Genomic DNA, 72,089 nt, shown 5'->3' with positions numbered 1-72,089 from the left:
TAGTGGATATGTGTCAAATATGGCTAGATGCGTGGATATGAACAAACTTAAGCTCTTTCTGGATGAAAAGCCACAAATATCATGTTTTCATGCATTCCGTGAACTGATTCCTAACAATATGTGGAAGGCACTAATAGAACCGAGCCTCTTCTTTAAGGATCTAACAAATAGAATAATAACCAATGAGGAGATGATTCGACTTGAAGTAGAGATTCCTATTATTCTCTGTAAGTTGTAGCGTATTTTTCCTCCAAGCTTCTTTGACTCTATGGAACATCTTTCGATCTATTTGATTTATGAAGAAAGAATAGCCGCTCCTATGCATTATCGGAGGATGTCTCCATTTTAGAAGTAAGGAATTGAAATTACATTGGCCTAAAGAATTGTATCATGTCCAATATGCATTATGTATTTATTATGTTCCGATATTGTAGGTACATTCGGAGGTTAGAAAAAACGTAAGAAATAAAGCGAAGGTGGAAGGATTAATATATAATGCATATTTAGTCGAAGAAGCATAATTATTTTGTTCGCACTACTTTGAGGATCATGTAAGTACGAGGCATCAAGAACTGCCATGTAAATATAAGGTGATGAGAACCCATGTAGCACAAGGAATCCTACTTCAACAAAGAATCCTAATTCCACTAAAGATCCTAATCCAGCCAAGAGTCCTGATGACATCAAGAGTTGAAGCGACAAAAGGAATCCTATTTCCACTAGGAATCCTAATCCAATTAGCAGTCCTACCGAGATTCAACTTTGATTAATGAGATGAACTTAATTAATCCTAGAAACTAACAAGTTAATATAATTAAATTAAGGTAGAAGTGAAATCAAAACCTAAACAGTAAGCTTTAATCTCAAGAACACTCAAAGAAACTCTTTAAGCAAAAACAAGGTTTTCTATTCAATGAAAGATCTATATATTTCGAATTACTTAGCTCTATTTATAGAGTTTAAAACATAATAATCCTAATCCTAGAATGACTAGGATATATGGCCAAGATTCCTAAATAAATAAAACTTGAAGTAAATTAAAAAAAAACTCCTATTTTAACTTGGACTTGTTAAAAGAAAACTCCTATTTTGACTTGGACTTTGACTTTGAATATTCAACCTTGGACTTGGGCTTTACGTTTGGGCTTGAATTCAACACAAATCAGATATGATCTTCATGTCTTCACGTTGGGCTTTAATCCATGAATGAAATACAATTAATCAAAGTTGAATCTCGGTAGGACTTCTAATTGGATTAGGATTCCTAGTGGAAATAGGATTTCTTTTGTCGCTTCAACTCTTGATGTCATCAGGACTCTTAGCTGGATTAGGATCTTTAGTGGAATTAGGATTCTTTGTTGAAGTAGGATTCCTTATGCTACATGGGTTCTCATCATTCCCCCTTTCTTTGAAAAGATTCATCCTCGAATCTTGCTCGAATATTATGAAAGAAGTAAACATATAATCTCAAAGAACAATACTAACTCATTATCAACTTGCAGATCTTTCACAGGAGTTGTTAGAGGAACTTTAGAACAAATAATACTTTCAATGCCAATAAAATCAACATGTTCAATTGGCTCAATGGCATCAAGTAAAATATTTTCATTCTTCACCAGCTCAACTTTTGCTTCATCTTCAATGATGATCTCTTCATTTTGGATTTCGCTCAAAAGTTTATCTTTTTCACCATCTTCATTCATTATGCCTTTTGTATCTTCATCGACTTCAGTAGAGCAATTTACCTTTTCTATATCATCAATATTAGTTTCCAAAGATGGCTTAGACTCAGCTTTATCTTCAAGATGCTCCCATCCCTTTAAATCTTTAAAACTATTTTTAAGGCTACTCCTTAAAGATTTTATATCCTTTGAAAGTTCATCAATGAAATCTTGACGTGATTGTCTTTCTATCTTCTTTGGCTTAGGTTTAGGATTATAAAAATTTTGCAAACAATTTTCATAATAATCATCATTCTTTCATCCCCACAATCTATCATAAGATTGATAAAGAAGATCTCGACGTCCTCTAGCAAACTCCTCTTGATAAAACATATCTTACACACAATCTCACGTGTTTAACACTCAAAGTAAAGACCCTCGTGTTTCACTCAATTAAAGAAAGAGTTTGTCTTTGTGCCCTTCAAAATTAACTCAAATTGTAAAAGTTAAAATCACAACACAATTAACAAGCTAGAAAAAAAATTAATTAAGCTAAAGATGAATTAAAGGAAAAGGAGAATAAGATAACGAACTAAGAATAAGGATGGAAGTAGAAGAAATAAAGAATAATAGAATGATAAAGAGGAATATAAGAATTCAAATAGGAAACAATTAAGGAAAAGTAGAATAGGAAAAGGAATTGAAAAGAGAAGGTTATATGATATCTTCAAACTTGATTTTCTTTGGATTTTGACCTTGACCAAGTCAATCTTTTTTTTTTGAATCAGCTCCAAATCTTGCTTTTTATACTCTTTCTCTTTTTTTTTAGCCTTACTTCGAATCAATAATTCAGATCCACATACAATCTTTTTTTTTTTTTGCTTTTTATACTCTCTTTTTTATAAGCAAACAAGAACAAAACACATAGAGCTTAATTTGATTGAAACATCTCGAAGACTTTGATCAAGCAAATTAAAGGAAACGAAATAACAAGATAAAGATATCACAAACCAATTTATCTAGAACGTCTTAAAGACTTTAACCAAACAAAAGAGTATGTGAGTAGAAGAACAACGAAGATAACAAATAGGATACGTAACCAAACCTTGTAAGCTAGCTCTGATACCAAATGATGTAAACCTTCTATGGAAGAGAAGATTACATGCCAAGATCGATACTTATAAGGTTTGCCAAAAGCTATTTGCGGAACTATCACCCTTATTTATAAAGAAATAAGATCAATAGCTATAATGAGATGAACTTAATTAATCCTAGAAACTAATAAGTTAATAGAATTAAATTAAGGTAGAAGTGAAATCAAAACCTAAACAATAAGCTTTAATCTCAAGAACACTCAAAGAAACTCTTTAAGCAAAAACAAGGTTTTCTATTCAATCAAAGATCTATATATTTCGAATTACATAACTCTATTTATAGAGTTTAAAACATAATAATCCTAATCCTAGAATGACTAGGATATATGGCCAAGATTCCTAAATAAATAAAACTTGAAGTAAATTCAAAGAAAACTCCTATTTTAACTTGGACTTGTTAAAAGAAAACTCCTATTTTGACTTGGACTTTGACTTTGAATATTCAACCTTGGACTTGGGCTTTACATTTGGGCTTGAATTCAACACAAATCAGATATGATCTTCATGTCTTCACGTTGGGCTTTAATCCATGAATGAAATACAATTAATCAAAGTTGAATCTCGGTAGGACTGCTAATTGGATTAGGATTCCTAGTGGAAATATGATTCCTTTTGTCGCTTCAACTCTTGATGTCATCAGGACTCTTGGCTGGATTAGGATTTTTAGTGGAATTAGGATTCTTTGTTAAAGTAGGATTCCTTGTGCTACATGGGTTCTCATCATAAGGGTTGTTCAGCATTGGGAAAAGAGTAGTAAGGTAATTCTTTAATATTTAAATATTCTGGTCGAGCAGTTAGAAAGGGAAAATCAAGATTTATGGCAACAAAAGAATATAATATTGCTCAATGCTACATTTTACTCCATTGCTCAAAAGTTGAACCATTTATTGAGTAAGTATTCATATTTCATATTTCAATTTAATAAAGAAAATTTAATAATTTATTTTTTTGTCTTGTACAATTCTTTTAACAATTTAAAGCAACGAAACCAAACATTGAAAGACATAAGATTGATGTTAAACTTAAACATGAATTTTCATATATGTTTGATAACTACATGAGTATTTATGTTTGAATTAAATTGTTAATTTGAATATTCATTTCAATTAGCATCTTTTGTTCATTCGGTGATTATTTAAATGTTAATGGTTTGATCCGACTATGGGCGACTAATTAAAGTTATACAGTTGGAGTATTCTGCATTACCAATTAAAAGAACCATACTATTTAAGTGTGAATGATTTGATATGATGCCAAATTAGGGACTAAAGTTCATTCTCAATGAAAGCTTGTAAAGGTCAACCATAAGCGCAAATTTAATAAGTATGGCCCATTTATTTTTGGTTGCTCAAGCTTTTCAAGCGTGTATTTGTCCTTACCCTAGCCTAAGGCGTGACAAAAGCGAATAGTGGGTTGTTTGTCAAATTAAACCAAGGGTCATAGCTAAAATTGCAAAATCATTTGAAATAATACAACTGTCTCGAGTCATACCTGCCTTTTAAGAAGATGACATTGAGACTCATTCTATTATAATTTAAGACATTATAGAATTTGTCTCTTTGAATGATCCACAAGGTGAAAACCTAGAAATTGATGATGACAATGTTGAGGAAGAGTAAGAGTTGGAATCGGATGATGAGGATGAATAAATAGAAGAGGATTAGGGTTTGTACAATGAGATAGATAGTGATTAGAGCTAGTGTTTTAGATGAGGTTGAACATTTGCATCTTTTCTAATATATATTAATCTATTACTTTGAATTTTAATCTTTAGAAATTTTTTTATTGAAAAGTGATTATCTATTCATTGAGATTTTTTTGCTAATATTTTTTTGTATATTTTCCTCATATGGTTTGATTGTAGTTAGTATGAGGGGTCGAGATGGCTCTACACTGTCGGTTCGAGGGACGGACGGGCAAGGGCGACCCAGACGAGGATCCAATGACTGAGGCCAAGGATCAGAGGCGCCACCACCATTATCATTTCCTCCTCTGCTAATTTCACCATCATTTATTGTGCAACCTCCTATGATCCCCATATGTGGCACCCTCCCCATCACAGTCACCCACACCATCTCCCGTAGCTTTTGATGCGGCACGCTAAAGCTCATCATCGGCCTTGGTAGCAGAGTCGAGTGCCACTAGGCAGTTACTCGAGCTCCATTCTATGAGGTATACTTGTATAATTTATGATTTAATTGTTTGATGTTTGTTTATTTTTATTATTATGTATAATTTTTGCTTGTTTTGAAAAAAATACTTTTGTTAAGTCCAACACTTGTTCATCCACCGTATTGAAGATTTTTCTACAAAAAATGGATCCTGCTGGCCATTCATGGAAGACAGCGCCACCGACTACCAGAGAGTATTATTGGCAAGAGGTTCATTTAATACTTGTAGATATTTTTGTGTTTATTAAATTATTTTAACATAAGATGGACCCTGTTCATTGTACATGGGAGATTCTACTGAATCTTTATTAGTTTTGTTTATTATTAACTACTTCCACACTATCAAGTAACTTTTAACTAATATGTTTTTTTCATATTTTTTCAGAAACACTTAATGGAGGAGTAACAGGCATCGCGAGTTGTAATGGGGCGGCAGATGCAGGAGAATATGCATAAGTAAATGGAGGACATGTGATGCCTCATTGTAGAGATGGCACGTTCCAGCCAGGTTGCACCTCCACAAGATCCTTTGCCTCTTATCCTAATTATTAACTATTTATTGTTTTTATTTTTTTCACAATTTTATACATTCTATTACTTTATGATATTATATTTTGTATTCAAATTTATTTATTGATTTAAATATAATTTCTCTACTTTTTCCATTTAATTTCTCTATAATTTGCATTTTAGTAACATTACTAATAAATAAATAAATAATATTTTTATATGAAGAAACCAATAATGTAGCAACAGATTAGTGATGAACCAAAATTAATTATTATTTTAAAATAACATTAGCGATGGACACATAATCCGTCGCTAATAGAAGCGAAAAGCGAAGGACATGTCCGTTGCACATTAGTGACATACCAAATCCGCCGCTAACTATCTACGAGTTAGCGAGGGGACGTCCATCACTATATGTATGAAGTTAGCGACCGACGATGTCCGTCGCTAAATGGAAAGGACTCAACTACGGACATTCCCTTACGTGTTCTTTTATGTCTTAAATGTCTATTAATAATTTTGTATGCATTTTTGTGCATGGATCTCTAATGCATGGGAGTTAGAGGATCAAAGTTGCTAAAACCAGCCCAGGAGAAATCCTAGGCTGGTTGGCTCTCTGAATAGTTGATCGGCTGTATGTAGAGTTCATAAGCTCTATGACACAATCAATTTGTTGTTCGCCCCTTAATCACTCATTTTTGCTGATTTCAAGGATCTTTGCCTTTTTTCACCAATTTTAGCATATTTTTAGTTATTTTTAAATTAATTAGTTGTATGAGGATTGTAGTAGATTATTTTTTATTACTTCCCTTTATTTGCTTTATGTTTCTATAATTTAATGGACAAATGCTTGTTTATGTGATTGATAATTAAAAACGGACATCTAGACTGAGGGCTTTTAATTGGACTTTGGCATGTAATTTGTAGCATATTAGGTTAAAAAGATAGTCAACTAAATTATAAAATCCAATTACACTTTGCCATGTTTAATTAATGAACTAATCCACTTAGACTTAGAAAAACTAAAACAGGCCTTTGCATGAAAAATGTAGCACATCCATGATTAATACTTGGTAATTAGAGCATAACTTATTGGGCTAGACTAACCGAGCCTCTATTACATAAACAAAAAGTCAGTTAGGCTAATCTAATAGATGAAAAATTTGTCTAAATCCAAAATGGGCTAGAATCAGGTGGACCTCACATGTTGTATTGTTTGGTGTGTAGAATATCGTTATGATGCATTTATAAGTAATGAGTTATTAACTAAAAAACTTAAAAGTAGGGATACAAAAATAAGGAAGTTGGCTTTCGGATCCATCTCTGGATATGGCGATGCTTCCTTATAAAATCTAGTACGCCCTCAATTAGAAAAAAATGTCTTGGTGAATTATCCGGATGGTGACTCCCTTTTCTCTATGATAGTCTTTATGACCAGTTAGCGTGTTTTCGATTAGGTTGAAAAGCCTTGCAGTTCCATAATTGCTAAAAATACTTAGGTGCATACCTGAAACTACCACCCATAGTGGCAACTCTACTAGGGCTAAGAGAAGCTGATTCTAGTGTATTCTTACCTTCAATTTTATCACTTAGTAGTCTATTTTTGCATTACTACATTATTTTCATACATTTTACATATTGGTCCTTATAGTCCCGATGGCGTGAGTTAGTAGTTCTTTGGCTCCACTTGAACCTTAGAGTTATGACACTGGTTAACCATCACTCACAAGTATAGGTAAATTTTCTTTGTTGCATGGACTCTTAAGTAGGAAGATGAGCAAAGGAAGGATATTTGATTTTTGGGAGCCTTTATTATCACGACCCGATCTGTGGGCCCGTGACCAACGCTAAGGAATAGGTAGGCTTAAGGCCACCAAGACCCGTAGTAAGCCTTACTAATCGACATTTCAAATATGCATATAAAAATATAATATTATACCAGTCCGACATGCCATACACAAATCTCTAATTGGACATTAATAACACTCCATAATTTGCTACAGTCCAAATCAAGCATAACATATTAGGTATACTACTGCAGAGAGTCTAGAATTTAAAATAATTAAAAATTTAAAAGTATAAATTATTTACAATAGGCCCGATGGAGAAGGAAGTCGGGTTGTCAAATGCAAGACGGCGGAGAACCCTAACTATCACCTGAAAAATTAAATCTGAGACTGTCAGCCTCGAGATTGAGCTAAAATCATATACTCCAAAAATACATACAACCATCTCAATAAAATATTTATTTAATCAAAATAAAATATCATATCCTATTAAAACGCGTGTCATATGCCATGATTTAATAAAATATATTTTACATGTTATGGGACAAGTACCTCAGCAGAACCCTAACCCCAACATTAACAGCCTTTCGGCTCTCTCACTCCAACGGAGCTAGCATTGAGAGAGCGGAGCTCGACCAAGGTCCTTAAATCCGGTCTTGTCACTTAATTTCCAATAAAGCCGGCGCCTAGAGAGCAATGCTCGACCAGGGACCTTTAATCCGGCAATCCAATTTTCACACCTCAGAAAGTTGAACTCGACCAGGGCAAGTCTTAAAATATTCTTTTATTACTTGTCTCAGATTTATACCGTTGCGCATGCGGTCCTGATGTAACCCATTAGGTGGCATGTTCTACTGCCGTCTCATCCCGAGTCAACATGCAATCATAATATCAATAATGTAGAAAATGATATATGAATAGTAAATAAATAAATAATTTAAATCTTTAAATCAATTAATCAGAATTGCTATAGAAAATTTTAGCATGACACAGGTATAGTAAATGTATGACTTTAACTCACACTTCTGATGATCTCTCTTGCTTTGCTCCTAAGCCTCCAGTGGAGCGGACTGAAATGATGGATTATCTATTCACGGGAACAATTCAATCAATAAAATAACACATTTAATAAATAACCATAGGTCTAGACTCCTAGAACTGACTGTCTAAAAATTTCGACTCAGATATTCTACCAAAAATTCAGTAGAACTTTTCCTAAAATATGGAGGTTTACCCCCCGTATAACGGGTCCAGGACCTGCCAGAAACACTTTTATTGTTCATCAATTAATTAAAGGGAGTCGGGCCATAGATCATAATTAATTTGCAGACGGTCTGACATCATACTTATTTTGATAATCAACTCACACATAATTTTATGGTATTAAACTAATTCGACTCCATCACATCCACCACAAAACAACATAATAATTAATCAATATAAATTTTTAATTAACAATCTCTAAAATCAACAGGCTAAAGAATTACCAAGATGGTTGATAAATCGGTCGACTCACCTTTAGTCGCCGGAGTCCGATCAACGATCCGAGCGTGCCTACGGACTCGAGACAATGCGCAGACGATGAATCTAGCACCTGATTCTCTGATCCAGTCCCAGATCATCTGAAAAAATTACGGACAGCTTCAACCGTCAATTTTCAAGCGGAGTTCAATGCAAAATTAGTGCCATTGGAAAGCTTGTGACGAGGAGAGTTCGTCCATGAACTCCAATCAGCCATAACTCGCCGAAGATGGCCGAAAAATTCCAAATACTTAGCTGCTTTCACTTCATCGAAACTTTCTTCTCCGGCCACTATTGCCGATGCTGCTGCCCCATTTTAAGACTGAAACCGCCGCCATTGGTCATCGGAAATGCTAGGAACAGCGTCGGAGAAGCGGCTGCCTTCTTCCCCATTTTTTGCCACCCCTCGTCGCTCACAGCTGTTGCATTCGCCGGTGCCCCCTCTGCCTCCGATTAGCTTCGCCGTGCCTCAGACAGACTCTCCTTTCGTCTGCCATTGAAGGCCGACGCCTCGCTCTTCTCCCTCCTTTTCTTCTTTGTTTTCTTCTTTTCTTTCTTTTTTTCTTTCTTTATCGTAGATTGGTCCTCCAACTTTCGCTTAACAACCATTTAGTCCCTCATTTTTTTTAATTACTAACTATTACCCTCTACAAATTCTTATTTAATCCTCCAGCTTTTCTTTAGTATTTTAATTAAGCCCCTAGCCACTTATTTTGGACCAAATTAAAATTATTAAAAATAGAGAGTTACTTATCTACCCTTGCTTTTAATAGTAAAATTACTAAAATGCCCCTAGCGACATATTTAATTACAAAAATGCTAACCATAAAATTTTTCATTAAATCCCATACTAATGCAATTATACTTTTAGCCCCTATCTCATAATTAATTGTCAAATTAATCCTAACACTTAATTAACTTAAATTATCAATTTGTTGACTATTTTCTAATTTAATCCAATACCATTTGCTAATTAAAATTTGTTATTCCCTAATAAATTCTTTTATAAAACTATTATTTACTATTTCTTTTATAAATTCAAATATAATATTTAATTCATATATTCATATTGAGAGAAAATTTGAGTGTGACCTATATACATAAAAAAATAATTCATCCTCTATGGAACTCACTTAATTAATTACTTGAAATCAAACTAATTATATATAATTAAATAAATCCCTTTATTTTTGTCTAGCATTAAAATCCTATTTTAAATCATCCCAATCAATTAATTAAAATAAAAATAAATTAAATTAAATAAAAACTCATTATTCTAATCATATCCATTAAACTATAAGACTTTTAGTTTTATTATTATCATAATCACAATTCTTATTAGTTATTATTATTAAAAAGAAAAAAAAATTGGGTATTACATTTACCCTTACCCAAGACTCACCCTATGTTAATGACATTAGAAATCTTCCTTAGGTATCCAATTACTTGTTGATTGAGATATTCACTCATAAGTGTTTAAGCTTACATCTTGAAAGGCCTTGGCCTAAAATATGTACCCTTATATTGGAAAATATCACATTGTCTGTTCAAATTTCTTTGAGAGCTTCTGACACGCACATTGGAACTTACTATCCCTTATTGATAGTAAGCTTGAAAAATAAATTTTAGGAAAGAAAAACTCACCTTGAACTGTGTGTAGGAGCAATAAGGTTGGAAGGTTGGTTTTATTATACATTGTATATCCTTTGTCTTTTTGTATCTCACATGCATCATGCATACCATACATCTCATGCATCACTCTAACTCTCTATTTCAAAGCCATTTCAGATTATCATCCTTAGTTTGGATAAGACAAGAAGAGTAAGAGCCCAAGAAGTCTGATACTTTCAAATATGGTCCACGAGTAAGACATCGATGCTATTAAGAATGCAATCATGGCTGACTTTAGGATTGTGATATGAGAGGAACCCTAACAAGCTTTTTTGAGAATTTTAGGAAATGGACTATCCAAAAAACTACTACTGCCCCTAAAACTACTACTCATAATGTGGAAGCACGTGATGAGCACCTCTAGTATTTAGATGACTACTTGCTAGAAGAAGCTAAGAAAGAGTATGCTCTTACTGAAAAAGCTATTATAGAATTTGAAATTGTATAATCTAATTGTAAGGCTAGACAAGTTGCAAGATATAGTGAAAAATCAAGGTTTAGATTCAACCTTTGATTTCAAAAAAATTATGTTGATGGGAGAAGACAAGTTGCCTCTCAAATTTCACATGCTTCAAATGTAAAAATTCAATGGAACTAAAGATCCAAAGGTGCACTTGAAGCAATATGCTACTATCATGAGTACTACTTATTTGGCTAGGACCTAAATTCCCAAGCTATTTGTACTTTCACGGGAGGGGTTAGCTATAAACTGGTACCATAGGTTAGAAAGGTCCATTAAGTTTGGTTGGAAAAAGCTTTATGATGCTTTTGTGCAACAATATGACTATAGTGCTCATCTAGAAGTCTCTATAAGGGATTTAGAATTGACAAAACAAAGCCTAATGAGTCTTTTTTTAACTTCTTGACTCTATGGAGAAACAAAGTAGGGTTAATGAATAACACGCCTTCTTAAAAAGATGAAGTTCGAATGGTAATTCGAAATGTTCTCCAATCTTGGGTTGAAAAGCTATAAATGATAAATCTCAAGCCCTTTCCAGGCTTGCATGATGATGGCTTACAACTAGATGAAATTGAAAATGCTAAAGCTAGATGTAACAGGAGAAAGTATCACGCTAGAGAGATTGAAGACCTACCATCTAAAGATGATGAAGCTTCGCAAGATTCAAATATTGATTTAGAACAATAACATGATTTTTCTTTTAGCTAGGATCAAAGATATAACTCTGATTTTTGCTTATTTTAATTAATATTTATCTTAATGGTATTTTGTGTAACAATGATTATTACATTAAGCATATTTAACATTTCTACTACACATCATATAACTCTTGAAGATAAAAAAAATGAGAGAAAGAAAAGGAGATAGTATTTGATACGCACAATTAAATTCAAGGTAGTAGAATAATTTAACATACTTGGGCAAAATAAGAAGGCCGAGTTCATCCCTCATCACATAACAACCTTAAAGTAAGGACCCACAAAGATAGAAGAGATAAAAGATTGGTGTTCTAATCCTAAAATATGCAAGGCTCATTATATTTGACTCCAAACAGAAATTTAGATCAAGTTGAAAACTTCCATATCAAAGAAAAGAAAGATTATGCTCAAAGATGCTAGAAAGAGTTCAAATCTCGAGGGCAATAAGTTCATAAATCAATAAGGACTGTTTTAAATACTATCTTTCAGAAAAAAAGAAGAAAAATAGAAAATAAATTTTATTGACTAGAGAACCAATATAGGCTAGCCAAGCAAAAGTTAAGAAAATAAGATGAGGAAAAAATAGTTGATTAGAAAATCTGAAAAGACCAGTTGATAATAAGAGTATTATTATGTGAAATAGAAATCATGCATATTTATGCCTGATAGGCATCATACTACACATGTTTTCATGCCCTATTATTTACATTTTTGTGCATGGTTATCTCATTTTATGCTAGAATCACTTATCTTTTATTTCCTTTCACGTTTCAAGTCATTTTCGAAGGACAATATCAACAATCGAGGGAAATACACGTGATTACGGATCAGAATCCATCAAATTGGACGAGGACTAGCACCCCGAGGGTTGAGCACGGTCTGGATTCCGTCCGTGCTGAATTGCCAACTAGCTACCTTCCAAGAGAGCCTTTTGGCATGGTTTCCATAGCCACCATGGGCCATGGTGGCTCAGCACCGGCTTGGGCACGGCCTGGAAGAGGTCAACACAATGGAACCCTTAGGTTTAGCATGACCTGCACTCTGCCCGTGCTGACCAGCACAGGCTTGACCACGACCGTGCTGAAGAGACTATATAGGTAAAAGTTCGATTTGGTGAGTGGAGGCTCAATTTCTCTAACCTAATTCCAATATACACTCAATTCACTTATTTTCTAGACCTCAATTGTCGACTTTGGGAGATCAAATTCATCAATTAAGGGAGGATTACACTTGTTTTCAACATCGATTTGAAGATTAAAACAAGATTTGGGAGCATTCAAGAGGAAAATTAGGGTTTAATATTTTGGATTGGAAAATTAGGGTTTCTCATCCAACTTGAAAGAGAAGGGTGTACATGCCTTCAATTTTCTTTTCCTTATTTGTTCCTTACTTTGCTTTAACTATGAACATGAGTAACTAGATCTTTTGAACCTATTGGGGTCTTTATTGTTGATGGATTGTGCTTAGTTGTTAGATTTGTAATTGTCATTCTTGTAATCTTTTTTGCTATTCAGTAATAAAGTTTGATTTAGTTAATTTGGGACATTGAATTAATTATCTTTTGGGTTGTTTCTTGACATTGAGAAATGCTTGTTACAACTGGGAATAGTAAGAACTGGTAGTTAACACTTAGAGATAAGGTTAATTCACTCGCCGGATTAAGAATGAACAACTCTTAATAGATCTAAATCACTCAATGCTAATCTGTAATAATGTGAAAGGAAAAGATTCCATTAGGTTATTGCAGGTTTAGGAAGTCGATGAGCTCGAGAGAGGAACTGAGTTCGATTCAGGATTTAGGCAAGGGTAAGCAAGATTGCTAATTTATAAAATCAGCCTTTAGAATTCCATCACTTAGGTCCCCTTTGGGTTTGTTTCTCTTATTGCGGCTGTCTTTCGATTGTCAGTTGCTGTTTATTCATTTATTTGCATTCATAATCATTAGTTAGTTAATTTAGACTTCTCACACTCTATTTCAGACTAGATAATATAGTGAACAGTAGTAACTTTAGGTTCACCCGATCTCTAGGGATATGACCTTGATACTCACTAGTGCTAGGCCGCATCGATAGGTTCATTGCCTTAGGTGTAGGTTGCATAAGTAGCCCATCAAGTTTTTGGCGTCGTTGCCGGGGAACCGTAACAGTGAACTAGAGTGAATTATTTTTATGTTACTTTAGTCATTATTTGTTTATCTATTTATTCTTTATTCTTTATTTTATTATTTTTATTGATTGGTGGCTATTTGTATTTTCGGTTTCAGGTAGTTTATGAACAGGAGCTCTAACCCTGATCCTACATAACCCTTATCTGACCTGGAGCGCTCTCAGATTATTGAGATGATGTTTGCAGGCAGTTGAGGAAGAGGTTGGAGTTACAGTTCAAGTTCATAGAGCTAACGTGATGGAGAACCACAACCCCCAGGCAGATGACGATCAGAGGATGCTGTACGAGATAAAAGCCAATGTTATCCAGATGATCCAGCAGAGCGTGCAGTTTGGAGGATTGCCCAGCGAGGATCCCAATGCACATATCTCCAACTTTTTGGAGATTTGTGACACATTCAAGATAAATGGAACAACCGATGACGCCATTCGGCTGAGATTGTTTCCATTTTCCTTGAGGGACAGAGCAAAGAGATGGTTGCAGTCTCTTCCACAGCAGACGATTACTACCTAGAAGGCGTTGGCCAAAAAATTTCTATATAAGTATTTTCCTCCAGCTAAAACTGCTAAACTTAGAAATGACATATCTTCTTTTGTGCAGTTTGATGATGAAAGCATGTACGATGCATGGGAGAGGTTTAAGGACCTTTTGAGATACTGCCCACATCACGGATTGCCAGTGTGGATGCAGGTTCAGACCGTCTATAGCGGGTTGAACCTTGTGACAGGGCAGATGGTGGATGCTGCAACAGGTGGGCCGCTAAATAGTAAGACGTCCGAGCAGGCTCAAAACTTGATAGAGGAAATGGCCATGAACAATTATCAGTGGCAATCCTCTAGGAGCCAACCAGGAAGACAAGGAGTGGTCAACCAAGTGGATTCTATAGTAGCCTTAGCAGCTCAGGTGGAGCTTCTAACCAAGAAGATTGACCAACTCCAAATGTCGATTCATGCAGCGGGCGTTAGCTGCGAGTTTTGTGGTGGCCTGCACTACAGTGCAAACTGTACTGCAGGAGGTATGTTTGCTTCACCTTCTTCTACTTTTCCCTCTATTTTTGCTGTGTCTTCTGATGTTGAGCAGGTTGATTATATGGGAAATGCCCCAAGTCAGCAGAATAACCCTTACAGCAACACATATAACCTTGGGTGGCACAATCATCCCAACTTCAGTTGGAGGAACAATAATACCCAGGGTCCACCATGTTTTCAGAGACTTTATCAGCAGCCACAACAACAGCCAGCTAGGTCTGCACAAGCTCCTCCTCCACCAGAAAAGAAGTCAAATCTTGAGGAGCTTATGATGAAGTTTGTGACGTCTACGGAGATGAGGTTCCAGCAAACTGATAGTGCACTTAGGAATCAGCAGGCCTCGATTCAGAACTTGGAGACTCAGATTGGTCAAATCTCTAAGATGTTGTCTGAGAGGCAACAAGGAGCGCTCTCTAGCACCATTGAGTCTAACCCGAGGGAGCACGTGAACGCCATCACTTTGCGTTCAGGTAAGTTAGTTTCAGCTCCTTCTAAGCCTGTTTTTGACGACTCCACTATTGATTTGCAGGTAGAGGCGAGCAATAAGGTTAAGAAACTTGAGGGACAAAAGGTGAAACCGATCCCAGTCAGGGAATATCAACCTAAGATTCCTTATCCTGTTAGACTCAAACAAGCAAAAGTGCAAAAGCAGTTCAGTAAGTTTTTGGATATTTTTAGACAACTGCAGATTAACTTGCATTTTATTGATGCATTGAAGTAGATGCTGAAGTATGCCAAGTTCTTAAAGGACATACTTAGTAGAAAAAGGAAGTTGGAGGAAGTAGCCTATGTTAAGCTTAACGAAGAGTGCTCAGTAGTGTTTTAGAGCAAGTTGCCAGATAAACGTCACGATCCAGGGAGTTTCACTATTCCTTGCACTTTGGGTAACTTGTGTGTTGATGATGCATTAGCTGATTTGTGGGCTAGCATAAATGTCATGCCCACTAGTTTGTCAATAAGCTAGGTATGGGGAAGGCAAAACCCACTAGGATGTGCATTCAATTAGCTGACCGTTCTGATAAGCTTCCTAGGGGGATTGTGGAGAATGTGCTAGTAAAGGTAGATAAGTTCATATTTCCTGTGGACTTTGTGGTTATGGATATGGATAATGAGCATGGTGTACCATTGATTTTGGGGAGACCTTTCCTTGCCACGGCTAGAGCTAAAATAGACGTATTTGAGGGAAAGTTAGAACTTAATATAGGGGATGACTGTGTTACTTTTAGTTTATCCCCATTTGATAGTTCTCCCACCGATCATGTTCAGGCCATTTGCAGTATTGATGGAATTAGTCTTGCATGTGATAAGCAACCACAGGATGTATAATTGGATGATGCTATACATGTCTCGTTCTCTATTGATGTGTGTTATTCATCTGAAGAAAACAACTTGTATCAATTTGAGACTTTGTACTATTATACACCCGAGAAGGGTAGTTGTAAGTTTCTGTATGACAGGTCACCGATATAGGATTTGGAGTGGATGAATGGGCATCCCGACTCGGTGTGGAGAGCACCTCCTTGGTCATCTACTACACACATTGGACTTCCTCCTTGCGCTTATATGCCTCAAGCCCCAGCTTACATTGAGCCCACCTTCTCAATTTGCTGGCGATGCAGGAATACTGCTCTAGAGTCCAGCTAGACGACTCGAACAAAAAGAAGCACCTTCGGGAGGCATTTCCGAATCTATTTATGCTTTTTGAGTTTTTGGACATCTTTTATTTATTTATTTACTTTTCTAGTTTGATATCTTAGTTTAATTTTAGTTTGTTTTATTTTGAGATGATTTTAGTTTACTGAACTTTTACTAGATGTTGCTTGGAATGTGTTTATTCTTGAGTTTTGTAGGAATTAACCTACTCGATGCTCATTGATATGCATAGTTTTACACATATTTGCTTGCATATTATTGCGTATTTTTTTAGCAATTATTGTGCTTTTATTCCAAGATCACCCGTGTTTTGTGTTCTTTTGCATTTCAGGAGAATTTATAGGACCATCATTAGTATTTGAGCAATTATAGATCAAAAAATCCAAAAATGGATGGGAATTCATCAAGATCGGACAAGAGCTCGCAATAGGTCAAGGTTGTGCTGACCACCACGGTCTAGACTTTGGTCGTGACCAACCATGAGCTTTTGGTCTTCAAAAATGGCATTTTAGGCACGGTTTTCGTAGCCACCACGACCTCCAGCATGGCCCGTGGTGGCTCAACACCGGCGGGGGCACGACCGAAACCCTAAGTGGTGAGATCCGAAGCTTCAACACGACCTGGACTCCAGCACGGCCTTGACCACGACCATGCTGAGATAATTATATAAGGAAAACTATTTTTTTAGGGTTAGAAAGCAAGGAGTGAGAGAGAGCTTGGCGGCTGGCTCAGTTTTTGCATAATGCTGAGTTTGGGAGAGAGTTTCAGAGAGGAAGAATCCTAGAATCATAAGGTTCCGAGTGCAAAACAATAGTGGAGCAATTCAAGAGGCAATTTGGGAGATTAACCGTAGTGCAGATCCAGATTTGGAGCTGTTCATCCAATTCAAGAATAAAGGGTGTATATGTTTCATTTTCATTATTCTTTCATTGTAATAGATTTCCTAGATTGTTTTAAACATGAACATGTTTAGCTAGATTGATTAAATCCATTGGGATTTCTTTACTATGTTGGCTTAATATTATATTGTTGGATTGTTTGAGTTAGTTTTGTATTCTTCTTGCTTTCAGTATTAATAAGATAATGCATTATTCATGAGACATTGTGAATTGTGGTGTTTAGATTGCTTTATATGATTGAGAAGTCCATTTGGCATTTGGAATTTTGAATAGCAAGAACTGGTTAATAATCACTTAGAGATAAGGATAATTAACTAGTCAGATTAAGAATTAACAAAGCTTAATAGAGGCGGATTAAAGCTTAATGCTAATTTAAGAATCAATTGTTAGGAAGAGATTCCAACTTTAGGTTATTAGGTTTAGGAATTCGGTTATCTTGTGAGAGAAACTGAATTCAGTTAAGAATTCGTCCACGGGTAGCATAATTGGATTCATCAATCCTTTATCTTTTGTTTGATTGCCAACTAGTTTAGGTTCCCTTTGGGTTTGCTTCCTTGTCTTGGTTATTTCATTTATCCATTTATTCCTGCATCTCCCTTAGAACTTAGTTTGTAGCTATTAGTTAGTTTAGAATTTATTCATCATTCATTTTAGGCTAATATAATAGAGAACAAAGGAGTAACTCTGGGATTTCACTTTCTCGAGGAATACAACCTTGATACTCGCCATTAATGCTAGACTGCATTGATAGGTACACTGCCTTAGATTGTGGCTGCATAGATAGCAATCATCAAGTTTTAGCACCGTTGCCAGGGATTGTTTGAAAACTAGAGTGAAATTTTCTATTTGTTAATCGATGGGCTCTTTATGCAACCTACACCTAAGGCAGTGAACCTACCGATGCAGCCTAGCACTAGTGAGTATCAAGGTCGTATCCCTGGAGATCGGGTGAACCTAGAGTTACTACTACTTGCTATGTTATCTAGTCTGAAATAGGGTGTGAAAGTTCTAACATACCAGCTAATGGTTATGAGTGCAATTAAGTAAATGAAGGACAACGAACAATCAAAAGACAATTGCAAAGAGAGAAACAAACCCAAAAGGGAGCCTAAGTGATGGAATTCTAAAGATGAATTTTATGGATTGCCGATCTTGCTTACCCGTGCCTAAATCCTGAATTGAATCCCAGTTCCTCTCTCGAGCTTACCGGATTCCTAAACCTGCACTAACCTAATGGAATCTCTTCCTATCGGATTACTATAGATTAACATTAAGTATGATTTAAAACTATTAAGAGTTATTAATTCTTAATCTGGCGAGTAAATCAACCTTATCTCTAGGTGTTAACTACCAGTCCTTACTATTCAATGTCCAGTTGTAACAAGCATTTCTCAATGTCAAGAAACAGCCTAATAAACAATTAATTCAACGTCTCAAATTAACTGAATCAAACTTTTATTACTAAATAGCAAGAAGATTACAAGAATGACAATTATAAAACTAACAATTAAGCATAATCCATTAACAAAGGTGAACCCCAATGGGTTCAAAAGATCTAGCTACTCATGTTCATGGTTAAAGCAATTAGGGAACAAAATAAGGAAAAGAAAATTAAAGGCATGTACACCCTTCTCTTTCAAGCCGAATGAAAAACCCTAAATTTGCAAATTCGAAATCTCAAACCCTAGTTGCCTCTTGAATGCTCCCAAAGTTTGTCTTGATCTTCAATTCGATGTTGGAACAAGTGAAATCTCTCCTTCAATTGATGAATTTGATCTCTCAAGGTCTACAATTGAGGTATAGAAAACAATTTATTAAGTGTGTGTCTTGGAATTGAGTCCAAAATTCATCCCCCTCCAAAAGAACTCAAAATTGCCTATATAGTTGATTCGTAGGAGTCCGGTGTGATGATTCGGCGGGTCAGTGATACGGCCGAATCACTGTGGAGTCTGTTGTGCTTGACTCCTTCCAAGCCGTGCCAAGCCGGTCTTTGAGCCACCACAGGCCGTCTTTGGAGGCCGTGGTGGCTACGGAAGTCTTGCTGAAATGGCACAATTTGGGATAGCCTCTTGGTAATTCAGCACGGCCGGAGTCTAGGCCGTGCTCAACCCTCGGGGTGCTAGGTCTCACCCAATTTGATGGATTTTGGTCCGTAATCACACGTATTTCCCTCGATTATTGATGGTGTCCTTCGAAAATGACCTGAAACGAGAAAGGAAACAAAAGACAGGTGATTCTAGCATAAAACGGGATAATCATGCATAAAAATGTAAACAATCGGGCATGAAAACATGTATAGTATGATGCTTATCAAATTACCCCACACTTAAACTTTTGCTTGTCCTCAAGCAATCAACAACTCACTCCTCAAACAGATACCAAATAACTCAATCAAATGCATTGCAGGGGGTTAGCTTAAAACAAATTTCAAAACTCCATAATGATTTTTTCCAAAATCCCCAAATCACTAAATCCTTAAGAGAGAGAACAAACTTAATAAAGTTGCTAAAGTTAAAATGATAAACCATCTAAATTGAGAAATTGAGAACCATGCCTCACAAGATGTCACTCAAAACACACAAGTGTATATAGGTGAAAGAAGATCGCAAAGCTCTCAATGCAAAAATACAGAAAAAGTGCTTACCATAGACTTGCTTATAGATCCAATCTCCACTACTACGAAATAATCAATAATCATGATCAAAGGGTCTTGAGCCAGGTTGTAATGGGGTTAAGGTAGGGTACGTATAAATATGGAAAGTAGGCTACAAGTTGCTGGAAGTTAAGCAAGTAATGCAAGAAAGTAACGAAGGATCAAGTGTTGTACCAAAATGAACACTAAGTTGCTCTAAAAATAAGATGATGCTCAAAATGAACTAAATTAATACTCTTTTTGTTTTTTTTTTATTGAATATATATATACTATGTATATATATTACAACAGCTTATGTAGGGGTTGTTGGTTATTGACACATACAATAAGACTGAATATCAAATTTATTTTTTTTTAATTGAAGGGAGCATCTATGAAAAATCTAGCAACTTAGTGAAATATATGATTGCAGATTGATCCAAAATAAAATGCAGCATAAACTTACATAATTTCCAGCAACAATGGTAGAAAGAATGGTCAAATGAATAGAAGTGATAAAATGAGTGTCACTGTTATTATTATCACGAAAGGAAGGGCTAAGGCTCAAAATTGGTTCACTAAGGGAAAAACAGGGTTAGGCTTTTTGGCCAAATTGTGTAAATCCTAAGTGCCCAAATCATCTCACGATTATTGACAATTCATGTAATCTCAAAAGATATCGTAAAGCAAGTTCTAGAAACAGAGATTCTGTACAATGCTCACTAATGAAAGAAAAGGGAGCATAAGGTGATGCACCAATTGGCTCAAAATCTCACCATTTGAGTGGGTTAAAATTGCATGAATTCTCAAACCAAAGTTTAAACAGTCAATCACAATAATAAGTAACAATATTAACGTTGTTCTATATCTAAGATAAAGTAAAATGGAAGAATTTAAGGAAAAATACCAGTTTTACCTTTGGATTGTAATTAAGAGATTCGTTCATTGCCTTCTTCCAACAAGGTTCGATAAAAGCTATAAGGGAATCCATTCAAAGGAGAAAATCATTAACTACTCGATTAAAACAAAACTCAAGATAAGGACAGTAATAATGAATGGACTCAATCAATAAGGGATATTAAAACAAGATAAAAACAGCAAAGATAAAATTGGTACTGCACAAATCTACGGTACCTACCCACACTTGTGAAAAACAACATCCTCGGTGTGAACAAGGTAGGCACTCCAAAATAAAAGGAATAAAATCACGTAAAATGAAGCTAATTATGGGAGTCCATAAAAGAAATTAGAAAACTAAGAGAAAAACAAGACGACAAAAGAGATAAAAACTAGAAAGTCTACTGAATCGCCCTTGATGTGTACTTTAACACTTCAAAATATGTTAGTCCTCAAAATTATGTACGAGCATCAAGTAGGCTAACTCCTGTAAAATTCAAGAATAAACACATTCCAAGCAACATTTAGTAAAAGGTTCAATAAGATAGCATCTCCTCAAAATCAAACTTACTAAAAACAGACTGAAATATCTAACTGCAAATGACTACATAAAATAAAATAAAAAATGTCCAAAAATTCAGAAAGCAAAAATAGATTCGGGAATGCCTCCCGAAGGCGCTTCTTTTTGTTCAAGTCGTCTAGCTGGACTCTGGATCAGCATTCCTGCATCGCGGGCAAATTAAGAAGGTAGGCTCAATGTAAGTTAGGGCTCGAGGCATATAAGCGCAATGAAAAGGTCCGATGTGTGCAGTAGATGACCAAGGAGGTGCTCTCTGGACCGATTTGGGATGTCCATTCATCCACTCTGAATTCCGGCTAAGTGACCTATCAAAAACAAACTTGCAACTACCCTTCTTGGGTCTATCACAGCACAAAGTCTCATATTGATACAAGTTATTTTTTTCAGATGAATAACACATACTAGTAGGGGAAGAAACATGTATAGCATCATCCATTTGTACATCTTGTGGTTGTGTATTACATGCAAGATCAATTCCATCAATACAACAAATGGCATGAACATGGTCGGTGGAAGAACTATCAAATGAGGGTAAACTAAAAGTGACACAGTCGTCCCCTACATTAAGTTCTAACTTCCCCTCAAATACGTCTATTTTAGCTCTAGCTGTGGCAAGCAAAGGTCTCCCCAAAATTAATGGTACACCATGCTCATTGTCCATATCCAAAACCACAAAGTCCACAGGGAATATGAACTTATCTACCTTAACTAGTACATTTTCCACAATTCCCTAGGAAGCTTAACAGGCAGTCGGCCTAATTGAATGCACATCCTAGTGGATTTTGCCTCCCCCAAACCTAGCTTATTGAACAAACTAGTGGGCATGACATTTATGCTAGCCCCCAAATCAGCTAATGCATCATCAACACATAAATTACCTAAAGTGCAGGGAATAGTGAAACTCCCTGGATCGTGACGTTTCTCTGGCAACTTGCTTTGAAACACCGCTGAGCACTCCTTATTAAGGCCGAACATAGGCGACCTCCTCCAACTTCCTTTTCCGCTAAGTATGTCCTTTAAGAACTTAGCATACTTGGCATCTACTCCAATGCATCAATAAAAGGCAAGTTAATATGCAGTTGTCTAAAAATATCTAAAAACTTACTGAACTGCTCTTTCGCCTCTGCTTGTTTAGCTCTAGCAGGATAAGGAATCTTAGGTTGATATTCCTTGACTGGAATTGATTTCACCTTTTGTCCCTCAGGTTCCCTAACCTTACTGCTTGCCTTAACCTGCACATCAATAGTGGCGTCATCAAAACAGGCTTAGAAGGAGGCCGAACTAACTTACGAGCGCAAAGTGATGGCGTTCACGTGCTCCCTCGGGTTAGACTCAGTGGTGCTCAGGAGCGCTCCTTGCTGCATTTCAGACAACATCTTAGAGATTTGGCCAATTTAGGTCTCCAAGTTCTGAATCGAGGCCTGCTGGTTCCTAAGTGCACTATCATTTAGAATCGGGTCTTCGCTTACACTGGTATTTTCAAGAGGACTGAAACTATCTATCGATTGACTTAGCCTACACCTGTATCCTAATTCCACATTGGATAAGATCGAATTGAACCGCCGTTTTCCATAGAACTTTCTTTCTTCTTGCTATTTACATTTAAATAAATAGATGAATAGTCATTCGATGAAAAATCATTGAAATATTTCATTTCCTCTCTATATAAGTATATAGATCCGATTACTAGGATTATTATAGGATTATTAACTAATAGGGGGGGTATTAAAAAAAACGCTTATCTTTTGCTTTTTTTGTAAGAACCTGGAGTATCGCTTCACACTATCAGTTTGCTGGAACCTCATCTCCATAGACATCACAAACTTCATCATAAGCTCCTCTAAATTTGACTTCTTTTCTGGTAGAGGAGGAGGTTGTGCGAGCCAATTTGAATATTCTTTGCGGGCCGATGAAGTCTCCGAAAACCAGTGGACCACAGAGCGTTATTGTTCCTCCAACTGAAGTTGGGATGATTGCGCCACCCAGGGTTGTATGTATTGCTGTAAGGATCGTTCTGTTGCCTTGGGGCATTCCCCATATAATCAACCTGTTCAACATCAGAAGACATAGCGGAATTAGATGGAAAAGTAGTAGAGGATGAAACAAACATACCTCCCCATGATGTGATTCGCGACTGTAATGAGGGCCACCACAAAACTCACGATAGCGTTCACGCATGAACCGGCATCGCAGGTTGGTCGATCTTCTTGGCTAGAAGCTCCACTTGAGCTCGCCAAGGTTCTTTGTAGAGTCCACTTGGTTGACCATTCCCTGTCTTCCTGGTCGGCTCTAGAGGATTGCCAACGATAGTTGTTCATGGCCATTTCCTCTATCAGTTCGAGCACCGCTCGGGCGTCTTACTATTTAGCGCCCCTGCGGCATCCACCATCGCCTCGTTGCAAGGTTCAACCCGCTGTAGAAGGTCTGAACCTGCATCCACACTGGCAATCCGTGATGTGGGCAGCATCTCAAAAGATCTTTAAATCTCTCCTATGCATCGTACAGGCTTTCATCATCAAACTGCACAAAAGAAGAGATTGCAGCCATCTCTTTGCTCTGTCCCTCAAGGAAAATGGAAACAATCTCAGCCGAATGGCATCATCAGTTGTTCCATTTATCTTGAATGTGTCACAAATCTCGAAAAAGTTAGAGATATGTGCATTGGGATCCTCGCTGGGCAATCCTCCAAATTGCACGCTTTCCTGGATCATCTGGATAACATTGGCCTTTGTCTCAAAATTATTGGCTGCTACAGCAGGTCTGACTATACTCGTTTTCGTCCCATCTAAAGATGGTCGAGCAAACTCATACATCGTCCTCTGATCGTCATTGGCCTGGGGGTCATGGTTTTCCATCGTGTCTAGTCTATCCACAGGTACCTCAACCTCAATCTCCTCCTCTTCTAATTGCAACCTCTTCCTTAAGAGTTTGAGGGATCGTTCTGGATCAGATAGAGGCTCTATAAGATTCGAGTTTGAGCTCCTGATCATAAACTACCTGAAACCGAAAGTCCACACAACCACCAATCAACAAAAACAATATAATAATAAATAATAAATAAATAAATAATAAATTAGTAAATAAATAATGACTAAATTAACACAAAAATAATTCACTCTAGTTCACCGTTACTGTGTTCCCCGGCAACGGCGCCAAAAAACTTGATGGGCTCTTTATGCAACCTACACCTAAGGCAGTGAACCTACCGATGCAGCCTAGCACTAGTGAGTATCAAGGTCGTATCCCTGGAGATCGGGTGAACCTAGAGTTACTACTGCTTGCTATGTTATCTAGTCTGAAATAGGGTGTGAAAGTTCTAACATACCAGCTAATGGTTATGAGTGCAATTAAGTAAATGAAGGACAACGAACAATCAAAAGACAATTGCAAAGAGAGAAACAAACCTAAAAGGGAGCCTAAGTGATGGAATTCTAAAGATGGATTTTATGGATTGCCGATCTTGCTTACCCGTGCCTAAATCCTGAATTGAATCCCGGTTCCTCTCTCGAGCTTACCGAATTCCTAAACCTGCACTAACCTAATGGAATCTCTTCCTATCGGATTACTACAGATTAGCATTAAGTATGATTTAAAACTATTAAGAGTTATTAATTCTTAATCTGGCGAGTAAATTATTAAAAGTTATTATTAAGAGTTGATTCAGCATGGCGAGTCGGTGTGATGATTCAACGCAGTAGGGTCAAGGCGATCTTGAATCTGTGGAGTCTATCAGCCGACTCCTTCCAAGCCGTGCCCAAGCCGGTCTTTGAGCCACCACAGACCGTCTTGGAGGCCGTGGTGGCCTACGGAAGTCGTCTTTGAAATGGCACAATTGGGGATAGCCTCTTGGTAATTCATGCCGGTAGGAGTCCAGTCGTGCTCAACCCTCGGGGTGCTAGTTCTCACCCAATTTGATGGATTTTGGTCCGTAATCACACGTGATTTCCCTCGATTATTGATGGTGTCCTTCGAAATGACACGAAACGAGAAAGGAAACAAAAGACAGTGATTCTAGCATAAAACGGGATAATCATGCATAAAAATGTAAACAATCGGGCATGAAAACATGTGTAGTATGATGCTTATCATTAATTTAGCCATTTTTTTAATTTATTTATGTTTTGTTTGTACATATTTATTTAGTTGAGGTTATAATTCAGGTAGTGGATGATAAGGGGGTTCAATGCTAAACTCTTTGTATGACACGTTGGAAAATGGGATCAGGAACCAAGAGAGTGCTAAAAATTGGGATACCCGTGCATCTTTAGAAGCTCGAGTGGAATCATTTCGCAGGGCTACCGATTGATGTGCGTAGAATACACACATCAAAATAGGGTTTTTAAGGTTGATTTTATGTATATTTGGATGTGAATTGGTCCCAACACTCACCCTATGCGTTTGTTTGTGTGCTTTAGGTCCAAAAGAAGTCAAAGAGTGATAAAGGGAATAATTGGAGCAGAATTAGACGTCAAAGTTGTCGAAACAAGTCGAGTTCATGCATCCCTAATCTGAACATGGTCGTGTTGGTTTTAACACTGGCCGTGTTGGGTGCATTCGACATCAAAGAAGAAGAGGCGTTAGGGAGCACGACCATAGAGACTAACACGGGCATTAGCACGGGGTCGTGTTCCAAACACGCCCATCAACACCAGCCCGTGTTTCAAACACGCCCATCAACACGGCCATGTTCGCAGCGACAAGAGGAATTAATTAAAAGAAGAAAGAGAGAAAAAAAAAAGACGGCGGGGAGAACGTCCCAAACCCTAATTTTTCTCTCCCTAAGGGTTTTCTAAGCTGAAACCAAGGAAAGAGGAGACTTGGACCAAGGTTTCAATTGGATTCCCTTTAAAGATTGAAGATTGGGTGAGGTTCGTTGATTGATTTCAATTTGAACAAGAGGAACAAGGATCGATTCAAGATTGAGCAAGAGGAATTGGGGCTGTTTACTCTTATCCAAGGGTGTAATCGGGTTTCTCTACCTTTACTCTTTGTTGTAATTGAATTCTTGTAGGTTTTGATAATGAACATGTTTAGCTAGATTGATTAAATCCATTGGGATTTCTTTACTATGTTGGCTTAATATTTTATTGTTGGATTGTTTGAGTTGGTTTTGTATTCTTCTTGCTTTCAGTATTAATAAGATATTGCATTATTCATGAGACATTGTGAATTGTGGTGTTTAGATTGGTTTATGTGATTGAGAAGTCCATTTGGAAATTGGAATTTTGAATAGCAAGAACTGGTTAATAATCACTTAGAGATAAGGATAATTAACTAGCCGGATTAAGAATTAACAAAGGTTAATAGAGGCGGATTAAAGCTTAATGCTAATTTAAAAATCAATCGTTAGGAAGAGATTCCAACTTTAGGTTATTAAGTTTAGGATTTCGATTATCTCGAGAGAGAAACCAAATTCAGTTAAGAATTCATCCACGGGTAGCATAATTAGAGTCACCAATCCTTTATCTTTTATTTGATTGCCAACTAGTTTAGGTTCCCTTTGAGTTTGCTTTCTTGTCTGGGTTATTTCATTTATCCATTTACTCCTGCATCTCCCTTAGAACTTAGCTTGTAGCTATTAGTTAGTTTAGAAATTATTCATCATTCATTTTAGGTTAATATAACAAAGAACAGAGGAGTAGCTCTGGGCTTTCACTTTCCCGAGGAATACGACCTTGATACTCGCCATTAGTGCTAGACTGCATCAATAGGTATACTGCCTTATATTGTAGCAAACGCAATAGCAAACATCATCATGGTTAATGCTAATTTGTAATAATCTGATAGGAAGAGATTCCATTAGGTTAGTGTAGGTTTAGGAACTTGGTGAGCTCGAGAGAGGAGCCGAATTTGACTCAAGATTTAGGCACAGGTAGCAAGATTGGTAATTTATAAAATCAACCTTAGAATTCCATCACTTAGGTCCCCTTTGGGTTTGCTTCTTTTGTTGTGATTGTCTTTCAATTGTCAGTTGCTATTTATTCCTTTATTTGCATTCATAATCATCAGTTAATTAATTTAGACTTATCACACTCTATTTTAGACTAGATAACATAGTGAACAATAGTAACTCTAGGTTCACCCGATCTCTAGGGATACGACCTTGATACGCACTAGTGCTAGGCCGCATCGGTAGGTTCACTGCCTTAGGTGTAGGTTGCATAAGTAGCCCAACAAGTTTTTGGCACCGTTGCCGAGGAATAAGTAACGGTGAACTAGATTGAATTATTTTTGTGTTAATTTAGTCATTATCTATTTATTTATTTATTCTGTAATCTTTATTTTATTGTTATAGTTGATTGGTGGTTGTTTGGTTGTCGGTTTCAAGTAGTTTATGACCAGGAGCTCTAACCCTGATCTCATAGAACCCTTATCTGACCCGAAGCGCTCTCTCAGATTATTGAGACGACGTTTGCAGGTAGTTGAGGAGGAGGACGGAGTTACAGTTCAGGTTCAACTTAGAAATGACAAATCTTCTTTTGTGCAGTTTGATAATGAAAACATGTACGATGCATGGGAGAGATTTAAGGACCTTTTGAGATGCTGCCCATATCACAGATTGCCAGTGTGGATGCAGGTTCAAACCTTCTACAACGGATTGAACCTTACGATGATGCAGATGGTTGATGCTGTAGCATCTAGGGCGCTAAACAGTAAGACGCCCGAGCAGGCTCAAAATTTGATAGAGGAAATGGCCATGAAAAATTATCAGTGGCAATCCTCTAGGAGCCAACCAGGAAGACAAGAAGTGGTTAACCAAATAGATTCTACAGCAGCCTTGGCAGCTCAGGTGGAGCTTATGACCAAGAAAATTAACCAACTCTAAATGCCGGTTCATGCAGCAAACGTTGGCTGCGAGTTTTGTGGTGGCCCGCACTACAGTGCGAACTGTACTGCGGGAGGTATGTTTGCTTCATCTTCCTCTACTTTTCCATCTGTTTCTGCTGTGTCTTTTGATGTTGAGTAGGTTGACTATATGAGGAATGCCCTAAGGCAGCAGAATGATCCTTACAGCAACACATACAACCCTGGGTGGCGCAATCATCCTAACTTCAGTTGGAGGAAGAATAATGCTCAGGGTCCACCTGGTTTTCAGAGACTTCATAGCAGCCGCAGCAACAGCCAGCTAAGCCTGCACAAGCTCCTCCTCCACCAGAAAAGAAGTCAAATTTAGAGGAGCTTATGATGAAGTTTGTAATGTCTACGGAGATAAAGTTCCAGCAAACTGATAGTACACTTAGGAACCAGCAGGCCTCGATTCAGAACTTGGAGACCCATATTGGCCAAATCTCTAAGACGTTGTCTGAGAGGCAACAAGGAGCGCTCCCTAGCACCACTGAGTCTAACCCGAGGGAGCACGTGAACACCATCACTTTGCGTTCAGATAAGTTAGTTTTAGCTCCTTCTAAGCATGTTTTTGACGACTCCACTATTGATGTTTAGGTTGAGGCGAGCAGCAAGGTTAGGAAACCTAAGGGACAAAAGGTGAAATCAATTCCAGTCAGGGAATATCAACCTAAGATTCCATATCCTACTAGAGGAAAACAAGCAGAGGTGCAAGAGCAGTTCAGTAAGTTTTTAGATATTTTTAGACAACTGCATATTAACTTACCCTTTATTGATGCATTAGAGTAGATGCCGAAGTATGCCAAGTTCTTAAAGGACATACTTAGCAGAAAAAGGAAGTTGGAGGAGGTAGCTTATGTTCAGCTTAACAAGGAGTGTTCAGCGGTGTTTCAGAGCAAGTTGCCAGAGAAACGACATGATCCAGGGAGTTTCACTATTCCTTGCACTTTAAGTAATTTGTGTATTGATTATGCATTAGCTGATTTGGGGGCTAGCATAAATGTCATGCCCACTAGTTTGTTCAATAAGCTAGGTTTGGGGGAGGCAAAATCCACTAGGAAGTGCATTCAATTAGCTGACCGTTCTGTTAAGCTTCCTAGAGGAATTGTGGAGAATGTGCTAGTTAAGGTAGATAAGTTCACATTTCCTGTGGACTTTGTGGTTATGGATATGGGTAATGAGCATGGTTTACCATTGATTTTGGGGAGACCTTTCCTTGCCACAGCTAGAGCTAAAATATACGTATTTAAGGGAAAGTTAGAACTTAATGTAAGGGATGACTGTGTTACCTTTAGTTTAACCCCATTTGATAGTTCTTCCACCGACCATGTTCATGCCATTTGTAGTATTGATGGAATTGGTCCTGCATGTAATAAACAACCACAGGGTGTACAAATGGATGATGCTATACATGTTTCTTTCCTTGATGATATGTGTTATTTACCTGAAGAAAACAACTTGTATCAATTTGATTCTTTGTGCTATGATAGACCCGAGAAGGGTATTTGCAAGTTTGTTTTTGATAAGTTATTTAGCCAGAATTCGGAGTGGATGAATGGGCATCCCGACTCGATGCGGAGAGCACCTCCTTGGTCATCCACCACACACATCGGACCTTCTATTTGCGCTTATATGCCTCGAGCCCCAGCTTACATTGAGCCCACCATCTCAATTTGCCCGCGATGCAGGAATGCTGCTGCAGAGTCTAGCTAGACGACTCAAACAAAAAGAAGCGCCTTCAAGAGGCATTCCCGAATCTATTTATGCTTTTTGAGTTTTTCTTTGGACGTCTTTTATTATTTATTTACTTCTCTAGTTTGATATCTTAGTTTAACTTTAGTTTATTTTATTTTAAGATGATTTTAGTTTATTCAATCTTTTTACTAGATTAGATGTTGCTTGGAATGTGTTATTCTTGAGTTTTACAGAAGTTAACCTACTTGACGCTCATATGCAATTTGGAGGACCAACATATCTTAGAGTGTTAAAGCACACATCAAGGTAGGAAGCTCGGCAACCCGAGATGGCAAAGGAAAGTTCGAAAACCTCCCCTTCACCACAGTTTTCGTGGCCACCACGGGCTGCAACACCAGGCCGTGCCCATCAGCACGGCCTGAGTCAAGCCAGTTTTGAGAGACACATGAAGACTTGGTGAATTTCGGCCATTTTGGCACGGCTTCTGAAGGCATCACGGGGGGCAATACTAAGGCGTGCTGATGGGCACGGCCGTGCTCCCGCCCATGCCAAGCTGGTGAAAATCAAAGCACAAGGGCTCAGCACGGGCTGAGTCCAGGCCGTGATTATCAGCACGGCCATGCACTTGCCCATGCTGACCCCGCACCTATATAAAGAAGGCCTCCAAAAAATTTTTGCCACTTCTTTTCTAAAGCTCCAAGGTGTGGTTTTCTTCTATTTCTCTCATCCTCCCTATATCTTTTAGGCAATTCCAAGTAAGTATCTCCACTTTTTGATTTTGTTTGTTTTTAATTTAGTTTTTGTTTATGCATATACTTCATTTAGGATATGCTAGTATGTTTTGGTAATTTTTATGTTGTTGCACTGCCTTAAGATGACCTCAATTAGATTTACTCTATATTAGTTATTTTGATTGCTGTGAAGTTGATTATGAAATTGATAAGTGTGGGGTTTTCATAATTAAAGTTTCTTATGGCATTCCATTATGAATAAGTGTTTTTTGTGTTAATTGATGCACGATAAAGTAGTTTGCAATGTATGGGTTAGTTAATTTATGTAGGAGATTGAGGCTTTAGTCTTTCGTCAAGTCTAAAGTTTTCTGTTAGTCAAATTATAGCCATTATGCTGTCGAAATTTCGGTAGGATTTTTTATTAACTTGTACGAATAACTAATGATTCATTGCATCAGGCGGTATGACAGACCGCGATCAATCCCGTAGGAAGCAGCCAAAACGAGTTCCTACCAACAAGCGATCGCGTGGCGAAGGAACATCTTCCTCCACGAGCGAAACCGTACCAAGCACGAGCCAAGACCGCATGCGGCAACTAGTCCAAGCTCGAAGAGCACCTGCTGTGAACCCACCTACACCTGGTCGTCATCCACTATGGACATTTCCTAATGCAAAAAATGAGAGTCGGTTCCAAGTCATGAGGTGGAAGCAAGTGATGGCGGGTCGTTGCATCGACTTCGCATCCTTGGAAAGAGTAGGATTGGTTCAGGATGTGCGCACTCTGTTTGAGACTCTACCGTATGCTCGATTCTTTGACATCATTGAACCAACCTACCGTGAGCTTACAATTGAGTTCCTCAGCACCTTCTTCTTGCAGCAACAGATCACAAACTGGCATCAGCCTGATGCAGTTTATTTCAGACTTGGGGGAAGAGAGTTCTCAATGTCAGTCCTATAGTTCGGCATGCATTTAGGATTATGGACTGAACAGGAGATCTCGGGGGAGGAATATCAGGGATGCCTCTACATCCACCCAATATCCTACGACACCATGTGGGACTCATTGGTACTGAGGCCGGAAACATACTACCCAAGTAGGTCTAAGGAGTCTAGCCTTCTGGATCATCTCCGCTATCTCCATACCTTATTAGCCTACACCATTACAGGCAGAGGAGATAGTTTTGGAGCGATGACACAAACCGATGTTTTCATCCTCTAAGCTATGCAACATCAGAAGAAGTTGGACTTGGGATACTTTTTGGCTCGTCAAGTCCGATCATTTATAGTAGACGCCCAGAATAAGATGCACTGTTGTTTTGGCCCGTACGTGACTAGATTAGCTAAGAGACTGGACGTATTAGACGATTGTCTATCAGAGCTTTCAATTATTGGTGACATGACACTATTAGGGATCAGATAGATGATCAACATGCAGATGATCACGGCTACTAGACACCCACATGGTATAGAGTACAGGCTTGTGAACACCATAGTCATGGAGGCTAGAGAGGCAGCGGCTAGAGGAGCCCAAGATCCATCGGCTGGGATCCCGGATGTTAGGATCCCCAACCCAGCTATAGTGTTTATGCCTCCATCTAGAGCCTCATCCTCTTATTCTACACGGACATCGAATGCTCAGATTAGTGCTCTGGCTGACCGACTAGATCGAGTCTGCGATCTATAGTAGTAGCACCATACTCAGTTTGTGTAGTTTCAAGAGGAGACTAGGGCACAGCTTGGCGGAATGAAAACTGTGCTTCAGCAGCTTATGAACAGGTTGGAGAGGCAGGCCACCCAGACGGACTTCCTGGTGGAGCAAATGAAAAAGTTGATGGATGCTAGAGCACAAAATCAGCGACTCATCAATGAGATGGAGTTCGATCTGGCAGGCTGCTTCACGGACCTTGATCCACCACAGCCCTCTGTTCCTCATCTTCAAGCAGGTCCAAGCAGTGACGATACACCATCAGTCGACTCCTAGCAAAAAAATTTGTGCAACTTTCCTTTTTCCTTTTCCTTTTTATTTTCTTTCCTTTATTTTTCTTTTATTTTCTTTTATATTATTTTCTTGCTTTTGTATGTTGAATTTTTATTTTATTTCCTATCATTTGTTTATGTTATGTTAAGTTATTTTAGCAACACAATATGCTTCCCAATCTGAAAACTATGCATGATCTTCAATAACTATGATGTGCGAGTCATATGCTTATCTAGTTTTAATCTTTCTAACACTATGGACAGTGTTATACTTAAGTGTGGGTAGGCACCTTAGTTTGTTATTATCTTGAGTTTTGTTTCAATCAAGTAGTTAATGATTTTCCTCTTTTGAATAGATACCCTTATAACTTTTATCGAATCTTATTAGAAGAAGGAAATGAACGAATCTCTTAATTTCACTCGAGCCAGGTAAAACTGGTGTTTTTCCTTAATTTTTCCATTTTACTTTATCTCAGAAATAGAACACTATTAATATTGCTGCTTATTATTATGATTGATTATTTAAACTTTGATTTGAGAATTCATGCAATTTTGAACCACTCAAATGGTGAGGTTTTGAGCCAAATTGGGCATTATTATCTTTTTTATGCTCCTTTTCTTGTTGTTGAATGAGCATTGCACAAAATCTTTGTTTCTAGAACTTGCTCTGTGATTCCTTTTTGAGATTACATGAATTTTTAATAGTCATGAGATGATTTAGGAACTTAGGATTTACACAATTTGGCCAAAAGCCTAACCTTGTTTTCCCCATAGTGAACCAATTTTGAGCCTTAGCTTTTTCTTTCATTGTGATTCACCTTTGACACTCACTTTATCACTTCTATTCTTTCTACCGTTGTTTCTGGAAATTATGTAAGTTTATGCTGCATTTCATTTTGGATCAAATTGCATTCTTTTTTTATATATAATCACTAAGTTGCTAGATTTTTCATAGATGCTCCCTTCAATCCAAAATTGGATATTCGTTCTTATTGTTTATGTCAATAACCACATCAGCTCCTACATAAGCTGTTGTAATATATATACATGGTATATATCAAAATAAATAAATAAATAAAGAAGAAGAATTTAGTATTCCTTTAGTATGTTTCGAGCATCATCTTATTGTTGCAGCAACTTAGTGTTCATTTTTGGTACAGCATTTGATCCTGGGTTATTTTCTTGCATTACCTACATAATTTTCCAGCAAATTTTAGCCTACTTTCCATAATTCTCCGTAGCCTACCTTAACCCCATTACAACCTGGCTCAAGACCCTTTAATCATGATTATTGATTATTTCATAGTAGTGGAGATTGGATCTATAAGCAAGCCTATGGTAAGCACTTTTTTCTGTATTTTTGTGTTGAGAGCTTAGCGATCCTCTTTCACCAATATACACTTGTGTGTTTTCGAGTGACATCTTGTGAGGCATGTTTCTCAATTTCTCACTTTGAATGGTTTATCATTTTAATTTTAGCAGTTTTATTAGTTTTGTTCTCTCTCATAAGGATTTAGTGATTTGGGGATTTTGTGGAAATTAATTACGGAGTTTTGAGATTTGTTTTGAGCTAACTTTCTGTGAAGTATTTGATTGAGTTGTTTGGAATTTGTTTAAGGAGTGAGTTGTTGATTGCTTGAGGACAAGAAAAAGCTTAAATGTGGGGTGATTTGATAGGCATCATACTACACGTGTTTTCATGCCCGATTGTTTACATTTTTATGCATGATTATCCCATTTTATGCTAGAATCACCTATCTTTTATTTCCTTTCTCGTTTCAGATCATTTTCAAAGGACACTATCAACAATTGAGGGAAATACGTGTGATTACAGACCAAAATCCATCAAATTGGGCGAGGACTAGCACCCCGAGGGTTGAGCACGGCCTGGACTCCGGCCGTGCTGAATTGCCAACTAGCTGCCTTCCAAGAGTGCCTTTTGGCACAGTTTCCGTAGCCACCACGGCCTCCACCACGGCCCGTGGTGGTCAGCACCAGCCTGGGCACGGATTGGAAGAGGTAAACACAACGGAACCCTAGGGATCAGCACGGCCTGGACTCCGCCCGTGCTGACTAGTACAGACTTGACTATGGCCGTGCTGAAGAGAGTATATAGGCAAAAGTTCGATTTTCTTGGAGGAGGCTCAATTTTCTCTGACCTAATTCGAGTATACACTCAATTCACTTGTTTTCTAGACCTCAATTATCAACCTTGGGAGATCAAATTCATCAATTGAGGGAGGATTACACTTGTTTTCAACATCGATTTAAGGCTTAAAACAACATTTGGGAGTATTCAAGAGGCAAATTAGGGTTTGATATTTTGGATTGGAAAATTAGTGTTTTTCATCCAATTTGAAAGAAAATGGTGTACATGCCTTCAATCTTCTTTTCCTTATTTGTTCCTTATTTTGCTTTAATCATGAACATGAGTAGCTAGATCCATTGAACCCATTGGGGTCTTTATTGTGATGGATTGTGCTTAGTTGTTAGACTTGTAATTGCCTTTCTTGTAATCTTTTTGCTATTCAGTAATAAAGTTTGATTCAGTTACTTTGAGACGTTGAATTAATTGTATTGTGGGTTGTTCCTTGACATTGAGAAATGCTTGTTACAACTGGAAATTGAATAGTAAGAACTCGTAGTTAACACTTAGAGATAAGGTTAATTCACTCACCGGATTAAGAATTAACAACTCTTAATAGATCTAAATCATGCTTAATGCTAGTTTGTAATAATCTGATAGGAAGAGATTCCATTAGGTTAGGTCAGGTTTAGGAACTTGGTGAGCTCAAGAGAGGAGCCGAGTTCGACTCAGGATTTAGGCAAGGGTAGCAAGATTGGTAATTTATAAAATCAACCTTAGAATTCCATCACTTAGGTCCCCTTTGGGTTTGCTTCTTTTGTTGTGATTCTCTTTCGATTGTCAGTTGCTATTTATTCCTTTATTTGCATTCATAATCATCAGTTAATTAATTTAGACTTATCACACTCTATTTCAGACTAGATAACATAGTGAACAGTAATAACTCTAGGTTCACCCGATCTCCAAGGATACGACCTTGATACTCACTAGTGCTAGGCCGCATCGATAGGTTCACTACCTTAGGTGTAGGTTGCATAAGTAGCCCATCAAATGACCTGGGTGATATTTAACCTCCACCAGTTCCAACTGCCACCCAGGACCCTCCACCATCTACAAGCATAGCTCCTACTGAGGACGCACTGATTTTTACTCCACCAAATGCGGTGAATGATCAAGGCAGTTTTTGTTAGGTTTTATCTTATTTTCTATTTTTCTTTAGTTTATTTTTCAAACATGTTATGTACTTAGTTATTATTGGTTTTGCTTTCCTTATCTGTACTCCCCATGAGAGGTACCCACTATGTTTTACACTAAGGACATCTTGTTCTTAAAGTGTAGGGTGGGTAAACCATATGTTCCTATTTCTATGTTGTGATGTTTTGTTAGCTGTATCTGAAGTTGCTATCACTGATTATATATATTGTTAGGATGTTAGGATACTATGTGTTTATGCACTTAAGTATGTTATTTTTGAGCTAATTGACAATTTGATTTATAGAATTTCAGTTACTTTTCTTTGTTGTTCATTGTCCTTGGAAAACAATTAATGGGGTTTAGTACATCAACTCTGCCGGGTTAAACCGGTGTTACTTAATTATTTCTCAAGTTGTCAAATTTTAACTTAGAAGGTTGTACGTGTTTCTTAAGTGATGATTCAATTAATGATGTTGCAAAACCAATTGCAATTAATACCACACTTCAAAGGTGAGATTTTGAGCTATTTTGAGCATTCATTATATGTATGCTCTTTATATTTCTTATTTGATTATGCATTGTTCTTGGCTTTGCTTCTAAAACTTGCTATGTAATGCTTGTTGAGGTTACATGAATTTGTGAATACCATGAGATGATTTTGGCAACTTAGGATTCACCACACTTGGCCAAAAGCCTACCCTTTGTGTTTTCATTAGTTAGCCATGGTTGAGCCTTTTTACCCTTTTCTTCGTTTTACATTATTTCACACTTTACATCTTAGCCTTTTCATTTTATCTTTCTTTTACCTTTATACCGAAATTTTTGTGATTTGCTCTCTCTTTTTAAGATTAAAATGCCATTTACTATGTTGGTGAATTCACTAAATCCTTTTGATATTTTAGATGCTCCCTTCAATCCAAACTATATTTTTGCTCTTTCCTGTATTCAGTTGTACGCAACAGTTCTCTTATAAGCTGCTAGTTTAGTTTTTTTTTTTAAAAACAACAAAAAATTCCTTATTTCTTTATCTCTTTATTGGATTGATAGTATTTTCGAGCATTATTCTACAAATTGAAGATTTTAGTGAATATTTTTAGGCATTTAATCCTTATAGCATACATTGTGATTTATTGCAAAAATTTCCAACATTTTAACACTTCTTTCCCAAATCTCCATACCTTTACCTTAGCCCCATTACAGCCCTGGTAAAGACCCTTTAATTTTGGTATTCATTTGTTCGCGGTAGCAAAGATAGGATTTATGAGCAAGCTTATGGTAAGCAGATTTTGTGCATTTGCTTTGAGGGATTTGTTTCTCACCTTATACACACTTTGAGTGACTTGATTGATCCCTCTGAGGCATTGGTTTTTGATGTTTGTTATTGAGTTGTTGTTTAAGTTATTTATGCATTGATGTTATCTCCACTCTCTGTTAATAATTTGCAACTTGACTTACGATTAAGTTCCTTTTGAGATGTGTTGACTGCTATTTATTGTGACATAAGGGGCATGAACTTTGAGGATTTGTTGACTACGATTTGTGAGTTGAGTTGTTAATTACTTTAGGATAAGCAAAAGCTTAAGTATGGGGTGATTTGATATGCATAATTTTACACATATTTACTGACATATTACTGCGCATTTTCTTAGCATTTATTGTATTTTTATTCTAAGATCACCTGTGTTTTGTGTCCTTTCGTGTTTCAAGAGATTTTATAGGTCCATCATCAGTGCTTTAGCAATTTTAGATTAATTTTGAGCAAAACGGATGGAATTAGAAGCTTTTAACCTTGGGTTGACTTTTGGGAAGTCAAAACGGCCCGTGTTGGAGCCCGTGTAGAAATTTTAGGCCATGTAGCTTAAGCACTTTGAAACAGTATGTTTTTCGAGGGTACGACGCCCTAGAGCACGACCTGTGTTGGTTAACACGGGCAAGAACATGGCCCGTGTTGGCTAACACGGGAAAGAACATGACCATTCTCGATTTAGTTCATTTTATCAATGGGAGTCCAACACGGCCCGTGATGAGGGACATGCGCTGGAACACACCCGTATTTACGCAATGAATAAAAAGAGTGAGCCAAAAAGAGAAAAGGGGAGTTTTAGATCGGCGATTTTGGCTCTTCAACTTCCATTGTAATTTTGCTATACGTGTTATTAGGCATTTTGGGGGGCTTCCAGGAAACTGATTCCACCTTGGAACGTCAGATTCATGATCTGGGTTTTGGATTGAAGATTGAAGAGGAGTTTTAGAGCAAATCAAGAAGCAATTCTAGAGATCAACTACAGTGTAAATCAAGGCTTTGAGCTGTTCATCCAATTCTAGGAAAAGGGTGTATATGTTTCGATTTCTTTATTCTTTCATTATAATAGAATTCCTATTTGCTTTAGACATGAACATGTGTAGCTAGATTGGTTGAATCTATTGGGGTTCCTTGCTATGTTGGCTTTGTATTGAATTGTTGAGATTGATTGAGTTTTCTTTCTTGTATTCTTTTTGTAATTAATAATATAAATCTAGTTTTCGTTACATTGATTGTATTGATTATTATTCATAGAACTCTTTTAGCAATTGAGAAAATTCTAATTGAGTTTGGAAATTTAATTGCAAGAACGTGTTAATTCTCACTTAGAGGTAAGGTTAATTAATTTGCTGGATTAAGAATTAACAAAGCTTAATAGAGGTGGATCAAAGCTTAAGGCTTACTTAATAATCAATCGTTAGGAAGAGATTCCAACTTTAGGTTTTTAGGTTTAGGAATTCGGTTGTCTCGAGAGAGAAACCGAATTCAGTTTAGAATCCGTCCATGGGTAGCATAATCGGGCTCAACAATTTGTTATCTTTTGTTTGATAGCCAACTAGTATAGGTCCTCTTTAGGTTTGCTTTCTTGTCTTGATTATTCTCTTTGCTCGTTCATTCTCGCATTACACTTAGAATTTAGTTTTTAGTAAATCTAGAAACCTCCATTATTAATTTTAGGCTAGATAACAAGGAACGAAGTAGTAACTCTAGGATTTCACTTTCTTGAGGGATACGATATTTTTAATACTTGCCATTGTGCTAGGCTGCATCGATAGGTTCATTGCCTTAGTTGTAGTTGCATAAGCATATGCGCATCACTTAATTATTTTATTTTTGGTTTTTTTTATTAATTTTTTATTTTAGAAGTCTTTATGTATTAGATGAGCATGTTGAGTTTCTATTTGGTGGATTTAAGTGTTGGTTTAGCATTATTTGATATATTTGGTTACATTGGAAGACTAATGTATGGTTTAATAATGGGATATGTATAGTTGTTTGTTAATGGTTAGTAGGTGATTTAGGTAAAATGGGCTTAATAATTTTTTGTGTTGTTATGATTTTGTGTCACATGCTTAAAGTTATTTTTTTTAAAGGATAATATGTGAGGTTTAATGTGTTTTAGGATTTATATATATTTTGCATGATTAATGAGTTAACAATAGAGTTAATAATATATGTATGCCTAATTAGATGCTTTGCTTTTCATTTATTTTCTTTATTTAATATGATCAATTTTATTTGATTAATCTGTTTGGTAAACGTGATCAATTATCTCATTGTTATTATTTTAATTGTTCTATGTGTATTAGACTAACTTTTTATTCTATAGGCATAAGTTTGGTTAGCTTAAATGGGCATAACCCCTTTAATGAGGATGGATTTAATCTTGCTTGGATACTCTTAATTGCTTTAGTATCTTTGTTAGTTAGCTTGAGTTCATTTAGGACGCTAGCTATTCCCTTTTTATAATTGCTCATCTAGTTAGTCCTGTATTAATTCCTTCCTTTCCATTCTTTATATTTATTTGTTGCTTTGATATATTTAGATTTCACCTCACATGCTAAAGGTAAACCGACCTAGGTTGATTGATCACCTCACATGCTAAACTAAAAATGAATCAACTCACCAATATGAGCTTCCTCGCCTTCTATATTCCATTCACCTAACTGCTTAAAGATAAAATAAACATGTCACCCACATGTTTAATAAAATCGATTCTATTTAGTCACTTTGACATGTCCGATAAAATCTAAGCCTTCCATGTAGGTGGATGTATGCTAGGTTAGTAACTTCTTTTCCTTACTCCATGTATGATTAAATAAGATAATAAAATATCATTATAATAAAATGGATAGTAACCAAGCTAGGATAGTACGATTAGGGAAATCAAAAGCCTTAGAGTCTAGTGGAGGTCAAACTGTCTGTTCGGGCGTGTTGGGGTGCCTAACCCCTTCCCAACATGTACCTAACTTTCTCAACCTAGATCTCTGATTCTGAGAGGGGGAAAGTTAGGCTCTCTGTAAGGAATTTGAGCAGCCATACTTCGCCTATCTCTATTTGTCCCAATTATTTTACCCGGGTGGCGACTCTGATCTTCTTCGATAATTCATGGTCACAGCGGTTGTCATGATTTCTTGAGACCTCTTCCTGGATGGCTCACCTCCAAAACAAGCCTAGTATGGATGAGACAACCTTCAACATAGTGACATGGTCGTTGCTGCTTTTGGACAGGCCCAATGAGAAAAGTTGCGCCTCACAGTTAGTCTAACTTGCACGGGCTTAATGTGAACATGCACGAGGTCAAGGCTAGATGCCCATGCTCTCAAGTCAATGCTCACCTCGCAAAGGCTAGCTAGACTTGCGTTAGCTTACCCTGAACACGCATGTGTTCACCTTAAACTCACACGAAAGCAGGGCTCCAAGCAGGCTCTAATGAGCTCATGCCTAGTCAGCCTTTCCTCAAGCTAGCTCACCCTTGTAGGGGACTTTGAATTCTTTGGCTCTCTTTTCTTTCCCTTTTTTATCGATGCTAAATGATAATAATGAATTTTTAGAGTTTTGAGGGAAACAGTCCTCTTTTCCTTTCTCTCACAACCATTTTAAACCTTCTCATCATCATCAGGCTTTATGTAACTCTAGTTTTCAGATTTTCATGATAATAATTAGCATTTCTATTCATATTCCATGAGCATCCGTTATCCACATACCATTCACCCCCTTTCAAGCTTGAGTTGAAGCATAGCAAAATTAAGTGTCTTTTCTTTTAGATACCCAAACCTGGGTCATTGAGGGTTAGTCATGGAGGTCTCTCCTAATTGGAGATGTGCCTTCCTTATATGGCAAAACAGATTTATATGCCCAACCTTCATGCAATAATGGCATTAAACATTAGACTTAAATTTTCTTTTATTCACATGCCTTTTTGCTTGAGGTTTGAGTCCCAACATATTCTTAAGTTTATGATGCATACAAGAACATATTTTAGGAGTGCGATTAGAAGCATGCTTCTTGCACATGTATGAATGATTGATTCTTTTAGGCTTAGTCTTTGGAACATGTAGAGCTCTTTCCTTCCTTTTAGAAATTGGAGCTTTAATATGTGCCTTGACCTTCTTTTCAACACCCTAAATTAAAGAGGTTTATGGTGTTAAGGCCTTTATAAACTTAGATATAGAAGGAGATGAGGTAGATGATGATGCACCATTAAAGCCTAACCCATATTGAATCAAAGGAGGCCTTTGAGATACAATTAGTGTATCCAAAGCTTTCTTTCCTTTATGAAATTTTGAAATGGAGTTTTTCAACTCTTCAACTTCCACTTTGAAAGAGTCATTTTCTTTTCAAAGAGATTGTAAAGGAAAGGTTTGAGAAGTTAATAAAAGAACTTATTTTTGAAGCTCATTTAAATCTTGGTCAAACTTGGAGTATTTTTCTTTGTAAAAATGATATTTTTTACATTTTAAGTTCATGGCTTCAAGTAACTCATCATCTTCCACACATGTCATTTTCACAATCAATGTCATCACAAGAGTGGGATATGGAATATACCTCATTGGTATCATCCTCTTATACCATGAAGCATATGTTGGCCAGTTCTTCATCTTCATCTTCATCTTCATTTGATATAGAGTCATTCCATATAGCTTTGAAGACTTTCCCTTTCTCCTTCTCCTTTTCAATCTTTTTCTTATTTTTATTCTTAAAGCAATCGTACTGGATGTGCCCTTACTTTCCACACCCATTGCAAGTGAGATCATTTTTCTTCTCCTTGCTTTCTTTGAAGCTTGAGTTGGAGTTAAAAGATGACTTCTTGAAGGGCATCTTCTCCATCTTTTTATCTTTTATTATCTCCTTGATTCTCTTTGAAAGCATATCTAACTTTTCATCCTCATCTTCACTAGACTTGGATGCATTAGAGCTTTCACTCTCTTATTGCCTTGGGGAGCTCATGAGAGCTAAGGACTTTCTCTTTGCTTCCCTTTCCTTTTCTTGCTCTTCCTCTTTTTTCAAATCCATCTCATAGGTAAGGAGCTTGCCAATAAGCTCATCTATTTTACTTCTTCAATACTTGCCACCTTTGAACCATAGTCCTTGAGTGATGAAGCCTTGAGAATCTTGTTGATGTCAACAAGTTCACTGTGCTTACCCAGCTTTCTTAGATTGTTGATGATGGTGAGAAGCTAGTTAATCACGTTGGTAATGCTCTTATTTGGCTTCATCTTGAAGAGCTCATACTCCAGCCCCAAGAGTTAGATTTCTCGAATTTGACTTGCTTGGTACCCTAACGGTAATTTTCTAAGGTCATCCAAATCTTGTAAGCGATAAGAAGATGTTGAACTATTTCACATTCATCTCTAGAGAGTGAGCTAAGGAGGATGATCATGGCCCTTTTTTTGCCATTTGCTCGTCTATTAGCATCCACCCAGTCATCCTTATTTGGAGTAATATGTCTTCACCATCTTCATGCTTAGTCGGTGGTCTCCATTCCATTCTCACACAATCACATACATCCACCATATCACCTATCCAAATATATCTCCATCTTGTACTTCTAATAGGCATAATTAGACCCATCGAAATATGGTCTAAGGTGGTGTATTCGTTCGTTGGTCATTTTGATCTTTTAACTCTTGCACTTAAGCTTGATAAGATTTCTTACTCTGATACCACTTGTTTGTCTTTATGAGCCAAGAAGAGGGGGTTGAATTAGTGAATTATAAAATGGTTAGAAATTAAAACAAAATTATGATAAAAGGAAAAAAGGTTGAGAAAAAAGAACAATAACAATTCATAGTGGTTTAGGTATTAACCAACCCCTATGTCCACTCCTCAATCTCTAAATGGGTATTCATTATACACTTAATCAATTATAAAGGAGTTTTTATAACCTCACTATAAAATTAGTATTTAAGGCTCACACAGAATCCTTATAAGACTTTTACTTAGGCTAACTCTCAAACCCAATCCCAAGTTTTTAAGCTAACACTCAAAACTCACAAGAGCATTCAAGCTCTTCAACAACCAAAGATTGTAAAATTGATTGCAAGAAGAAAGAAAATTAATGCACAATAAGTGTAGGCTTTGAGAGGTTGTTGATAAATTATTTAAGGCCTTTAGAGGTTGTTTTTATAGCATACCAACCTCAAAGAGCCGTTACATATAATTCTAAAATATACATAATCTTTTACTTTAAGACAGTGCATTAAATGCATTATCAGAGTACAAATCGTAGTTAGGCTTCTCGCATTATGGTTATGTATCTTAAAAAGTCTTCAATGGCTATCTGACATGCCATAGAGACACTAGTTGATTCAAAAGTAACCATTGGCAGTTTGCAATAGTCACAATCCTTCATGAATTTCACGACTGCACCTTTCAGGATAGCGGTCATGATTTCAACTTTAGGAGGCCAATAGCCTCTGCCTCAAAAGTTTTGATTTTTATGGTTGCACTTCCATGGGTGCAATTGCAATTTTCATTATGAAATCTTCAATAAATTCTATCTACAAACTTGAGCTTTGAGAGGTACGGTCGCGATTTTTAGGTAGACTTGGATTTTGAACATAATTTATGCTTATCTAATTTATTCTTATACACCTATTCACATTCTATAATTTGATGACCTTTAGGCCTAGGGACAAGTTCCCAAATTTTGTTTCTTTCAAATTGGTTAGATTTTTCTTACATAGCAATCACCCAACACCTATCATTAAGAGCCTCGCCAATGGCCCTCGTTCAATTTTATACAAAAAGCAAGGTTATTATCTAAATGCTTAAATTGATATCTTGTACTTACACCTATTCAAGGATCACCTATGATTAACTCCTTATGACGCCCTTTGGGTTCCTTCCACTCTTTTGGAGCTTTTGAGAGACTTCTACTTAAAGTGGTGGAGAAGGCTCATGATCTTGAGGCTAACCTTGAGAAGTTCCTTCATATTGATTTTCTATTTCATTGAGGTCAAGCTTCTCAAAATCACAAAATGTTTAGATTTAAAAGATGATTTATGTTGCTTCCCTATTTGGCAAGGTCCACATGTCTTGTCTTTTGAGGCCTTCACCTTTCACCAAGAGTTGGATTTTCTTAGACTTGACATGGTAGTTCTACAAGGTCTTTCAAATCTTGTACGCGGTGGAAAGATGTTGAACTCTCTCATATTCCTCTCTAGATAGGGAGCTGAGGGATGGATCTTTTGTTCTTGCCATTTGCTCTTCTATAAGTATCCACACATTCATCTCTAGCTAATGGAATGTCCATACCATCTTCTCCCTTTGTTGGTGGTTTTCACTCCTTTCTAACACAATCTCATACATCCACCATATCACTATTCAAATACATTTTCTATCTTGTACTTCCAATAGGCATAATCAGACCCATCAAAGTATGGTCTTAGTTGGTGTATCCCTTTATTGGCCACCTCGATCTTTAACTCTTGCACTCAAGCTTGAAAAAGAGTCCTTGCTCTGATACCAATTATTTACCCTTATGGACCAAGAAAGGGGGTTGAATTGGTGAATCCTAAAATGATGACCAATTAAAACTTTGATGATTAAGAGTATAAGAGTATATAGAAGAATGAAGAACATATAATATATAGTGGTTCGGGTGTGAGCACCCATTTATCGAATCTAGATATCAATGCAATTACGAAAAATTCGATAATGAAAGTTATTGCTTTTCTTGAGTTTCGAGAAGTTGATGACGGTTGAATATTAATTATGATTGTGAAAATTTGAACCATAAATTATTCTTTGAAATCAATTTGGATTAAATTTGATAAAAAAAATTAAGTTTGAGGAGTGGAGCCGAGTCGGCTGTGCATAGAGCTAGTAGGCTTAGCATATAGCCGGTCGGCTCTGTTTAAAGTCGATTGGCTCTACACAGTCTTTATTGATCTCAAATTTAAAAACCAACATCATTTTGCGTATTTTTCAATCAGCATAGAGCCAATCAGCTCAACATAGAGTCAGTCAGCTTTGTGTAGAGCTGATTAACTTTACATAGTCCCAATTGACCCCAAATTCAAAAATCGACGTTGTTTTGTATATTTTTTTAATTTAAAACATCAAAATTAGTGAAGTTATGTCTTCTAGAATATTTTATTGATAAATATTTGAATCTTTAAATGATTTTTAAGGAATTAATAAGTATTTATTAATAAACACTCTAATAAGTATAAAATTACTTATGGATATTTATCAGAGTTAAAGAACATATATCAAAGCTTTTAGGGGTTTCTTAAACTTTTTCTATAAATAGAATAAGAAGCCTTGAGCTTAGGGGTTGGCAATTCTCTAAAACTTTTAGCATTTTTGGCAACTGACAATAGAATGACAATAGCTGAAAAAATAGGCCCACTAATAGCTTTTTTTAGTTTGTTTTAACTTTTTTGTAGTTGACCCTATTGTACTTTTAGAGAGTTGATTGAATCCCTTCCCTCTACTCTGAAGCGGACAGACTCACAAGGCAAGCGAAACTCTTTTTTAAAATAAGGGCAATTGTCATGGCTTATGGACCCAAACCTGGATGACCTATCCATGACTAGGATGAAGCTTGGGTGAAACTAAGTAGAGGTTCGAACCGACTGATGTTGAAGAATCGACAGATGAGTTGTGGTTAGGGGTGAACTGCTACTCGAACTGGTATGAGTTAGTCATCCGAGCAACTAACCTGGTAAGTTGGCCGGGTTGGTACTCTCCGTCTATGAAATCGCATTTGACTCACCACGAGCATATGAATCAAAGTAGTAGCAAAGACACTATGTAACTTTATTGCACTGGAAAAACTATGTTAGAAATTTATTCTTGACTTCCATTTCAAATTGTTCTCTTTTTTGCCTTTAAGAGAAAAATGCCTATTGTGAAGGACCTAAAGACGGGCAGAACGACATGATACATGAGCAAGTAAGCATTGATAGGGACGAAAAAAGGAAAGAGAGAGACGGGGTTTCTCTCGCTTTTGGCTTACCAGAATGGATGTCCTCGAAAGTAAAAGCAATGAGGGATTGTGAGACTATTAAACCTATATGGTTGCGCATGGTGAATCCACATAAATGGAGTGTGTTCTTTTCCATGGGATTAAGATAATAGATTGGCTCAAATCTGCAAAAGAACTTAGGGAAGTTTCAGAAATGCCAAACAAGTAGAAAAGCCAAAGAAAACCAAAGTTACTTCAGAAACAAAAAAAAAAAGTCAAATTCAATAGCGGCATCCTGCTTGAAAAAGGGGCCAATAATGAGCACGTTATCGAATCAAGAAGGTTTGATGCAATGCAGCTAGATGAAGAAGACTAACGACTACTAAAATAAAGGGGAGTAAATGATTAAGACTAATAAAATGATTTATGGTGGCATTGTCCATGAAGAAACCACCACAAAGCCAAGTCACTATGGTATCTCCTACTACAGGTATGGAAGCGGAAAAGGATGATAGATGAAAACTAGCTTCTCAATAGGTGGTAGACATAGCCAAAATTTATTCTGGAGGGTAGAGGCTGTAGTTCCAACTCCAACATATGAAGAAAGATCCAAAGATACAGACGCAGAAGCCTAACCAATAGATTTTGTTTCCCTTGAACTAACAGATTCAGTTACCTTTGGTCAACTACATGACGAAGTCAACTCACTTTGCTTAACACAAGGCAGTATAGCAGGACTTCTTTCTCACCCTTCCGACCTGCCTCATAAATCGAGATGGATTTGAGTGATTGAGATGGTTAAAGTAAGTGGGTCGATCAAGTGTCCAAATTCTAAATAATGCTAGTTTTAAGAATGAGTGATTGCCCTTCTCCAACCTTACTACCCAACCTAAGAGCGGACAGCTAATGCATTCCACTTATGGAACAGGGTTCTATGGTCGATCCGTGACCTCTGGATGTCGAAGGCGTCCTTAGAACTTAACCCATCCCCCTATTCAATAACAAAGATGGGATTTGATTCGTGAACCTGTTTCTGGATCTTTACTTTATGGAAACAATATTATTTCTGGTTACGGGCCAGGTGTCTCTCTGACCTGATAACTAGTATCACCTCCCCACCCAGCTCTATCATCAGGCCCTTTCTTTTGCAGAATCCCAACCCACCCCCCCCCCCCCCTTCTCTTTCTTTTCATTTTGTTAAGATAACAAGAAACGTCGATTGATAAAAGAAAAGAAAGATAATTTACAAGACACGATCTATCCATATCTAATGTATCAATTTCAAATATTGATTCAAATATTGAAAATTAAAAGAAAATTTCTTTATTCTACATTTTATTACATCATTCTGAACTTTCTGCTCTTCCTTGGAGTAAAGCAACAATTCTCATGTCCTTACACTACACCTAAAAATGGAGTTGTTGAGAGGAAATATAGACACATTAAAGAGTTATGTGGCATTTGCCATTAGCACTATGTTCTTTGGCATCTTGCCAATTATGAAAAAGTCTTTTTCTTTTCTTTTCATTCTTGTTAGGCAGTGCTCCTCTCAAAAATCAAAAAACACAAGATCCTAAACACTCTGGATCCTTATCCTATATTTGATTCAGCCTCCTCCTTATCACTTGAGACTCAAGAGTCTACACAATACGGTGACAATCTAAGGGTTTTAAAATCATATCACATCATCATCTCTACTCCCTTCTGAATTTCTTTTGGTATTCTGATTATCGCTTTAATTATTAGAAACATGCTAGGAAAAACATGATTGCCTTCTATGATTGTCTTCTTATACCATATATGCTTACAATTGGGTTCTAGCATGAATTTATATGCTTCTACCCCATGCATGTTTCTTGAATTTTGAATCGGATAACTTCTAATTCTAGGGTTTTTGAATCTTATAATCGTGTATATAGTTCAAAATGCTAGGTTTGTCTTCCTTTCATGTGTATTGGCATGATTAGGTTTATTAAGTTTGCATGATTGGTTTGATTTCCATGTTTTTCTAAAAGCTGCTATGCTTAAGTATTTGCTTACTTTAAGTTACCCTTCATTTGTTTTGATGCATTTTTATCTCAAATTTGGTTATTTTATATGTTATTTTTATGCCTTGAATATGTACTAATCTTGTTTTACGTGTTCCATGCATGTAACATTGGAGTTTCGGGATTGGAATGCTGAAATAACCTAATTGGCTTAAGATAGGAGCCTAGAACCAATTGGATGCGCGTATATTTGATCAGCTTCGTAATATTACTAGTCAGCTGTTCAACTGACAATCGCCCGTTTCATTGATTTATGAAGATTTTGTACGATTTCACCCCTTATTACCTATTTTAGTCCTTTTTTAGTTAATTAGTTATAGGAGGGTTGTAATAGCTTAATAATTTTCCTACTTTCTTTTATTTTTCTTTATTTTATAATTTGTGATAAGAATGTAATCTTGATTGATTGATTAATGATTAAAACTAATCATCTAAATCTAGGACTTTTAATTGGACTTTGGCATGAAAATTGTAGCCTATTAGGGCTAATAAGATAGTAATTGGACCTAGAAGTAAAATTAATTAGACTTAAGTGAGTTTTACCATGTTTTTAAAGTTAACCAATAAATCCACTTAGAATAAGATGAACAAATTAGGCCTGGGCATGAAAAATATAGTCTAATTAGGATAAAAACTTGGTAACCAAAAGCATAACTTGTAATTGGGCTAGATTAGAAGGGCCTCTTACACATAATTAATTAGTAGACCTTGGCTAACAAAACAAATGAGAATTAGGCCTAACTAAAATGGGCTACACTTAAGTGAACCTCACATGTTGTAATGATTTATTATAGAATTATAAATATTGTATTTATAGGGAATTGCTCGTTAAACAATAAAATTAAAAATATGGATATACAAATTAAGAAGTTGGCTCCTGAATCCAACTCTGGATGTAGCAAAGCTTCCTTATGAAATCTAAAAATGCCACTCAATTAGTATAAGTATCCTGGAGAATTACTAGAGTGCTGACTCTCTTTCTCCGCGTTAATCTCTTCGAATAGTTAGCATGTTCCCGATTATGTTGATAAGCCTTGCAGTGTCATAGTCACTAGAGACACTTAAATGCGCAACTGAAATCACCGCTCACATCGTGTATCAATCAACCTACATCGACACTCCAAATCTCCAATTGGATATTTCACTATACTCTAACTTAATTACAATGGAGTTTTTTCAAGGTCACCCCCAACTTAGTATTTAGGGCTTAAACCAAATCTTTAGACTTGTGTTTAATGGCTCACACGCAACCCTTATAAGACTTTTACCTAGGCTAACTCTCAAAGCCTCACAAGAGCACACAACCTCTTACAACAATTTTTATAAGGTTAATTACAAACAAAATTTAATGAGAAATGTGTGAAAAATTAAGCATTAAATAGCATTGTCATAGCACAGACGCGGTCGCTACACCCGTTTTGCGCTTGCAACTTGCAATTTACGGTCGAGACTCATTTGTTGCAGCGCAATTATTAAAGTAGCAACACCGATAATCCACGTGGCTCTTTGTGATTCACCGTGTCAGAAGTGACCGTTAGCAATCTTCCTAATGGATATGATTATCGTGGTCGCAAGGACATTGGTGCGGCCGTGATCTACTAGAAGTAAAGCTTCTGAGATATTGGGCTTTGTTGTGATCACGACATTAGCCGCAAGACCTATTATCTCCATTTTGCATTTTTTTGGAGGGTTGCTTCTTATTCGCAATCGTAATATCCCATTTCAATGGTCATATGAATATAAAATTCACAATCGCGACTAGCTAATGGCTGTCGCGATTTAGGAGGCAGTGTTGAATTTAAACCTTTCTAAGATATGCACATGTCCTTCATATGGAACACTCAAAAACCAGGGTTAGAAAACATCATCGAGGTTAAAACTAAGAGTGCCTTTATTTATGAAAGGACTTAGGTTAATAAGTATTTAATAATAACTTACTAGGAACTTCTTAGTAAATTTGCATCCTACTTGATGCATATATATATATATATATATATATATATATATATATATATATATATATATATATATATATGTCTTCATGTGATTCATTATATTTTAAATTTTTTAAATTTAATTAAATTATATATAAAATGCATTTAATCTAATTTTTAAAATTAATTTGATCAAAATGGAAAAATATAATAAACTAATTTAGATAGTAAAATTCTGCCAAGCAAGCCTTACGATTTAATCTGTCTATCTCTTTTTCATACCTTGGAATCTAGCAACATAGTGAATTAAAAAAAAAGATGAGTAGAGATGAACACATAATAGGAACTCCAATTATTCAATTCATCTTCCATGTAATTAGTCCAATTAAAATCTCATCCTGGAGTCCAAAAATTATCTATTTACCAGTTAATCTACTTATATTCAATTAATAATCCAAATTAGACAATTAAAAATTTACCTAGATGCATGAGCGCTAGTCGGCACACTAGCGATCGTCGAAATCCGATCGGGCACCTACTAACTCGTATTAAGGCGTAGATCACGTATTCGATATTCGAGCATCCATCAAAGCTACTAATTATCTATATTTGTCTAATAGTTTTGGACCGTTATTTTTCTAACATAGTCTTTGCAAGGTTGGTCTTGTAAAAGCTTGTAATTAGTAGAGTTTGATGGTGTATTCTGATCATCCAAACCCATCAGAGTTGGTCGGGATCGATTAAAAACCAAACTGACTTAGTTTTCACTATCCAACTTGTCTTGTAAAATAGATGTTGCTCCTGCCGCCAAATGGAAGCCCCCGGTGAGACGAGTTTATTGCAACCAGTTCAATCCACTGACGTCTCCAAAGGAGGGGGATCCACCGGTTGGAAGCTCCAAAATTCGGAACTTGACTCCTCTATTTGTCGTCGTCCATCATTGATGTTGATAACTCTTCTACCTCCAGCCCAGCTTTTGGCCTCCCTCTCCTTCTCAAACTTTGGTTGCCATTAATGGCAGGCAAGAAAAGAAAGAGGCTTTTCTCTCTTTAATCTCTCCTCTCTTTCTGTTTTTACTACCCCTAACAATTACCATAAGACCCTCCAACTCTCTTAATCTCCTTTCATCTAGGCCCTAGATTATACACATTTAGGGTATTATCGAATTAAAAAAAAAAAAACATGAAGTTACCATTGTTAGCCTTATGTTGGCAATAAAATTACCATAATACCCACTAACATTTATATTTACTAAAACACCAAACACAGTGTTTTCCATAATAATCCCTCAATTAATAATAGTTTTATTATTAAGCTCATTTATATATCAAATATTAACTTAATATAGTTACTCCTTTTATTTATCAAATCTATCCAAATAAAAGTTAAATTACTCAATCTATTATCATAGTTTTATACTACCTATAAATTAACAAAAGACTTTTAATAACATAAAAACTATATATTCCATTTTTATTAATATCACTAAACTCTATATCAATTACTTATAATTTATATTAAAAGATTACTCACTTGAAGATAAATTCATTGCTGCTTATTCTTCCTCAGATTTTTTCTTGAAAATATAATTAACATTTCAAAATAGTCAGATGTGGAGAGTATACATGTACCCTTAAAATCTCCGAGAAATAAAATAGTTATATGCCAATATTTCAAAAGTCTTCAATAGTCTAATTGAATAATAAAAATAAATCAATAAAAAATTAAAAAGAAAAAAGGAAAAAATTTCATCACATACGGTTTTTAAAATTTTCTTCATGGTAAAAAAATAAAATACTTTTTACAATATCTTTTAAAAAAAATTATTTATACAATTCTTTTTCTGAATTTTGTCAGAAAAAATATTAAAAAGTATACCCTACAAGATACTAGAAAGATATTTTTTTAAAAATTTGTATTATTATGACTTTAATTTTTATTTTATATCTTTTTTACTTTTTTAAAATTTTATCAGAAAAAAATACTAAAAATATACCTATAAGATATCAAAAGAATATTACTTTTAATTTGTATTATTGTAAATCAGTTTTTATTTTATATCTTGTTATTTTTTTTAAATTACGTCAGAAAATAATACTAGGAATATTTCTAAAAGATATCAAAAGTTTATTTATTTTAACTTATATTATTCTGAATTTACTTTTTAAAATTTTATCTGAAAAAAATACTAAAAATTATACCTATAAGATACTGAAATAATATTATTTTAACTTATATTGATGTAAAATCAACCAAATAAGGTAGATTAATTATTTTTATTTTATATTTTTAAGTTGGATATTCATAAATTAAATGATATTATATATTTTTTTATAGTAACTTATTTTGATGTCACGAAAATATATATTTTAAAAAAATAATATAATATATCAAAATATACAAAATACAGTTTAAAATATATAAAGACATAATTAAAATGAAATTAAAAATTATATCAAACGATAGTAAAAATATATTTAAAGGATACCACTAAAATATTAAAATAATATTATAATGTAGTTAAAAAATTGTCTAAATAAATTGTTTTAAGAAATCGTAAAAAGAATTTAAAAAATTATAAAAAAGAAATACAAAAAGTTTTGACAGTAAAAAAAAATGATTGCCGCCCGCTTTTTAGGAATTCCGTAAAAGTCCCAAGCATAGTGTGACGGGCTTGGTCTTTTCTACTAACGGACCGTGCAGCACTAGCTACTTTCTCCCCGCAGACAAGTAAGCTAGTCAGCCTTACTCTTCGAATGCTAGGCAAAATGCTAGCTAGGATGGCAAGAAGAACAAAAGTGAGCTATGGACAACTTGGTGAGCTTTTGTAAAGAGAGCTTTCTCACTCTTTTACTTGATTATGCTTGAATTGCTTGATTAAGCTTGATGATTACAAATGAATTCTCTAAGCTATATATAGGCCTCCACCTCCTCAATGGACGGTGAGGATACATTTGATCTAATGGCTAAGATTAAGTATCTAGAATGTTCTATACATTTCCATACTTATCTACACATATTTCCAGAAGATTCTAGAATGTTCTAGAAGGTTCCAGAATGTTCTAGAATCTTCCATCCAGAATGAGTGGAAGTCTTGGGCCTTTGAACCTTCATGTAGCTAGGGGAAACCTGCAGGCTGTGACATTTTCCCCCACTCATTCTGTCGACGCCCTCGTCGCGTCCTCCTTATAGGCCTCGATTAAGTCCCTAAAGTTCCACAAAGTGAGCTCGTGCTCCCAACTAGCTTCACTTTCGGGCAATCCCTTCCACTTTGCAAAATACTTGACATAGCTTGGATGGGAACCCCTTCTCGGTATGATCTGATGTGCCATTATTTCTTCGGCTTCCTTCTCGGATACGGTTGTGATTGCTGTTGGAGCTCTCTTTGACTCGCCCCTACTTGGATATTCCTTATCCTCATGGTAGGGCTTTAATAAGCTCACATAAAATACAGGGTGCATCTCTAAGTGCAATGGAAGCTTCAAGCAATAAGCTAGCATCCCAACCCATTGCTCCAATAGAAAGGACCTTCGTAGTGCCTTACTATTCCTTTATGCACCTTAGCAAACCTTCAGCTTTGATAGGGAAGGAGCTTTACCATCACTAAGTCTCCCTTCTCAAATTCCAAGTGCCTCCTTTTTCCATCCGCCCACTTCTTCATTCTCTTGGCGGACTTGGTTAGATGAGCGCGTGCCTTGTCGGCTTTCTCATGCCATCCTTTGGCAAACTTGAAGGCTGCAGGGCTAGGGCCTTTATACCCCATGGCTAGTGTGTATGGAATCAATGGTTGTTGTCCCGTGGGAATCTCGAATGGACTTGCCCCTGTTGACTCGCTCTTCTGCAAGTTATATGAGAATTGGGCCACATCGAGCAATTTTGCCCAATCACTTTGGTTGGCACTCACATAATGCCTCAAGAATAACTCTAGCAAGGCATTCACCCTCTCCGTTTTTTCCATCAGTTTGGGGATGAAAGCTTGTAGAGAAGTTAAGCTCGGACCCCATGATCTTGAATAATTCTATCCAAAACCTTCCAGTGAAGCGAGTATCTCGATCGCTGACAATGGTCTTTGGTATGCCCCAGTATTTCACCACATGTTTGAGAAATATGCATGCTGCATCCTCGGCCGTGAACTTTGTAGGCACAGGAATGAACACTCCCTTACTTGCTAAAGCGATCCACAACTACCATAATATTGCTACATCCTTCAGACTTCGATAGGCATGTGATGAAATCCATGGAGATACTTTCCCAGGGCCTTTCTAGAATCGACAATGGTTTTAATAAACCAGCGGGCTTGTTTTGCTCCACCTTGTCTTGTTGACACACAAGACATGTCTTGACATAAAGCTCAATGTCGTCCCGCATCTAGGGCCAATAATATCCATGCTCCATAAATGCCAATGTGCGATGTGTGCCTGGATAGCCCGCCCATTTTGAATCATGGCATTCTTTGATGATGGCCTTCCTCAAGCCTTCTCATTTCAGCACAGAGACTCTATTTCCCTTGGTGATGAGCACTCCATCCTTTAGCTAGAATTGACGAGTCTTCCCCTTCTTCGCTAATTCTACCAGATTCTTAGCTTGCAGGTCATGCTCGAGTCCCTCCTTGATACGACCCACCAAAGGAAAGTTGACGCTAGTGATGGAAGCCAACTCTACTTTTCTACTTAGTGCATCAGCCACTAAGTTTGCCCTTCCCGGCTTGTACTTCATCACAAAGTCAAACTCCGCAAGGAATTCTTGCCATCTCACTTGCTTTGGAGTGAGTTTCTTTTGCTTGAGGAAGTAACTAGTTGCCACATTATTAATCTTCACAACAAACTTGTTGCCGAGCAAGTAATGCCTCCAAGTTTGCAAATAATGGACTACCGCAGTCATCTCCTTCTCTTGGACTGTATAGCGGCGCTCGGCATCATTGAGCTTGCAGCTTTTGTAGGCTACAGGATGACCCTCTTGCATTAACACACCACCAAGTGCAAAATCTGAAGCATCTGTGTGTATTTCATATGCCTTAGTGTGATCTGGTAAGGCCAATACAGGTTCTTCCATTGCCGCTTGCTTGAGTCCCTCGAATGCCTTCTGACACTTTGCATCCCAACCCCACACTTTGTTCTTCTTCAACAAATCAGTTAATGGGGATGCGATCGATGAGTAGCCCATTATGAATCTTCGGTAGTAATTGACGAGGCTAAGGAAAGAACGTAGCGCAGTCACTTTCCTCGGTGGCTCCCAATCTTCGATGGCTTGTACTTTTGCCTTGTCCATCCTAAGCTTGCCACCTCCCACAATGTGCCCTAAGAACATTACCTTTGGCTTCGCAAAGGCACACTTCTCCTTCTTGACATACAACTCATTTTCCTTTAGCACTTGGAAAACTTGTCATAAGTGTTGGATGTGTTCCTTCAAAGTTTTGCTATACACCACTATGTCGTCCAAGTACACTACAATGAACTTGTCCAAGAAGGGCTGGAATACTCGATTCATCAAAGTACAAAATGTGGCAGGAGCATTCGTTAGTCTGAAAGGCATAACTGAGAATTCAAAAGAGCCATACCTCGTAACACAAGCGGTTTTGGGCTCATCTCCCTCCGCAACCTCACTTGATAGTAACCCGATTGCAAATCAAGCTTAGTGAACCATTTTGCATCACCAAGTTGATCAAATAAGTCTGCAATCATAGGAATGGGATACTTATTTTTCACCGTGATCTTATTGAGTGCCCGGTAGTCAATGCACATTCGAAGCGACCCATCATGCTTTTTTTGAAAAATTACCGATGCTCCATAGGGTGCCTTGGATGGCTTAATGTAGCCAGCATCCAACAACTCTTTTAGTTGCCTCCGCAACTCTTCTAACTCAGGAGGTGCCATGCAATAAGGGACTGTCGCAGGCGGGCTTGCACCTTCTACTAGCTCAATCTTATGATCCACCTCTCTCTTCGGTGGAAGCTTCTTTGGTAATTCCACAGGCATTACATCCCTGAACTCTTCTAGGACACTCATGATCTCTCTAGGCACTTCACCTTGCAGCAAGGTTTCCACTTTTTCCTTTAGTGTTGCAAGGAATGTGGACCGTGCCTTCTTTACCCCCTTCAATAGTTGCATGGCCGAGATTTACATGGCTTTTAGCTTGGCTTCTCGCGTCAATGGTACCATGCAAGTATTCCCTTGCTCCAAGATGCACATGGTGTTGGCAAATGGAAGTGGGAATGCATTTACCTTATCCAGGAACTATATGCCAAGCACCATCTTATAATCATCCATTGTAACAATAGAGAAGTCCAAGGGGCTAGACCACTCACCTAGGCTTACTTTGACATTTCGTGCAACTCCATATGTCGCACTCCGTGCCTAATTGACAGCCTTAAGCCACCCTTGCTCCTTCGAATACTTGATGCCAAGTCTTTCTACTTCTTTTGCCTCAAGAAAATTATTGTTGGCCCCGGTATCCAACAATGCTTTTACCGTGTGGCTTCCAACCTTCGTCTCGACGAACAATCGACCCTTCTTTTCGGACTTAAGCATTCCGAATTTAGTTTTGATGGCACTGAGGAGTTGTAGCGATCCTACCTTTGACCCCTCTGGCACTCGTTGGTGTTCTTCCCTTTCTTCAACCAATGTAGAGAGCTTGCTCTTTGTAGGGCACTCTCTTACCTTATGCGGCCCATCATAGAAGAAACACTTGAGACGTGGCCTGCCTCCACCCTTGTCATCTTTGTCACCATGGTTGCCTCCCTCTCTAGGCTTGCCAAACCTGTAGGAGCCTTCCATCTTGTGGTGGCGGTCTCCCCCACTCTTTCCCTTGCCACTCCTATCTTGGATGGGCTTGGGCTTATCTTGCCTCTTGATCTCTATCAAGGATTCAGCCACGGCAATGGCGGTGTTAAGATCTTAGACACCATGGCGCTCCAACTCCAACCTTGCCCAAATCTGTAACCCATCTGTGAATGCAAACAAGGCTTCTTCATCGGTATAGTTGGGAATCTCAAGGAGTGTGTCGGTGAATTCTTTAACATACTCCTTGATGCTTCCTGTATGTGAGAGTCGCCGTAACTTGGCCCTTCATCTCTAGTAGCATTCTCGGGGTAGAATTGTTTCTTCAAATCTTTCTTGAACTCTACCCACGAGTTGATGGTGCATGTCCCTTTTTCTATGTCACCACTCCTCCTTCTCCACCACAGCATTGCGGTATCTTTAAGGAAAAGTGCGGCAGCATCAACCTTCTTGGCTTCTTCTACTAAGCCAAGTGCCTTGAAGTATTGCTCCAAACTCCATAGGAAGTTATCAATTTCCTTCGCATTCCTCGAGCTTTTATAAGCTTTAGGCTTCATAACATCTATCTTCGATGGAGTAGAGACTATCATAGGCACGCTTCCACTTCCCTGGATAGCTGCCTGCTTGCAGAGGATAAGCTCTTCCTCAGTTGCCAACAACCTAGCAACCATCCCATCAAGCATTTCCCTCAATGTCACAACCTCAGCAAGGAGAGTTTTCTCCATGGTCTTGGCTTGTTCTTGGCACTTGGACATCCCCTCGTTCAAGGCAGCTTGCATCCGTTCTTGAAGCTCTTCTCTCCCATTCTCAAGCTCCTCGATATGTTGCTTTAAATCCCCGAACGTATCCTGTCCTTCGGCCACAGTTAGCTCTATCTTGGCTAGCCTGGCATCCATATCAGACACAACATCCCTCGACCTTCCTCTCTCCTTCCTTGGTGGCTTGGACGCTTTCGGTTGGTCCTTCGCAACCTCACTATGGGGTTGCCTTACCTCTTCGGAAACTCTAATAGCCTCACTTGCTCCCGATGTCTTTGCCATTTCAACGATCGTGCTAAACTTGCTTTGATACCAACTGTCACGGGCTTGGTCTTTTCTACCAACGCACCGTGCGGCACTAGCTACTTTCTCCCCGCAGACAAGTAAGCTAGTTAGCCTTACTCTTCGAATGCTAGGCAAAATGCTAGCTAGGATGGCAAGAAGAAGAAAATAGAGCTATGGACAACTTGGAGAGCTTTTGTAAAGAGAGCTTTCTCACTCTTTTACTTGATTATGCTTGAATTCTTTGATTAAGCTTCATGATTACAGATGAATTCTCTAAGCTATATATAGGCCTCCACCTCCTCAATGGACGGTGAGGATACATTTGATCTAATGGCTAAGATTAAGTATCTAGAATGTTCTATACATTTCCATACTTATCTACACATATTTCCAGAAGATTCTAGAATGTTCTAGAAGGTTCCAGAATGTTCTAGAATCTTCCATCCAGAATGAGTGGACGTCTTGGGCCTTTGAACCTTCATGTAGCTAGGGAAAACCTACGGGCTGTGACAATAGAGAAGAAAACACCGACGTATTTAGCGACTCGATTGAAATGGACCACTATTTCCGTTGGGCACTTGAATATTTCACTATTTCCGTTCGACACTTGAATATTTCACTATTTCCATTCTGCACTTAAATCCTTCACTATTTCCGTTCGGCACCTTGAAGTCTTTTTCTTTCCTTTTTTTTTTTTTCTCCTTTTGCCTATTAAGCGCTCTGTGTAAAGTTCTAAGAAAATTTTAATATAATGAAAAATTATACGAGAGGCAACTAAAGTATTAGACAAGTCAAAGATAAATAATAGGAATAATATGTGGTTTCCTTTTAGATAAAAGAGAAGTATGTAGTTACAAAATATGATAAAAAAAGTAACTTACCATTAAAAAGTTTTGATTTGTAAGGATTCAACCACATTCATTCCAATCAGTTATCATTATCATGTTGTCCCTATTTAATAATATGAGTTTGGAGCTTAATAACTTCTAATTTCCTTATTCGAAAGTTAAATAGCGATTTAAAAAGTCAATAACTAAACAATGATATCGATTTAATAGTTAATGTGTTTTGAGTTATAAAGTTTTAAACATATATTATTAAATATCGAAAATATAATAATAATAGCGGATTGGAATAGAGATAGTTAAATCATTGTCGATGAATACTCTTTAATGATGAATTTTTTTTTTTTACGATTTTTAATAATAAATCTCTTTCTATCTTAAAAAATATATATATATATTAAAATTATCAAATAATGAAACCACATTATACTTTTTTTTTTTTCAACTAATCCTAAATAATAACTTTTCCTGTTAAAAAAACTCTTAACCACTTATTCTTTAAAAAAAATTGCCAGAATTCAACTCATTTAAATCAATTCGCATGTTTGGAGAGCCCGGAGTGGCTAGAATTCAATCCTTTGGACTTGGAGAAAAGAAGGCAATTTGACAAAAAGGAAAAAGAAAAAGAAATTACGCCAAACAACATTACATGATTTTGTAACTCAGCACATTGTTCATTCCAAACGAGGGTTAAGTGAGGTATACTTGGTTCCTCTTGTCATGAATAGTTATCATTACTTCTTAATAATAATAATAATAATAATAATAATAAAATAATAATAATAAGAATAAGAAAAAGAAGATATTACAAAGGGAGAAAAATAAAAAATTAGAAAACTAATACAATAAGGCATGATTTATCTTTTTCTTTTTCTGAAAAAACTAGAAAATTGATGAGAAAGCTAAAAGAATAAGAATGGTAATTGTCAGTTAACAGGTCCACAGCCACTATCATCTAAAACACATCAGTAAATACATTATATATCTGCTTTAATTCACTAAACATGGCACAAGAAAAAGAACCAAGTCCCTTGTCAAATGTATTAGTCCTTTTACTACCAAGAGTCCAGGACATATACTAGTACAATTTGAAAGCTGCACGCCAAGCCTTCTTTGAATAAGGAACACTCGGTTGCCAATGTCATAGCCCTCAAGAGACCAAAACAATATGATTAAGCTCTCTTTACAGGCCTTTGAACATAAGATTTGTTAGGGTCCTCAGTCTTTAGTTTTGGTGGTCGAATTTCGCCCTTTTTACCCTGCAGAGCGTAAATTATTTTGTGAACAATATTTCTTTTTCTGCTCTTGTTGAAAAAACCATCATTACTAATATCGAACCCAAAATCACTATATAGCTCACCTTTTTCCCAGTCTTCATGAAATCTCTCCAGCTTGAAACCTGGTGATCAAGTGGAAAAGACATGAGAGGGTTGAAATTTGAAAAGAAAATAACAGTAATATGCTTATGCTTGAAGAATTGTTTCTTTCTTATCGGGACCGTGCTCAAGGATAGGAGCCGCTTCCTTGTCTTCCACAGCTCATAACTCTCAAAGCAAGCACGGATAACTATTTGTAATTATGTTTTCATGCATTCCACCCAGTAAGAGAATTTTCTTGCAGCATAAAAAAGAGGCTTTGAGAGAGGCAGAGAAAAGAGAGAGATAGTGATGCATATTTACAGTTTAAGGCAGTCACATATTTATTATGAGAAAGGTTCCCTAGCATCAATTTTCTCCATTAAAATTATGGACCTCATGGACAGGTATTGATCAATATGAATAGCCATGAGTCATTTAAATCCCATGACCAGAATCCACCACATCTAATTCAAGATTCCAAGCAGGAAGAGGGTCCTGAGAATCATGGTACAGAAATCAAAATGAAGAAAATGAATTTCTTTTCCCTGAATATAAACAAAAGAGAAACAGAATTCAAACTATAAATTTCACGTAGGACACCTGAAAGATTCAGATTCAAGTGGATACAGACCAAGAAATTCACGACGACATAGAATTAGAGCCAAATGGAATTCTAGATTAACAACTTCAGCCTCTCTCTGATAAGGCAAACCAAAATGCCTTCAAAGTTATGTTACACTGAATAGCTTTCTTCAGAAAAAATTACATTACATGACATGCAGATACACTACACCATATTAGTTGGAAACCTAGAATCTAGGAGATGTTGATTTTTAGATATCACCAGACAGAATCACACATTTAATAAACAATTTAAAGTAGTGAGGCACATTAACTGAGAATAATCTGTAACAGGCAAAAACATACCCTTTGTTCTCTTGTTCCTTCCCATTGCTCCTCATGTTCACGCTTTCTCTTCCAAATCTCTTTTTGTTCTTCTTCATCCTTCTTTAGTCTACCTTCCTCTTCTGATATCTAAAATACAAAAAGATATAGACACCATCAGTTTGCAATTTTAATTAGAACACCTAGCAAACAAGGACAACGATTAAACTTCCGGCATACCCTCATTTGCATTTTCCTCCTGCGCCATTCTTGTTCAGTTAATAGTTCTCGAACCTTTAATTTGAGCTCCCGCTGAAACTCCTCGGACCTTTCATACAGTTGATCATATTTTCCCTAGTTCACAGCCAAAAGACAATGAACTTAGTTTCTTTACGTAGAAGCTTATATTAAGTACAGGCAACTTCAATTCCTTGGACAAGCAAACTGTGTAGTGGACCAACCAATTTGCATACTGAGCTACCATAGTGTGCCCTTTTGAAACAAAATATAGGAAAATACAAGAAAGTTTAAGGCCAGGCTTCAATTCAAAAGGCCACAAGAGGGTGATTCAACTACTCAAGTAACTATCGCAACAATGTGAAGGAATATACAAACTTCTCACCATCAAAATATACGAAAAATGTCAAATAAAAATTTGTTTAAAAAATCACGCAAATGATATTAACGGCTCCTCTACAAATATGACTAGAAAAGATATTATCAATTCATGTAGATCTCAAGTGCAACAAATAGTAATAGTAATCAATCAGGAATTAACAACTATTGAAAAGAAGTTTGAGGAAGAAAGAAGCATGATAATAGAATGAGAGAAATGTACTAACACTCAAATGAATCTCAAGATCATTGCAGTATAAGAGATAGAGGTAGATCTACATGATATGATACATGGACTGTTTCATCAAGGACTAATACCTCATCAACCAATGACTTTATTTTAGAGGCTGTATCTTTCTTCAACTGCTTCTTCCTCTTTGCTAGAAGTTCTTCTGCAGTAAATATTACTCTAAATATGAGTTCTTTTCTTATATATATATACATAACATAGAGTGGGGGAGTTGGGGGCAGGATGAGGACAGGCAAATTTATTGAAAAGGACTTATAATTAGTATCATTAAAATTTTTAGATTTGCTCTTTTACTAATTTGATGTAAATGAATTCGTAAATAAAATTATAGATTAAATATAAGTACAAATATTAGTGTTTTAAAAGTATGACTTGGTTACTTCTTTTCAATAATTAAATTGATTAAACTGGTGAATTGTCGATGCTCTTGCTTTTCTCACATGCTTATTAAGTAAATGTTCCCTCTTGAGTAAATTCACATGGATGTTTAGTTTCAATAATAGACCCCTTTTTTTTTTTTCCAACTGTTGCTTGGTATTATATATATATATATATATATATTGTAATTATGATATGTGTTTCTTTGTCTTCTAAGAAAAAATTTTGGAATGCATATGTTGGAACATCTTTAACTTCTATTAAATGAATCAATTTTAATGTTAATTATACATCATGAATGGGTTTATCCAGTAAATAAAGTACATTTTATAAAATACATATTTTGAATTATACATTGAATAAAAATAAAAATAAAAGAAAAATCTCCAGTAAAAGAAAGGGTGAAAATAAAAACAAATAATAATATTTATTGACAAAATTAGTGATGAGTTCAATTTCTAAAAGAAACATATAAAAGAAAAATAACTCCACTTTTTAAAGAAGAAATTAAGAATATAATTAAGCTACCTAATTTGAATAAAAAATATCGGATACATGGTGGGTTAGAATTACTGCATAATGGGTTCGAACCATAAACAAATAAATCCATTCAAAAAGTTAAATTTAAACAGATTGAACTTTTCTTTTCAAAAAGAAAATGAAACAGATTGAACTGTAATTTAAATTGTGTTATATTTTTAACAATAAAAATATTCACAATTCCAAATTTCTTATTACTTTAGCTTTCATTATATAAACAAAAACAAGTCCAACTATCAATGTCCACGTTGAATGCATGTGGATTAAAATTAGTATATCTAAAGAAGATTGAAAAGTTATAGCGGCTGAAATTCAAAAAGAAGTGAAAGGCAAATGAACAATGCATGCATACATAACTTTGTGTGAGATTTTATTATACTATAATACATTTTTCAATTTAATAATTACAAATTAAAGATACTGATAATAATTAGATATTAATGCTTCAAAATTTCAAAATTAAACCTCTTCCTTTAATATTGTCACAGTAATTAAAAAGAAAACCCAAATATAACCTAATTGTTATAAATTATCTGTCATGCTATACCTATATTGATAAGGAAAATGTTTACAGTGAAAAACAAAAAGTTCGACACGGTCTTTTAATTTCAAGAGAACTATGAATTTAAACAACTCACACATCATTCACTGAAGATGGGGAAATCATTTTGAACTTACCTTTCGCTGCAACAACTTGGCTAAGAAGATAATCTCTTTCTTGTTGATCAAGTAGTAGCTGCTGGGCTTTTGCCAATGCTGCTCATGAGTGAACAATCTAATGTTAGTGAAGAAATCAATTTACTTCCGCAGGAAATATATTAGAATTACGTCTCTGCCTCTAATGTTAACTTACTGATGCCATCATTATTCTTCATCACTAAACCAACAATAAATTGAATTAAAAGACCACCCAATAAACATAACATCAAACAAGAGCCCAGATATATTACACAAATTTGCGAAGTTTATTTTGGCGGATTTCTTTGCAAAGTTCGATTCTACATTTATGATTTTGTTCCAGCTCCTGATAAGTTTCAAGACATTAATTTCACTATCAATAGAGAAACAGGTGCTATTTTGCGAAAGGGAAAATAACCAAAGAAATTCTAAACTATATGACTTTTATCAAAACTATAAACACTGGCCATGAATTTTCATATTGATAGTTCTAATTTCTCTCGGTAACCATGTCCCCTTAATTTAATACTTTTTACATTGACTAGAACAAATTAAAGCTAACTCTGGTTCTTCAAAACAGATACAAATTGCTTGCCCTTAAATGTCCTTTGTATTTATATATATATATATATATATTTTGCGCTTTCTGTTTCATCCATTTTACTCATTAGGTGCGGTGATCCAACCATAAAAATATCTCAAATCAACAAACGTATCCTAGCTCTTTAATCACACTAAAGTTTTTATAGAGACACCTTCCAAAATCCCTAGATTCAAAGCACCATAGGAAAACCATAAAGTGGAATGTGTCTTCCATACAACTGCATAGGCAATAATTGGTCCTTCATTGTCTTAAGCCCACTAACAATGCCCACTCTTCCTTTCATGCCTCCATATCGCTCATATGACATCCCATCCGTATAAGATGAATACTTTATATATAGGGATATTAAATATGTTTAGGAAATGAATTATTAATGTGACTGAATGCTCCTTGAGTATGCTGAATCAATTTATAAATAATAATAAAAAAACCATTGTTTTTATCTTCTTCTTCTTCATTATTTATCTATTTAATATTTTATTTTTCTCACATTAGCCATTAATTAATGCATGTGAACAATATTTATCATACATTTGCTTGCCAATATGAGCTTCCCTTAGGTACTTATCTAACAATTTTTTTCCAGCCCTAAATTGCCACTTAACAAGCCCTTTGAGGAGGTGAGTAGCTCATAAAACAACTTAAGTTCAACAGCTTCATCGCAAAATATGCATAACATATTCTGCCTTTTAAGGTATCAGCCAGGACTTTAACATGATGTTAGATTTTTTGAATTAGGATAGTCAAGCATTAGATAAAGATAAGAAGTCCAAGACCTTAAAATGCAACACTACCGATTTCTCCTTTAATGCTCAGAACTTACCACTTGAATCATTCCCCAACTGCTTAAAACAACATAGAAGGACAAAGGAAGGAAGGAGCAAAATGAATGCTAGCTATCCTTAAAGTTCTAATAAAAGGCCTCAAGGTATTGCATTTTAAATAAATGAGAGATAGTATGCAGTAATTAACAAATGTCTTTGATCCAACCAATGCATTGATATGCGGACTCTTTTTGAGCCATAGGAATAGCTTTTAATAACTTCATCCATTATATCTTATATCCCCACAATCACCTTGATTTCCTCAAGGCATTGGCAAACAATTACTAAGCTAGTCCTTATACCTTTTCATTTCATTATTGTTATTTCTTTTACTTGCAAAAGAAAATAAAATCCTCATAATATAAGAGTGGCAATCATGTTGTCTACAAAGATAAACTTACCACCAAATGCATCTTTTGCTTGTGGATGCTTGCACTTGTCAGGGTGAACCAGCAAAGATAACTTCAGAAATTAGACAAAGAACGTGTCAATAAGTTGCAAAATAATGAGGTAAGCCATAAGTATAAAGAAAGTTGATTTAATTGCTCTTTTTGGGGACAAAGATACCTTACGATATTGCTTCTTCACATCCTCTAGAGATGCATCAAATGGTAGATTTAGATACTCAAATGGATTCAACTTGAAGCATGAAAGAATCCTATAACTTTCCATATGATCAATTAGAAGAGAATAGAATAACACTTGTCCACAATGAGCTAAGTAATAAAGAATCTTAAGTATTAAAACAAATCTCAAAAACAAAAGAAAAACATAGAAAAGAAAAAACAATTGATCAAGCGCAGCACAGGAAAGTAAACAAGCACTTTTCATTGAAATTTTGGTCCTAACCAAAGCTAAGGTAGTGAAATTGATCAAAATAAAGAATGAGGGCGGATATATCAGCAAGTAATAAAAAAAATGCCAAAGAAACTGTCGCTCTAGAAGAATAATAAAGCATTTAATCTCAAGCAAAATTGGGCACAAGGATTTTATCCCCTTTCTTTTTTAGCATTAAGGTATGCTTGTTTCTCAGCAATGAATCAGCTTTCCCATGTTTAAAACATCTTATAATCAGACGCAGAGTCTATCAAATAAGTTGATTATCTCTTTCTCCCATTTTCTTCTTTTTCCTTTTTCATTCATATTCTGTTCCTTAATTTCTAGTAAAACACTTGCACAAATTTTTCCTCCTTCCTGCTCCATCCTGTTCATAGTTCATAGCCCTAACTTAAGTACCATAATTGGGATCGGCCAAAAACATATAAATTCGTTGGGAGGGAAAATAATAAATTCCTCACATCAATATACATAAAAATCCAATCACTATGAGGTTGCAGCACATATATAGCCGCAGCATAATTAAAACAAAATTCCAGGAATTACTTGAACATGTAATGCCATAAATAATTCCCATCAATCACAGAGCAATAAAAGTTCCTAAGCGTATGGATTTCAAGAAATGATATATTTTACCAGTACAGTACCACTATACGAAGTTGGGATTAAAAAGAAAAAGAATGGTTCTTTTAAAGTGCAGAGAGAGAAACCTGGCAACTTCGTTGTCTCTCTCGACTTCGCTAACTTCAGCGAAGAAGCTTTTGAGAAGCAAATCGTCGTCTGTGGTTGTGGATGATGTTCTGTCTCCCATTTTTCGCTCTCGATTTTGCTTCTTGTGCTCTGCTTTTGGCACCAGAAGGGGTTCTTAAATTACCAGTCCCTATGAAAACCATTCGGTCTAAAATATAGCCCGGGCGATGAACCGAGTTGACTCGACCAACTCAACAGTAATATCGATTTTATTGGTATATAATAATACGTGTTGCTATAAAAGTTATTATGCATCTATAATGTGTAACTTTTATATAGTAGTATTTTATATCAGAATAATTTCAATATAATTACAAAAATTTAATTTTAATTTAGATTAATTATAAATAAAAATAAATTTTATATTGTATAGTTATAATTTTTTAAATGTCATTTTAAAAAATATATATTATATGCTATGTTTTGTTTTATAATATTATTATTCTGTCTAATCAAGTTATTTGTATGATATAGCAAGATACTGACTTGTTTTATCTGTAGTTATTATCTGTTTATATCATATTTTTTCAATCTAATAAATAAATAATTGAGACCTAAAAATTAATAAAATCTAACTAAAAATTAAGTTCGATTTGTGGAAGTTATTAATTAAGGGATTTAATTAAAATAATTATTTTAATTTTATCATGTGGTTTAGTGATTATTTAAAAGGTAGAGCGAGGAAACGAAGATTCAAATAGGAAGTTATTTGAAATTCCTCCATAGAAGTCACTTAAGATTTTGGCTCATGGTGCTCGTGCTTCCAAGGATAAGGACTCACGGTTGTTCACTTCAAGTGTTTGGTTTATCATTCTGCATTAATGCTATGTGGTAGTTACGAAAATGCAAGGAATAGAAAGGGAAAAAGAGGACGTGAGAAAAAAAAAACAACTAAGAACATAGAAAAAAAAAATCAAACAAATTTAAGCAAATAAACTCGATCTGTATTTTACTTTACAATCAAGCTTTTATATAATTTGAATATTCAAGCAATATTATTCCAGAAATTTGCATTCATATTTATAATCATTCATAATCCATTTTCGTAGCGCATTTTAACAAATTATGGCTGAAAAATATTTGGAAACCCATAATTGTATCAAGAAAGAAGTTAGAAGCATAAAATTTATGACAGTTCATGTACCATACACGTGGCATGCCCAATGCAATTCGCACGCAACATAATTTGGCACACATAGTGGGACACTTTTCTATAGTGACCCCAAAAATAAGAAATAATAATGATAAAGAGACTATGAAGTCTCAGGATATGAAATCTCTGTTCTGCAGAAGTAGTTAGAGAGAAATATGGTGCTCAAGGCACATCTCAGCATTATGAAACGCTACCACCTACTATAATAGGTATTGACAGACCACCTACTGCCAATATACTTGGAGGCCTAGGTATTAATGTGTCTGATCTTTTTGTTAATCCTTTGCTAGAAGTTTTAATACGTTCTAAAGAAACTCAAAATATGCATCTTAAAATTATGCAAGGCATAAGTGAAAAGTTAACTAATAGTCGTCCTATTAGACATATGAGTAAGAATTAAAATGTCAATGCTAGGGAGAACATACCCAAGAAGAATTTGGAGGGTAATTTTCTATTAAAAGTGATAGAATTCCTAAGAATAATTTGGAGATTACTAGTATAGTTGAACCTTAAGCCTTCCAGGCCGAAAATAAAGAAAGGAAGATGGGTGGCAAACCCAAATGGTTGTTATAATGACAGGCCATATTTGCCTCACCAAATATCGGTCAATCAACTTACTAGGTACGAAATGGAAGGTCAAGGTTTTGAATAGGGCCAATCTTCCAACAGTTACTCAATATGGGAATCCGTTGAATCAACTTTCTCAGTAACAAAGACAAATACCAATAAATATAGAGGATGTAAGATATGTAATGCAAGAGTTGCATGGTCCTAGTTTAAGACAAACAGGCCAACCAAAATTCATAAGCCTTACCCAAATACTATTACCATTGACAATCTTTACCCTAGATGTTATAGGATTCCTAGCTATTCCACCTTAAAACATATTGTCAAATTTATTATTCAATGTGATGAATTGGTCAATTTAGTGTTAATTTTAAGTTGAGGCTTTTTTCTAAATATTTAACAGGAACAATCATCACTTTAGTATACTACTTTGCTAAAGAAAATTTATATTCACATGTCAGGAGATGGAGAGGCATACCCAATTATTTAAGGCTAAGCTAAAAAAGATTAACGGTAAACTAAAATAAAAAAAAAATGAAAGTTTAAGGCCAATAAAGTGGTCACTAGTGGTTAATAAGATTTGTATTATTTGATGTATTTTCTTTTATATTTTTTATGTTATATAGGTTTCTTAAGGTATTGTTTTATTTTATGTGACTCTAAATATATGGCTAGTATTATGTTGTTTTATTTCTAATTTCTAATTGTAGCTAAAAGCACAAATCTTCAAAGTGTAATACAAATAAGTACAAACAAATACAAGGATGCATAGTACAAAATGGTCAGGTAGTATGCAAAGTATTGAGTGGAGTGGCTGCATATATAAAAAATACGGTTGCATGAGTTATGATATGGTTGTGGTGCATCATTGTGGCATTATAAAGTGGTATGGCTGCATATAGGCTTTATAGCCATATCTCATTTAATTATTCAACGTCAACTATATCAAATCTAAATATACAAAAAGTATGACCATATTATAAAGTCAAATATAGTATGTTAAAAGCCACATCATAATATTTGAAATGAAAATAAAGTTAGTACCTAGTGAGAGTAGCTTTTATAGGCGAAATCACAACAAGGACATTTATGAGATATAATTTGAGAACTTTATCCAAAGGAAATTGGTTATAAGAAAGATACTTATGTAACAACTACATTGGTGGCAGGTTTACTTGGGAGAAAGGAACTCGAAGTCCCTATAGAATCCATAACAACAGCTATACACAAAATAAAGTAAGTCAAAAGGTGCACATTTTTATTTAATTTTTTTATAGATTTTATGGCCTTTGAATATACCAATAAATGACAAATGGTTAATAAATCAAGAATGAAATGCAAATATGATAAAATATGTCCATTAGTATTTTTTTTTAAGTTGGCATAATTAATAAATACATATAAATATAGAAAATAAAGCATACAATGGTGTACATGTGTTCTAGCTAAAGAAATGAGTCTTTTTGTTAATAAATGTGTGGGATAAGGCCATATCTCATTTTTATTCTCTTTAACTTAAATGGGTTATAAGTCAAAAAAATATGTTCTGAAAAGTTTACTTCTAGCTATTGAGTTTGCATACGAGATATTCAAAAGAAAGTGTATTTCCGAGCAAACTTATATGACTATGGTATGAAGTAAAGTTATATGACAATTGTATTAGTGATGATTTAATTTAATGTTAAAGGCCAAGAGCGTGAATATTTCTTATATTTTTCAAGTTTGAACTTGCATCTTTGAGTATTTCAAGAAATAAATTTTAGGATATTAATTGGGATAGGCCTTTAATATGTGGAGTCATAAAATAATAATTTTAGGTTGTAGCTGCAAAGTCTGAGGTAAATAGATCCTTAAAATTATTTCCTATATGAGGCTTTGAAGCCTTGAATTCATCAGTGTTTGAAGCTCCAGAGCCTTGAATTCATTGATATTTGAGGCTGGAGAGCCTCAGACCCAGAGGTTTTGGTGTGCTGCTATTGGTGCTATGGGCGACGTTAGATGCATACCAAAGTGTCTCTAGTGACTACGACACTGCAAGATTTTTTTCAACCAAATAGGAACACTCTAACTAATCACAGAAACTAGCATGGAGATGGGAGTTGTCATCCAGGTAATTCACCAGGACACTTTTACTAATGAGTGACGTTTATAGATTCCATAAGGAAGCTTATGTCATAAATCTAGAGATGGATCTAGAAGCCAACTTCCTTATTTGTGTATCTTTGTCTTTAATTTTATTGTTTAACGGATAATATTCTATAAATGCAACAGTTATATTATTACACATCAAGCACTACAGCATGTGAGGTCTATCTAAATCTAACCCATTTTAGGTTTAGCTCAATTCCCAATTATATTTTTAGCCTAAATTAACTATTCAATTACGTACAAAGAGGCTCCACCTGGTCTACCTCAATTATAAATTATGTTTTAATTAACAAATTTTTAACCTAAATGGGCTACATCTTATATGCCAAGACTTGATTCAGTGATTCTATCCCAAGTGAGTTGATTAATTAATTAAATATAGAAAAGCTCACTAAGTCTAATTGAATTTTAATTAAGCTCAAACTTACCAATATGTTAACCTAATGGACTATAAATTGCATGCTAAAGTCCAAGTTTGATGACCTAAGTCTAGATGTGCAATTTTAGTTAACAATCATATAACAATTATTTGCCATTATCAAAATAAAGCAAAGAAATAAAACCCAAAAAAAAAGCATATGGGTGGCAGTTTCGGGCGCGCACCCAAATGTCTCGACTATGACATTGTAATGCTTTTCAATCTAATTAGGAACACGCTAACTAATCACTGAGATTAGCGTGGAGATAGGAGTCATCACCAGGGTAATCATTAGGATACTTTTAGTAATGAGTGGTGTTTCTCAGATTCCATAAGGAATCTTATACCACAAAGTCCAAAGATGGATCCAGAAGCTAACTTTCTTATTTATGTATATAGTCTTTAAATTTATTGTTTAATAAAGTTTTCTCTATAAATGCAAGTAATTTATAGACATGTATATAAAAACAACATACAATACACCTAAGTCTAGCCTATTTTATTCAAGCCCAACCCATTGTTAATCTACCTTACTAACTAATTATGTTTAAGCTTATTTATTCTAGCCCAATTACATGTTATGCTCTTTGGATTCCAACCCCTAAGCATAATGGACTACTTGTTATAAGAAGACCCATTCATTGTGATCTTAACTATAACTAAATTCAAACCTTAGCTAAACATGCCAAAGCCCGCTAGTCTACTTGGATTTTAGAGTTTCAAGCCTAGTTAAGGTTGATTAGCCTATTAGATTACCAAATTCATGTTCAATCAATTTTTTGTGGCCCATTTTGATTAATCAGTTACTTAATCATTTATTGGGTTAGTATACAAAAATAAAGAAAAAAAAGCAAAAAGAAAAAAAAGATCTTAACTATTATAACCCGCCTACAACTATAATTGTAACACTCGAAGGATCTAAAACTATACAAGGGCCAAAGATACATTGAAATACGCAAAAAGTACATAAAATATAGTGTCTGGCTTGATCAGCCGACCGACTATGCATGAAGAGCCGATCGGCTCAATGTAGATCTAATCGGCTCTAGGGTCTTAGGGCAAGTTTTATTTGATTCCTTCAATTCCTAGTATAATCTCGCATCACTAAAGCCGATTTCCACATGCACAAATGTTAAAAAATTAATTAGAATGAGATAAAATAGATAAGAACATCAAAATAAAAGTTATAGAAGCCAAACAG

The 72,089-nt window shown here is 35.9% G+C and overlaps 1 protein-coding gene and 3 non-coding genes across 5 annotated transcripts; 1 reads left to right on the top strand and 3 right to left on the bottom strand.

Moving 5' to 3' along the window:
* Window positions 1-14,366: 14,366 nt before the first annotated feature.
* Window positions 14,367-14,473, bottom strand: LOC112533922. The gene has a single exon (XR_003078257.1). It is a non-coding gene; the product is annotated as a small nucleolar RNA R71 (small nucleolar RNA).
* A 9,461-nt stretch (window positions 14,474-23,934) lies between these two features.
* Window positions 23,935-24,039, top strand: LOC112533932. Its single transcript, XR_003078266.2, has one exon. It is a non-coding gene; the product is annotated as a small nucleolar RNA R71 (small nucleolar RNA).
* A 3,903-nt stretch (window positions 24,040-27,942) lies between these two features.
* Window positions 27,943-28,049, bottom strand: LOC112533923. Its single transcript, XR_003078258.2, has one exon. It is a non-coding gene; the product is annotated as a small nucleolar RNA R71 (small nucleolar RNA).
* Window positions 28,050-59,773: 31,724 nt separating this feature from the next.
* LOC8281052 (J domain-containing protein spf31) lies at window positions 59,774-66,741 on the bottom strand. 2 transcript variants are annotated; one of them, XM_015715892.3, is made up of 9 exons: window positions 66,563-66,741; window positions 65,583-65,679; window positions 65,417-65,477; window positions 63,588-63,665; window positions 62,060-62,133; window positions 61,367-61,480; window positions 61,169-61,276; window positions 60,244-60,282; window positions 59,774-60,142 (listed from the first exon to the last, which is right to left on the bottom strand). In XM_015715892.3, exons 1-9 carry the CDS (start codon window positions 66,661-66,663, stop codon window positions 60,056-60,058), a joined length of 759 nt encoding a protein of 252 aa, XP_015571378.2. In that variant the 5' UTR covers window positions 66,664-66,741; the 3' UTR covers window positions 59,774-60,055. The 2 variants fall into 2 exon arrangements, with proteins under 2 accessions (XP_015571378.2, XP_002513734.2); XM_002513688.4 differs by having other exon boundaries at window positions 65,583-65,673; window positions 66,563-66,739.
* Between the last annotated feature and the right edge of the window lie 5,348 nt (window positions 66,742-72,089).

Source organism: Ricinus communis, chromosome 8 (assembly GCF_019578655.1).
Source record: "Ricinus communis isolate WT05 ecotype wild-type chromosome 8, ASM1957865v1, whole genome shotgun sequence".
Lineage (NCBI taxonomy): Eukaryota > Viridiplantae > Streptophyta > Magnoliopsida > Malpighiales > Euphorbiaceae > Ricinus > Ricinus communis.
Note: the sequence above shows the minus strand (reverse complement) of the source record. Positions and strands in the feature narration are given on the sequence as shown.

Bases quoted from the DNA above. Each gene is read 5' to 3' on its own strand.
- LOC8281052 (XM_015715892.3), bottom strand. From the start codon at position 66,663: ATGGGAGACAGAACATCATCCACAACCACAGACGACGATTTGCTTCTC. The intron at 61,277-61,366 runs GTATGCCGGAAG...TTTGTATTTTAG, and splicing joins GGAGGAAAATGCAAATGAGG to ATATCAGAAGAGGAAGGTAG. The intron at 60,283-61,168 runs GTATGTTTTTGC...CTTGATCACCAG, and splicing joins AAGGAACAAGAGAACAAAGG to GTTTCAAGCTGGAGAGATTT.